We start from the raw sequence: 72,089 nt of genomic DNA on the forward strand, positions 1-72,089 counted from the left end.
AATTCCCAACGATCACAAACGAAGAAACTTTCAAGTGAGAGTATCATTGTCGAAAACCATATGATGGCAATTCCGCAACCATGGGAAGAACCTTTGAACAGCAAAATTAACAATAAGCAGATTAAGAACCAAAAAATAAGATTGTATTTTTGACTTTATTTATTTTCTGTATGTTAGATTCAGTAAATACATTGTAAATAAAATTTTCACTCAAATAAAATATGTAAATTAGAATGAACAAATTGGGTGTTTTTGATGTGTTATACAAATTTAGGTAAGACCTTTTTTTGTGAAATTTCATACCACAAACTAACCAGAGACTTTTTTTTTTGGAAAATCCATTCAGTGAATTAAAAGTGTTATTTGTTCATGCAAGCCCCTCAGATATTTGAAGAAACTTTCAACCCTTGGAAGCAAAAGGAATTGGGTATTAAATTAATGGCCAGAATTTTAGTAGAGAAGATTTCAGTTGAAAAGTCACAGTTTTGTTATTATAGCTGTTGATACCTCCAACAGACTAGAAAATACAGTCGTACTGAAAGTACGACTGTTAGAGTTTGGTTATTTTACAGAGAGACATTAGATATTTTAAACCAACACATTACTAAAACTCTTAAAAAGATTGCTGTAAAAAAAAGGTATCGTAGTGTGCAGATAACATTAAGTGAATCAACATGCATATATGAAATAATACTCGTCGTTGGACGAGAAAAATTTAAAAAAAAATTAACAAACTTAATAGCCAGACCCGTTCTTTATTTAAATCCGGCTTGTCCAAGCTGCGGGCCACATGCAGCACAGGATGGCTATGAATGCGGCCCAGCAAAAAATCCTAAACTTACAAACTTTATCAGATTGCGACTAAAAATATCATTAATAATACTACAAATATAATTTTAACTTGCTATTAATTTATAAGCGATGAATTTTTCAATTTAACATGTTATTTAGCAATGAGAGATTCATAAAATCATTCTCAAATAATTGTATTTATTCAAAATTTCCGCCCATGCGAGTAGTTAATTCTCGACATAATAAATGGTGTGCTAGCGCTCTTGCTTCCTACTTTTACCACGCTATAGATGTCTGTCTATGTTAGTCATTGGTATGCTGGTACGGCTTTTAATGTGTAATTGTAAACAGTCGAGTGGACACCAAAGAAAGGTGCAGATATTATGTGTGTTTGTAGCGATTTGGCGAGTAATTTTTTTAGTAGTAAAAATTTGGCGATTTGGTGATTATTAAACTTTGCTTTCTAATTTTCAATCTATTTTTTTTTAATTCCAGCATGGCTTCCACAGTGTCTCCAAAAGAAAACCGAACCAAAAAAAAGAAAAATTGTAGAAGGAAGATTGTTCAACGAAAAGTGGACGGATGACTACTTTTTTGTCGAGGCAAATACTAAGGCAATCTGCTTAATTTGTATGGAATTTGTGGCAGTTTTCAAAGACTACAATTTGAATTGGCATTACATGCAAAAACATGCTGCGAAATTTAGTGCGTATCAAGGAATGTGTCGTAGAGACAAAATAGCGGAACTGAGAGAAAGTCTATCATCTCAACAATTTTTTTTAAAAAAAATAACAACTGAAATGGATTCTATTGTAAAAGCTAGTTATGTGGTTGCAAACCTGATAGCAAAAAAATCAAAACCGTATGCCGATGGTGAGTTTATTAAGCAATGTATGGAAAGCATGGCAGATATAATTTGCCCTGATAAAAAAGGGGATTTTTCTAAAATCAGTTTGTCTCACCTGACTAGCCAGGCAAATTGATAAAATAGGAAAATCTGTCGAAAAAGGTTTGGAGAGTAGAGATGCTAATTTTCAATTTTATGCTTTGGCAATAGACGAAAGCACTGATGCTACTAATACAGCTCAATTGGCAATTTTTATTAGAGGTATTGATGACAAATATAATATCACTGAAGAAATGGCTTCTTTAGTGCCTTTAAAAGGCACAACTAAATCAAGAGATTTATACGAAACAGTGAAAAATACGTTAAAGAGATTTTCTTTGTCCATTATTAACATATCTGGTATAGCTACTGATGGTGCCCCAGCGATGATAGGTAAAAGAGATGGACTTGCAAAATTAATAGCAGACGATGCAGTTCCCTCCCAAAATTACATATGATGAAATATCACTGCACAGTACACCAAGAAAATTTATGCGCAAAAGCTTTAAAGATGGATAACGACATGCAGATTGTCATCAAGGTTGTAAATTTCATAAGGGCCAAGGGATTGAATCATTGCCAATTCCAGGAATTCCTTAAATTTATGGATGCTGACTATGGGGACATCATTTACTTTTCAGATGTAAGATAGTTAAGTCGAGGTAAAATGTTGAAAAGATTTTATGATTTGCAAAATGAAATCAAGTCGTTTATGGATTCAAAAACAAAATTTGTGCTAGAACTTCACAATGAAAACTGGCTCACAGATTTGGCATTTTTAGTAGACTTGACTGCTCATTTATATGAATAAAACATGTGTCTTGAAACAGGTGAAAACCAACGATCAATACAATGTTTCAAACTATAAGAGCGTTCGAAATGAAACTGGAACTATGGTAATCTCAAATTAAGGCAAACACTTTTATGCATTTCGACACGTTGGCTAAACACGGTCCTGTGAACAACGAAGAATATGCAGCCTTGTTTTTCGATTTGATACAGGAATTTGAGAATTTCAAGATTTCCGGAAAAATCATCAATCTTTTGGTATATTTGTAACTCCATTTTCAGTCGACATAAACATATTACCTGCCAATTTTCAAATGGAATGCCTACAGCTTCAATCTCACATTGAACTTAAAGAAAAATTTGATCATGTCTCTTTACTGGACTTCTGTAAGATATATCTTCCCAGAGAAAAATATCCCTCACTTCACAATCACACCTTACTCATGTCATCACTATTTGGAAGCACCTACATTTATGAGCAGCTATTTTCAAGGATGAAGCACACGAAGAATAAAACTAGAACCAAAATATCTGATGAGCACCTTCAGAACTCACTGAGAATAGCAACTACTTCCATCGAACCAAATATCGTAGCATTAGTGTCTCAAAAACAATGTCAAACATCTCACTAATTTCATGTTGCTGTCTTCTCTTTTACTTTTATAATAAAATATTCATGAATTAATGAAGTTTAAGTTACTTTAATATGTTAACTATATATTCTACGTTTTTTTGCTCATCAGTTATCGTTAGTGTTAGTGTATTCTATGTGTGGCCCAAAACAACTTGTCTTCTTCCAATGTGGCCCAGGGAAGCTAAAACATTGGACACCCCTGAGTTAAATGATACTAAATGATGAAAAGAATATTTGCATAAATTTCAGAACTTTGAAAAAGCTGATGATTTTCTTGTTCGCTGTGCTCATAAATATTTATTTGAGGGTAAACATTTTTCTTTCTTTCTTTCTTTCTGAGTTGTTTCATTTGAAAGAAGAATAAATAATTATTTATTTGTATTGGAAAGAATATCAAATATAACAATTCTGTTAAAAAAAATATATATATATATCCCTACTGTGAAATAAATGTCGGGCTGGGAGGACAACAGTCAATTGGGACTAACAGAAATGAGTTTTACATAGTTGAACTATGTAAAAAATATAATTCAACATGTTTTGAAATGTCACATGGAGAAAAATCACGTGAATTGTATGTAAGCACCAGTGGGAAATCGTACACTATGAACGTCAGCGCAAATGTGAAATCAGAAGAATAAGAAAAAAAATACTGTATTTTTCACTTTATTTAATTTCTGTATGTTAGATTCAGTAAATACAATTTGTTAATAATATCAGTCAACTAAAAGGTAACATAGAAATTAATAAAGTATTACAGGTCTAATATTCATTTGAAATAAATTCCAGTTTATTTCAAACTAGCTACACAAAATGTAAACAAACAAACAAGCCATCTACTTGAAAACAATAAGTGTATAAAATCCTTAATCAGGAATGAATAAGTTTAGGATATGTGTCATCACAATCATGTCGATGCTAATCACTTAGCCATATGTAAGTGTTTGAGAAACATCCAACTGTGGGAAAATGATACCTTTTGAACAATACCGCAACTCATATATTACAGGATGTGATTAATACAAGAAGACTAAACTACAGTTCCATAGTTTGATAGAAATCGAAAACTACGACCGGAAATAAATGGGATTAACAGAAAGGCAAGCACAGTTTACTTTTCTTCCAGGATGTTGGTAATCAGAGAAGCTCCAGAAGCGCAGGGAAAAAATGTAGGAAATTATACCTTTTGAAAAATACTGCAAGTCATCTAATATAGGATGTGTTTACTTGTATACAAAATGACTAACTATAGTTCCATAGTCCGAAAAGAGATTGAAACTTAAACCGGAAATTAATGAGTCATCTCCAAGAAAACGAACAGAACCAAACGGGTGGAAATCTAATTGATGTAGTCAACTATATTTTCTGGTTATTTACACAAATATTGTTCTGTGGGAGCGTTTGTGTTGTGCTGTGGATATAAAATTCAACTATTTTGGAATATCTTTTACGGAATATTCGCATTTAGAAGAACCATTTTCGAAATGCTGTATGTAATTTAAATTATCGTTACAATTTCTAGAAAGAATTCCCATAGTCTTTAGAATATGAATATGGAATATAATATGTATGATCTATGGAAAAAAAAGTGTGTGTTTGAGGGACACCAGCATATAATTAAATTATTCAGAAAAGCCTAAACGCTGCCGCCACTAGACCCTAATATACTCTAAGAATTCCCATAGTGTTTGGAATATCAATATATAGAATAAAATATGTATGAGCTATGTAAAAAAAGTGTGTGTTTGAGGAACACCAGCATATAATTAAATTATTCAGAAAGCCCTAATCACTGCCGCCATCACGATTCCGCTTTAAGAATTCCCACCTTTAACAGGAAATAAATACCCCAAACTATTGGAAAATTAGTGCTGCCGTCTATAGATACCCAAAGAGAAAACTTGACGATAATGGTGGATGTGTGTCACCCTGGGAAAATTCCAAGGTATCTTATCTCAAAAACATCGCCCACAATTCCATATGCAAACTAAAACACTATGTGATATTACAGAGAGACATATGTTCCCCAGAAATTTCCAAACACATAACGTGACGATTCACTATCTCTAAATATCTTCCACAGTGTTACGTGAACCCAACACACCACGTGATGTCCCTGACAGAAGGGGGCCCCCAGCGAAATTCTAAACATTCCAAAATTTATCTTATCACTATCTATCACCCATAATGCCATACACAAACCATTTATTTATCTATAACTCATAACAATACACATTCAAGACACTGATGTCGCTTCCCCCCCATTCCCCTAACCTTATTTTGTTCAGACTGTCCCACCAATCACAATCCGAATCTTTTATCCACTAATATATCTTCCTTTTCCATTCAAAACAATAATGTCACCGATTTACAACTAACAAATTACATCACTTATTTTATGCTGATCTTGTTTAAACTGCCCCACCAATCACGACACGATTCCTTATCTCCAATCTTACCCACAATTCCATACTCGAACCAAAAACACAAGGGCAGATGTATCAGCCCTCAGGGAAATTCAAACATTCCAATCTCATGATGTCATTGAAGAACATCACACACAATGACGTCAATCAGCTTATCACACAATGACGTCACGATTCCTTATCTTATCTTGATCTTGATTTGGATCAAAGTTACCACCCTACTACTAGTTTCAAACCAGCGGATTGTAGATGCGAATTCACACCCATGGTGCGATGAATTTCATTCATCACACTGTTTATTGGAGGCATGAAGTGGCTTGAAAAAGTTCTGAGTTTGGTTGGTGGATTATATAACCTGACACGTTGTGTGCTTTATATGTTAAAAAAACTTGGTGGAATATTCGTAAAATAATACTTAACTAATTAAATTATTGCTTCTCTTACTCAGTTTTTAAAACTCGGTCGTATTATTATTTGATGGTTCAACTGCATAAAGTAGTTAGTGTTCGACAAACCAATTAATGAGACCTTTCCTAGCAGCGAATGATCTTTTGCTTTATTTTTATACATTTACTGAAATTCTACAGCTTACTTGCCTTTGTAAAAGCATGCAGGTTTCTTCAGAGAGTCTTCTTTTATACTCTCATGAGTGCTGGGTGATATAAATTAGAGGACGTGGCTTCGTGTGTTGTGAGTTTAGATACCGTGAAAGTATTTTCTGAGAAAAATAAACTAAATTAATTAAATGACAGCAAGATTGTTTCACTGAATTTCTGTATCTGCACTCTCACCAATGAACACTTTTGAAGAACAGTGCTTACTCTCTATAGCCTTCACATAAACTGAATATTTCCGTATACTACACTAACAGGCACTGAGGATTTTATTTCATAATTTTTGGAATGACACCTAGACGACTGACTAGTCATCGGATACATTCCCAAGTGCTGTGTTAGTCACTTGAGAATATTCATGACAAATGCCAGTGTGCAGCACAACTGATGCCATTTGCATGCCACACGCACATCTTATAAATCATTGGCAAGTTACGGTAGCGTACTATTCTTTTTACTTCCATCTTCGTATAAGATGTACTAAGTAGAATTACAGTGTTAGAAATTATGTATTTTTCTATGACATTCTTACTGGTATTGTAGATCTTGGAATTATGATGGTGAGAGTGTGCTAGAATAATTACTACATGGTTTATACCTTATAGCTCAGTTGATGATGATTCATCAAAAGAACGTGTAACTCGGAGTTGCTATTTATAGAATATGAAATTTCATTCATTATTTTATTGAACTCAGAATGAACATCACATTTTTATTAAAATTATTTATTATTATTAAATTTTTATTTTTATTTCCAGCGAAACTGGACTCCCCGGTCACATCGGATAAACATTGAGACAAAAATTCCTTATGAAGGGCATTTAAATTGAGGTGAGTCAGTCAATCTCAAAATAAAGTAGCACGATTTTTTCTTCTAGAAACTTGGTATATTTACTCCCACAAAATCAGTAAACCACCAGAAATAACTGATGGACATGATACACTGGTCCCTGACGTCAGCCAAAAAATGTCAAAATTTGGCTAAAAAGAAAGCCAACTTACAATTTTACTGACCAAATGGAAAAACTTTCAGTGGTGTAGATTGATGACTAAATGGATTAGCATATTTCCTCAAGTGAAGCTATTCATAACAACTTTTTCGTTCGTTACACACACGCACAATATTCGCTATAAAACAGGATCTATAAAGCGTTACGTGACAAGAGATACCTGTATCAGATTTCGAACAATTTATACCGCGTATATATTACAAAACATTTTAATAGAAACTTGTATAATTGTGGTGACTCGTGTTGAATTAATCAATGTGTATTGATCTAGTTATTTTTATTTCAAGGATCGTATACACTAATCACTGATTATTTGAAATATAATTATTATTATTTATCTTTACGTTTAACTGAGTTTGGTATGAATCATAGTTCACTCTTTGATAAGAATCACAAAATTCAACCTGGTCAACAAATCCTCCTCATTGATGATATCACTGGATTATCTGCATCTGTTTGTGCTGATTACAAAAAATAAAAGCAAAAATGTTTTGTCATTTCCTGTTTAGGTGCAAAATATCCATATTTTTATTTAATATGAGGTGCAGAAAAAATAAAGTTGGTATGAATATGCATTGTCTACAACAGTGTTTCTTAAACGTCATATATCCGCGTACCCCTTCTTAAATTTTCATTATTACCAAGTACCCCTAATTAATTAATTTTAAAAAAATAAATTCATTAATTAATTAGAAATAAATAAATAAATTAAAATTAATAAATTAATTTAAAATATTAATTAAAATTAAATATCTATTTTATTTGAATTTATATGTTCATGTAAACAAAAAAGATGATTTATTTTTAAATTTTGGTTCTCTAGAGATGTCAGACGACTCACTCGTATCAATTTCATTTGATCCAGATGCAATATCAACGTTTTCTTGTTGCTTACAGCTACTTGTATTTGCTATATTGCTCTCTTTTCTGAGTTTTATAAATCCAATCTTTAACCAATGATCCATTCGTAAGAATTTGAAAGCTAAAAAAAAATACTGTGTTTAGTCGAATATAACTCTTAACTTTTTTCCCAAAATTAAAGCTAAAAAATCGTGTGTTGCTAGATACGTGCGGGAATTTTTGGAAACTAAAGTTTTCAGAAAAAAACTGAAAATGGTGCGACTTACCAAGAAGCTCCTACTCGCTATCACTACTTTTGGTATCGAGAACAGTTTCTTTGTGTGCATTGTCAAAGCCATCTTCCCAAATAGCGTCATCTTCTTTCCCATTATTTCAAGCAAAAATTACCAGTAATTTACAGGACTTGAGATACGTAGAGCAGCGAAGAACTGCATATGATTGGTGCGGTATCAACAAAAGATCGCGCAAACCAAAGATAAATTAACATATCAACAGTTGAGTTGAATTACTAATTCCCTTCAACCGAATTCCATAATATCTGAAACACATTCACTATATATTTCTTAGTTTTAACACGTTAACCACGGGGGTGGTGTCAAGCAAAACCATATGTTCCGCCGGCAACATATGGTTTTGCTGGTCTATACAGCAGTTTCTGTTGTAGAGGGGATGTGATTCATTAGTTGGTGCCGTTTTATCCCGGTTGTCTCTAATTGCACTGTTTGTTGAAAAATATAATGACTCCTTTAATTATGCATAACCGAAAATTGCCACGTATCCCCTAACGACCTTTCGCGTACCTCCGGGGGGGGGGGTACGCGTACCACACTTTGAGAAACAATGGTCTACAAAAATTACTTGCCCACCTGAGTACTTCACAAATCTTTTATTTTCGTAAATATGAGAGCACCGTTGCCAGACTTACAAATTCCACTATCCTGGGCAGGCATACAAAACATGTATTACTATTCTGGTGTTTTTTCCTCACAAAGCTCGAACACCTTGAACATTACATAGCAGTTCACATGCACATGCGTAGGGCTTTTGAACAACCCAATAATAATAATAATAAATGATACGTTTCCTTGAAATATTTTTCCAACGCTCCGTAAACTTAACATATATTCTAAAACTGAATTAATGAAATTGTTGCGAAAATTTTATTCCCCCCCCCCATGTGTTGATAATATATTACTATTGTTCATGGTAATCAACAGTGTTTTTTTTAAAAAAAATTCACGCTAAAATGTACAACTAATAAGACGTTACACTTTTTGTTTAATGCTAGTTGCTAATGTTGGTTTAAAATGAACCTTCAGAACTTTCCAGCTAATACACTTTGCCAATCCTAGAAGCAATACAAATGTATACCTATGCTGTGTAGCTAAAAATGAGAATATGGTTTGTTGAATATTCTTTCATCTTCAAATTTTCTGAACTGCTATATATTTTAATCAGCAATCTTGAAGCTATTTTTAGCGAAATTTATGAAGTTTAGCAGCAAATATGCATGTTTAAAGGCATTGTATAATGTATTGATTTCTGAAACATTACTGTCGTTTTCTTTTATTCATTATAACAACAACAATTATTATTATTCCCGGCAACTCCAAGGAATCGACAGACAACAATAAATAATGTAATCAAAATTTAATATCAATAATTTTTTCACTTCCTGTACGAAAAAAAAGAAAAAGGGAGAGCTTTGCATCTACCTCCTTAATTAGTGAAAAATGAATTTCGTTAGAGCAACAACTTTACAAGTTTATCTGCTCTTATCCATCTGCCAAAGTAAATTTTCAGATAAACAGAAAAATTAAAGCTGCACATACGACATTTGTATTTTTAATAGATTTACACCAAGCTACACAATTCCTAAGATTCTGAGTTTGTTTGTTTTTAAATAAATTAAATTTATAAATTAAGCTATAGATAACTACTCGATTATCTGTAACAATTATATGTAAATATTCAATGTGATGCTGAGCACTAAAAAGTTGAATGCTGTAATTTACTTTTATATCGCCATCTGGTGTTGCATAATGCGGAAACATCTTTTAGATAAACCGGTAATTTGAAAACTCGTCTGCGGTAAAAACTGAATTGAACTGCCAAGTGTGAACTTTAGACCCTTCCGTGTTTTACATGGTTGTTGTATTGCATGATATAACAGCCCATTTTTGTAACACTAACATCAGTTGTCATGCGACCTCGACCGATTCTTAGTAGAAACCGGATGGTGGTAATTGCATCGTCAGTCACGTGTGTGATATGTGCACTTTCGAAGGTACATTCGAATAATAATATTCAAACATGAAAGGAGTGCGTGAAATGGTTAAGGGAAAGTTGATGCTTTACTATTTTGGTTTTATATGGATTAGCTTCATTAATCCAGTGTCAGGTAGCCCACTGAACTGCACACTACCAGATAATTTGCGCAAAGAAATTTATAAGCATAAAAGTGTGGTAAGAGATATTGTCGAGTATGTGGTCAACGGGAAACAGAAAGGCGAAACCTACAATCAGTTGGCAAAATTTGTGGACACCTTTGGTTCTCGTATAGCAGGTACCAAAAATCTCGAAAATGCTATTGATTACATGGTTAATCTTTTGAAATCCGAGAACTTAGAAAACGTTCATACAGAACCAGCCTTAGTTCCACATTGGGAAAGAGGAAATGAATCCGCTTGGATGCTTTATCCACGAAAACAAAAAATGGCAATTCTTGGGCTTGGTGGTAGCATTGGCACTGGTCCTGATGGAATAACAGCAGAAGCTTTAATTGTGGGGAGTTTCAATGAGCTGAAGTCCAAAGCTAACCAGGTAGTTAAGTATGCATGCTTAAATATTTTAATGCATCTTAGACGTTTTTCCAAAAGTGAATTTTATAATGTAAAAGAATGTGAAAATTTTTAGAATACTTTTCATTAATTTTGCTTATTGAGTTTATTTATTTATTTATATTTTTTTCACATAGGCACAAATAGTGTGCCCATATGTTGTTATTTTTTATCTTTAGTGTAGTGGTTGATTGTGACATAATTCAACAGATTCTGGATTTATTATTATTATAGATAAACAAAAAAAGTTCTGATTTAAGTTTTTGGATAGGGGAATAGTTTTTATTCCACTGAATAACCTGAAACTCCTCAAAGAAGGAATTCTAATAGTTATGATAATCATTATGGCTTCCCTAGGAGCCACAACTTTCTAAAAATATTCCTCTGGATGGAGATGAACAGAATCTCTGCCTTCGAAATGGATATATATTTTCAGATTTATTCTGAATATGTTTGATAAGGAGTAATGTGGGTCTGGTGTTTTGTGGTACATAATCACAGTGATCTGACACTCCAAGGTAGTGTTAGGCAACATGCTGACCTCTCATTCTCTGAAAACTACTACTGGTTAAGAAAGTTGGGAACAAAATACATCACACTGGGCAGATCATATAGTTCATCTCAGAAAATAGTTGTTGAATTATGATTTTGGAAGGTTGGAATATAACAGTGTTATGTAAGACAGGAGCACATAAAGCAGAAGAGGTAGAGTTAGCAGAAGAATTACAGAAATATCATGTCAGCATAATTGGTGTTACTGAGATTCATGTTGGAGGTTTAATGGAATATTATCAGCACTGAGAAAGGATTAAAAACAATTTTAATACTTCCAATATTTCGTCTCTGTCACAGAGACATCTTCAGGAATTATAAAAAAAACTGATTATAATAACACACACACACACACACACACACACACACACACAAATAAATAAAATAGTGAGTGAAACTAAAGTCCTATCTAGGTGGTGCACCTTCTGTGGGTATTTGCAGGTGGCCAAGGATGTAAAGAGGGATCTCTAATAATTAACGTTTCTTTCCCAAATTTTGGGGAGTTTCTTCCTAGGATTTACATCCTAGGCCACCTGCAAATGCCCATAGAGGGTGCATCACATAGATAGGACTTTAGTTTCACTCACTATTGTATTTATTTGTGTGTGTGTGTGTGTTGTTATAAACAGTTTTTTTGTAATCCCTGAAGATGTCTCTGTGACAGATACGAAATATTGGAAGTATTAAAATTGTTTTTAATCCTTTCTCAGTGCTGATAATATTTCATTAAACCTCCAACATGACTTCTTCACAACACTTAAGCCTCAACATACGGTGTTACTGAGAAGAGCCAAAATAGGTTCAGATACTTCTAACTAGTAACTATGGTAACTTTTCCAATTTCACTATATGACTGTAGCAACATGGCGAAAGAGAGTAGTTATTCAACATGTTCCTTCAACAAAAGCCAAAAAATAATTAAATAAAAAATAATTTTATTTATTTAAAGTCCGAATATGAAATGAAACTGGCTCCGCATCTAAAGACAATCCACAAGAATTCTATCGATATGCTGCAAGTAAAAGAAAGAATGAATATGAAAGGATAACTCTTCTTAACATCAGCACATGTGCTAAAAGAGTGTCAACTGAACTGGCCATTCCTTTGACCAGGCTATTTAATATGATTCTCAGAACAGGGGAGATTCCACAGGAATGGAAGGAATGTATGGTAATTGTATGAAAAGAGTATGAAAAGAAACTGGCTCTGCATCTAAAGACAATCCACAAGAATTCTATCGATATGCTGCAAGTAAAAGAAAGAATGAATATGAAAGAATAACTTCTAAATCCTGATGGTGTGAGGGTTACAGATGCAGAAGAGGTTGTTCAGTTAATGAGTGTCCATTTTGTCAAAGCTATCAACCTGTTGTACACAACATTGAACTCACTGTTACCTCTTCACTAGATGAAGAAACGCAGGTGTATGAGGACAAAGTATTAGAGCTGTTCCACAAATTGAATAAGAATTCAGCAATAGGGACTGATGGGACATAGCACGTGTGCTAAAAGAGTGTTCAGCTGAACTGGCCATTCCTTTGATCAGGCTGTTTAATATGATTCTCAGAATGGGAGATTCTGCAGGAATGGAAGGAATGTATGGTAATTCCATTGCACAAGGGTGGTGCAAAGACCAATGTATCCAACTATCGACCAATTAGTATCTCAGGAATGGTGGTGAACATTTTGGAAAAATTGGTTAGGAATTGCATTTGGAAATGGGTTGACAGTGAATCTCTACTTTGCAATGAACAACATAGGTTTACTAAGGGAAGATCATGTTTTAGCAACTTGCTCACATTCTATAACAATGTTACCATTGAACTAGACAAGTGGAATGGATACACCATGATACTTTTGGATTTTGCTAAGGATTTTGACAGAATACAGCAATGCAGACTGCTGCATAAATTGGAGAAAATGGGTTTGGATTATAAAATATTAGCATGGATAAGAGGATGGCTGACTGACTATATCAAAAAGTGGTACACGAGGGATGTGAATCTCCAAGATTTAAGCTAACTAGTGGTGTACCACAATTATCAGTGCTTGATTCACTATTATTGACATTGGGAAGGATTTGACAAGCAACATACATCTATTTGCTGATGATGCAAAGATAGGTAGGGTAATCAGCAATGCTGCTGATATGCAGTACTTGCAGAATGATTTGAATAGGCTGGAATTGTGGGCATGGGAAAATGGGTATCAGTTCAATGTCAGTAAATGTAAAGTCATTCAATTCGGCATGATTAGATATCCAATATCGTATTATATTGGTGGGATGATGAGGCTAGGGATCTTGGAGAATAGATAGGAAGTTGAAGTTCAGGGGTCATGTGGCAAAGATTGCAAATACAACTCAAAAGATAATTGCAATGCTGAAACGAATGTATGCATGTAAAAATAAGGATGTTATTTTGTCTCTTTACAAGGCCCTGATAAGACTTGGACTATTGTGCGCAGGTCTGGTTTCCGTCATGATTCTGATATATTGAAGAGTACAAAGGAGAGTGTTAAAAATTATATCAGGATTGTGGAATACTGAGTATGAAGACAGATTGAGAATTTGTAGACTGCAGACACTAGCAGACAGGAAGAAAGATGGGAGATATGATTGAGACTTACAAACTTCTGAAAAGGTCATACAGGATTTCAATTTATGGAAGGTAGGGAAAGGACAAGAGGGCACCCTTGGAAGCTGAGAATGAAGGCCACTAATGAGGACTAGATATTTCTCTCATAGGGTGGTGCATTGCCATTGGATGTTGGGAGTGCAAGCAGCGTGAATGAATTCAAGAATAAATATCATAGTTGGTGTGTTATATGACCTCCCTCAATGAGTCAGATTCCCTGGAGTCTCTCTTAATAATAGTAATACATTTTTTTTTTTTTAAGACAAACCTTATAAACTTAAGGAGCTATACAAGCTGGTCCAGAGCAGGCATTTACCCATGCTTGCAGTGGGACTTGAACCCACAACCTGCTGGTTGGAGGGGAATGTGCTATTACTCAGCCAATGAGGCCAGCTGTGGATACTGAGACTTAGTTATATTGTCTGTTAAAAGGTAAATGAAAATGAAACAGCTGTAAATGAAACTCATCAATATACAAATACTATATTTTTTGAATAATGGCTTCACACATATAAGAGAAAACTGAATATAATTTATTATTCCTATATATTTCACTCAATATATCATGAGATTCTTTCAGGGAGAAAACAGAACTGGTAATAACATTTAAATTCTGAATACAAGAACGACTCATACAACATGCTTATAATATCGCATGTCTCAGGTGCAGCTGTCCAGTAGCAGGAAATACTATTAGAGTTCAGAGATGTGGGAATAGAGGTATAATTATTTAATTAATTTAAAAATAATAAATAAATAAAATATTAAAAAATTAGAAACAATTAACAGCAATCACTTCCCAAAACTTAGAAATAGGTATACATTTGGTCCGATTAAGATTAGGATGGTGGCATATGGCTTCATATGATTAAAAAAAATAGACAATTGGAATTGAGTCTACTGTAGTGTAGCATCTTGGTATGGTTCCAATGAACCTTGTGTCTAGTGTCAATGGCATGAGAAGTAAGGCCTAAACCTTTTAGAATCCAAAAATCTTATGACTCGCTCTTGTATTTAGAATTTAAATGTTGTTACCAGTTTTTCTGTCTTCTTCCTGAAAGACACTCATGACATAGAGTGAAAAATATAGGAGTAATAAATTATGTTTAGTTCTCTCTCTCACTCACTCACAGTCTCTATTAAACAACTAGTCCGTACAGAAAGTGTTTTTTTGGGTGAAAAAAGAGCAAAGCTTAAAGTTTAAAGTATATCACCATATACTTTAAACAGATAAAAGTCGGTCTTACTGAAAAGAAAAAATATATATTTTTTATTTTATTTTATTTTATTTTTTTAAAGAATATAAGTAGTGCAACTTTCAGAGATGAACTGTGGACTCAAATATTATTTGAGGAAAAAATGAAACCATCTGAAAATAAGTACTATCAAACCTTAAAGACCTAATATCAAAATCTGAAAAAAACATTTCACTACTGATTTAGCAAAGAAATCTTGTATGAAGGATGCCTGCATAAATAAAAAAATCAGAACTTCATGTCAGTCTCTAGAAGTTCCTGGTAAAGAAGAAATCATATTGAAAGTTTCTGGCATATATTTTCATGTTTCCTTAGAGAATACAGAGAAAAATGTAAGCTATGTGTAAAATTAACCAAAAATTCTTTGGAAGATTTGAGATTAATATAGGAGATAATCAGTGAAGCTGGCAAATTGGGAATTTGGTATGATAAAAGCAAAAAAACTGAAAATATGGATATTTTAGAATATTTTTATTTCAGTTTGCAATATAGTAGATAACAATACTTCAAGTAGAAAAAAAGCATCAGAAAGATGAAATGTTGAAAGTGGAATAGATGATATTAGATCAAAAATGCTCAGATATGGCGCTATACAAATTTTAATGCAAATGCATACATTGCATAATTCAGAAAGCCTAGTCAGAAGGTTGAATTCCAGATGATTTTGGTAGATCTCTTAATACTCATCTATAAAATGGGAGAAACTGAATATTAGAATTGCAGGGGAATTTCCCACCACTAATATATATACAATTGTATGCTTTTTCCTTGAAGTTGGTCTCTCTATAGGAAGAGACTATCTTCAACAAAATATTGAATTAAGAATCATGCATACTACTTGGTTGAAAAGACTACCGCCCGGAAATAAACACTTTTATAGGACTTGACAGTGCGAGCAAACAAAGTTTGCACCTGAAAATATCTTCAGGACTGGGGTAAGGTAGTACAACACCAGGCAACTCGCAGCAAAGGTGGAGCAAGCTAACATCACTCTTATCTCAGTATCTCCCATAATGCAAAACACATCTTCTTGTAGATATGTATAATGTTATGCATTAAGGGAAGGGCCACTACCCAGACTAGTTTCAACCTTTATTGAGGTCTCTTCAGTGGGAGCCAGGCCCAGAGGTGGAGATACCACGCAGAAGCAATGGAAGGTCATCTTTGCCTATAGGAGTTGCCAAACGGTGTGCTAACTTTTTATTAAATTACTCTGGATTTAGAGAAAGATGTTGAAAGTTTATTTTTCACTTGGTTAGACTATAATAAATTTAGTTTAATCTGTTATCCAAGTGTGAGCAAACAAAGTTTGTTCCTGAAAATATCTTCAGGACTGGGGACAAGTGTTTAAAGGATTACACTAAATTTATTATAGTCTAACCAAGTGAAAAATAAACTTTTGACATCTTTCTCTAAATCCAGAGTAATTTAATATAAAGTTGGCACACCGTTTGGCAACTCCTATAGGTAAAGATGACCTGCCATTGCTTCTGCCTGGTATCTCCACCTCTGGGCCTGGCTCCGCTCCCACTGAATGTCGAAAGTAGTCTGGGTAGTGGCGCTTCCCTTAATGCATAACATTATACATATCTGTAAGGAGATGTGTTTTGCATTATGGGAGATACTGAGATAGGAGTGATGTTAGCTTGCTCCACCTTTGCTGCGAGTTGCCCGGTGTTGTACTACCTTTCCGCACTCCTGAAGATATTTTCAAGCAGAAACTTTGTTTGCTCACACTTGGATAAAGGATTAAACTAAATTTATTATAGGCTAACCAAGTGAAAAATAAACTTTTGACTTGACAGTGCATGTAAAGGCATATAAAAGTGTTTATTTCCATTGGGCAATAGTCTTTTCAACCTTATTGACTCCTGATCTTCATTTCATAAGAAGATCCTTCAGTGAATGATGGTTATTGGTTTCTTTCAGATTCTTCTTCAAGTGTTAACTTTAAGAAGAATCTTATCAAATCCATGTGTACTAACAACTGAGTGAAGTTTGTGTATAATGTTGAAAAGTGCTTCTCGATATGGGACACCGATTCATAGTAGAGGAGATATACCAGTGATGATAGTAACTTTTTTTTTTCTCCATTTGTTTATAGTCTTAACTTTTCATATCTTCATTCTACTTCTCATGAGTCTCTTCTATTCTGTGTTCTACATGTTTGGTATATATTACAATCCCTGGACATTAGAAAAGGGGATTCTCAGTTGTTTGTTACTACTTTTGATCCATCTTTGGCAAAACAGACATTTCTGGATGGGACCCTGGCTAGGATCAGTCAGTTAGTTGGCATGCCACTAAGGAAGAAGAGAAGTGTTGCAATTCTCCTCTGTAGTCTGGGGACAGGGTCCAAGACTTGCTGTGGTACCAGTATACGTTCATAAATTGGTAAGATTGACCATGTAGTCCTGAGTTGAAGGATGAATGGGCATGCAGAAAGTATTAAGTAGGAAGGAATTTACATTGAATTATAAAGCAAGTGAGTAAGGAAGAAGACAAGTGTTGCAGTGTCTCCTCTGTAGTCTGGGGACAGGGTCCAAGACTTGCTGTGGTACCAGTATACGTTCATAAATTGGTAAGATTGACCATGTAGTCCTGAGTTGAAGGATGAATGGGCATGCAGAAAGTATTAAGTAGGAAGGAATTTACATTGAATTATAAAGCAAGTGAGTAAGGAAGAAGACAAGTGTTGCAGTGTCTCCTCTGTAGTCTGGGGACAGGGTCCAAGACTTGCTGTGGTACCAGTATACGTTCATAAATTGGTAAGATTGACCATGTAGTCCTGAGTTGAAGGATGAATGGGCATGCAGAAAGTATTAAGTAGGAAGGAATTTACATTGAATTATAAAGCAAGTGAGAAACCATCTTGGGATAGTATAATAGTTCAAAGCATTTGGAGATAGGTTGGATGATTGTTTTGGATTTATGGAATGGAGGTACCACACTATAGATCAATTTGCATTTTTCTCTGGTTGTTAAGATTTTGGAAAAATGTATATTGAATTGACAGATGAGGGCAGTATCATTTATGCAGACAAGCATGGATTTGTTAAGGGACACTCTTATTTTAGTAATCTGATTGCCTTTTATAATAAAAGTAAAAAGAAGAGTGGATGAGGAAAAGGCATGTACTGTCTTTTTATGGATTGTGTAGAGGCATTTCATAAGATGTCATATGATAAGTTGATATTTAAGTTGCAACATATGAGTTTAGATATCAGGTTAGTGGATTGGAAATTGGCTTTCAAATAGATATCCAAGTTGTTCAACAGGGAAGCGGTATCAGAAAGAAGGAAAGTTATAACTGGGATTCCATTATTGGGACCATTACTGGTTACCCTTTATGTCAATATTGTCACTGGATTAGAGAAAGAGAGAGAAATTTAGTTGTTTGTAGATAATGTGAAGTTTGAGAAGGCTATTAGTAATAATGCTGATGGTGTGGCTCTTCATGATGACTTGAATAAGCTGGAAAGGTTGGCAAATGTATGGCAATGTCAGCTGAATTTAACACAGCTAAATGAAAAGTTGAAATTTGGAATCCAGAGAGGGGCCTGCATACACTCTTGGTGGAGCTATACTGGATAAAGTGGAGAAGGCAAGAGATCTTGGGTGATAGTAAATGGAGATTTGAAGTTCAGAAATACTGCATATTGCAAAGGCTGTGAATGCAACCCAGAAGATTGCTACAGTACTAAGGAGGACATTGAAGGAGAGCAGGAAGGGAGATGCTATCAAAGGCCTTTTGAAGTCCAGGGACGGCATATATAGAGGTGTTGGGAATTGGAAAGAAGATAAATATTCTTGCCACAGCCATACGAAGAGACAAACACTCTGTTTTTTTTTTTTTTTTTTTTTTTTTTTTTTTTTTTTTTTGATGTGGTAGCCCTGCCCTGCAAGAGGATTTGAATAAGCTAGATAGATGGGCAAATGAATGGGGCTGTCAGTTTAACACAGCAAAATGTAAGGTCCTGAGGTTTGGGAAACATCAATGGGAGGAGTTAAACTGCAGGAAGTAGGGGAGACAAGAGATCTGGGGTCGATGATTGATAGAAAACTGAAATTTAGGGGACATATTGTAAAGGTAGTGAAGGTAACACAGAGGATTGCTGCAATAATGGGAAGGACACTGATAATTTCACCATACTTTAACTTTGTGATCGCAAGTGCTTCTCTGTTGAACACATTAATCACAAGACCTATAACTTTCAGGAAACGTACTTAAGACCCATTGAGGACTTTACCCTTAGAAATTTCAGTGTCGTAGATAAGGACAGAACTGGAGGTGGTCCTGCTCATGGAGGAGTAGCTATCCTAGTGTGCAGTCATACTCCTTTCCATCAGGTCCAAATTAATACTTCTCTGGAAGCAGTAGTGATTCGCTTCTCTGTGGGATTTCTTATTACAGTAAGTTCAATTTATTTACCACCAAATGCCGAGTTAAATGAAATTGATCTTGATAACATTATCTCACAACTATCTGAACCCATACTTTTGATGGGTGACTTTAAGGGTCACAATATTCTATAGCAGGGGTGTTCAACCCGTCGATCGCGGAGAGATTTTTGGTCAATCTCTTGTGTATTCCTCCTTATAAATTTAATTAAAACTGAAAACATAATATTTTATTTTTCATTATTTTGTATTATTTTTAATTCGCTTTAAGTGTATTGCTATTGTTTATTTATTTTTCGTTAAAATTGTCAAATCAGTAGTTTTCTTATAAGTCCGGGTAAATGAATTAATTTGGATCAGTGAAAGTCAAACAGCGAGCCGAGTGAATACGATTATAAGCAAAGTGTAAAAACTCGATTGTAGCTTAAATATTAAATATTCCAAAGCACATTACATAGATTTTTTACTTAGGTTAAGTCCCATGTGAATATTGTAAAAAAATAAACTTTGTCTCATTATAGTTTGTATTAGATGTTTTTGTAAATAACTCTTTTTGAAGCTAACTGTATATATACTACTTTAATAAGAATATGTTAGAGTGTTAAAAACAAAGGCAGTGTTTTGTCGCCAAATCTGTACATGGCATTAGAAAGATTGTTATTGAAACTTGTATGTATGAGAAAGGCTTGCAGGCTCTAAGTGTAAACATCTTTGCAGTCAGTCAGTCAGAAAGAGTTGAAACTGCTTTCTGATGGCTGGCAACTTACAATTGAAAGCGGAGGAGAACCAAAGGCTTGCCAAACTTGAAACTTAAGATGAAAGACTCATACCGATTCTTTATGGTTTGCCAAACTTCATGCGAAGTCTCAGAGGAGGCCTAATAAAAAGGAACTGAAGCAAGCAGGTGTCCCGGTTCCAGAATTGCTGTCAGAGAGGAGGCCGCCCGGTCCAGAGTTGCCGTCAGAGAGGCTGCCCAGATCCACGTTGTCTGAGAGAGGAGTTTCCCGCTTCCAGAAAGGAGTTTCTCGGTTACAGACGTCGCTAGAGTGTGACTACTTCTATGCCGCAGACAAGGTTTCAAATTGTCAAAAGGAACAGTTCCAATTGCCGGAGAAAAGTTTCAAGGCCAGAGAGGGATCCAGTTAACTGTTGGCGGCAGTTCTAGCTGTTGAAACGGCAGAAAAAGAAGGCAGTTGTCCAGGCATTTTTGGCGAGCCCAAGCAGAGGAGAAAAGGCAAGGCAAATTTCCCGAAGCACCTTCACTCATAAGTTTTTCTTTTCACCAAGGGAGAGTAACCTTTTGCCGGAGCTGAATGGATCTGAGACTAAAGAATTGCCATAGAACTTTTAGTGAAAGACTTTTGACTGAATGTGAGATACAGAGCCTTTGTATGTTCAAAACTTTTATATAATTCCTGTTATAGTTGATACAAGAAAGACTTTTAAGATATATGATTAATAGTGTTAAGAAATGTCCATAAGAGAATCAATTGGCATGTTAGAGGTTGATATCAAATGTGTCAAGATAACTTAACACAGATTTAGGTAACCTCTTTGCGAGTAAGTTTAGAGATTAATAAGTAAAAATTTTGCAGCTGAGAGTAGGTAACCTTATGTGTTAAAGAAAGTACAGTATTTAATGTTGAAGAAAGAAGATTCTAATTTTTGCTAAAGAGTTTTTATAGATGGATAGAGAAAGCAATCTCCCTAATGATAAAATTGTGTATATTTTATAGTAATGTAAATAATTGTCCTTTTGACTTTCTTGTTAAAAGAGTGCTGCCTGTTTGTTTATTTACAACTGCACTGTTTCTAAAATAAATCGGACTTGTTGAGCGGGAATCTAAGTGAGTTGGCCAAAGCATGAAATTAAGATAAAGAATAGACCACGACTGTTTGTGGAAGTTTTAATGTAGGAATTTGTGTTAGAGAAAGAGAAATCTACCAGCCTTATATTTGAGTTCTTTTTGCTAATCAAAGATATTAGTGGCGTAGTCTCATTTTAAATAAATTTTCTAATATCTTAGGCATAAGACTCTTAATGTGAAAGGTAGATAAACATAGCACATAATAAGATAAACAAAAGAGATTCTGAGAGAGAAAGCGTGCACAGCAAATTAGAATAACTGAGAATAAAGTATAGAGTAAAAGACATCACAAGTAATTAATAGAAATTACAAGTATACAAAGTTAAATAATAATAAAAGTTTCCAATGTCGCAGTAATGACTGGATAGCAAAAGTAGACGCATAACAAAAGCCCATCGTATGAGTTTCATTTAATTTGAGGATAATCATGAGTGTATCAAAGAAATCGAAGAAGTATCATTTTCACAAGGCATGGGAAACGGATTTTTTCTTTACAATGGTAATTGGAAAGTGTTGTTTGATTTGTAATTCATCTGTAGCAATTCCAAATAAAGGTAATATTGAGAGACATTTTCGATCGTTACATGCAAAATATGAAGATTTTCCCAAAAATTCCAAAATACCTAAATCAAAAATTATAAATTTAAAGGCAGGACTTTCTGGACAACAAAATATGATTTCGAAAGTAATAAATAAACCAATATCAGTCACTATTGCATCTTTGAAAGTGTGTCATTTATTAGCAAAAGCAAAAAAGCCTTTTACTGATGGAGAGTTAATAAAAGAATCTTTTCTTGCATCAGCAGAATCTTTATTTTCGGATTTTAAAAATAAAAATGAAATCATTTCCAATATTAAAGATTTACAACTTTCCAGAACAACAGTTTTGAGAAAAGTTGAAATTTTAAGTGCCAATCTGAATACTCATTTAATGTCAGACATTCACCAGTGTGTTGCTTTTTCATTACAATTTGATGAATCAAACGACTTCACTGATATTGCTCAGTTAATGGTATTTATTCGCATGGTATTTCAAGATTATTCAAGATAAGAACTTTTGAAAATTATACCATTATTGGGAAGTACTAGGGGAGAAGACATTTTTTCGGCATTTGATGAATTTGTGAAACAAATATCCATATTTCGTAAACAATTTCGTATCCATCATAAATTTCAATATAATGTTTCAATAAATTTCAGTATAAAATTTCAATTATCAAAGTATTGGAACCTTATTACAAAAAGGACTACAGGAGCGTTTCTGAGTGCCAGAACTCAGAAAAACCTACTAAGGTAAGTAGCAGCCAATTCTCTATATAACTTAGCAATACTAAGACCATGGAAAAGCCACTAATGTTCGAAGAAGTTTACAGAGAGTTCCTAAGATTAGGAAAACTCTGAAACGATAACTGGCCAGGGAAGATAAAACTGTACGACACATTCCTCCCTGCAGCAGTCACAGACGACATCATAGACGATGCACACCCTCAACAAGACTTAGCACTCTTGCCGCAACTGGAAGAACAAGCAACACATAGCAACGCCTACCAAACAGCAGAATTGCACACAGACTTCCAGAAAGTACAAAAGAGAAGAAAAATATCTAACACGACAGAAATACCCAAAACAAGAGAAACAGACAAAGGAACAAATGAAAGAATATCCCCAGTCATCCTAAGGGCCAAGGAACACTGGACATTGATTGCCACCATTGTGAAAACAACAGAAATTGCCTTCACAAAAGCAACAAACATGGAAGAAGGAATATGCATTCAACCTAAGACATCGACAGACTACAGAAACATAACAAAATTCTTGGATAACAACAACCTACCGTATCACACATTCTAACTCAACAGCGACAGACATCTGAAAGTAGTACTAAGAGGAATCACAGAAACAATATCAACAGAAGAAGTCTCCACAGCCCTACATAACAAAGGATTTAACCCCATTAAGGTAAGCCGAATGCACAGAGCAGACAAGACTCTCTACCCCTTGATCCTAGTCGTAATCTCAAAAGACCAGAAAGATATATATGACCTCCAAACCATTTGCAACCTAATTATAAAAGTAGAATCTCTGAGACGCAAATCCACAACAACACAATGTCACAGATGTCAGAAGTTCGGTCATACACAGCGATGCTGCAAACCTGAATTCCGATGTGTGAAATGTGGAGGAAAACACGCCGCACTAGAATGCAAGAAACCACTCACCCAGCCAGTGAAATGTGCTAACCGTGGGGGCCCACACCCCGCCAGCTACGGAGGGTGTACAGCACATCCCCCAAAGCAGCAAGCCCATACACGAAAGCAGACCACCCAACAAATCACAGCCTCCACAACAAACGGAAGAACATATGCAGAAGTTGCAAGCCCAACCCAACAACAAGACTCCAAACCCAAAACAAACCATTCATACCAAATCCGCAATACCAATCTCCTCAACATAACATGCTACATAGGCGAGATGCTTGCAGAACTCTGCCAAACTGACCCAACAGAAGAGGCCAAGGACATCATTCTAAAACACACACAGATTTTATTCTCTGCGATCCTTAATGGATAAAAGCAAAATAAAACCCAACTCTCTACAGATCATCAGCTGGAATGCTAACGGACTACCCAACAAAGCAGTAGAACTACAGGAATTCGCAGCAGAAACCCAAGCAGACATCATCTTAGTAAATGAAACACACCTGCGTCCATCTGACAAGACAAGAATCAACAACCACACAGACCAAATAACCTATGCAAGAGGAGGAGGAACTGCCATCTTCATTAAAAGAAGTATAAAACACAATGCAATTCCCACACCTCAAACAGAACACATGGAAACAACAGGAATTGAAATACGCATGGAGAACACAAGCAGTATCATGGTATTTGCAGCATACATCCCCCCCAAATAAAAAAACTCCTAGAATCAGATCTGGACGAAATACTAAATGCAGGTAAAGCAGTAATCATAGCTGGAGATTTTAATGCCAAACATTCAGCCTGGAATAGCAGAAACTCAAATATCAACTCTTATACTACTTCACGAAACATAGCAGTAATAGGACCCACAGAACCCATACACTACGGAGCAACTGGACGTCCTGATGTACTCGATATAGCTATATTAAGAAACAGTGCACAGCTATGAAATACATGCAGTCAACGAATTAAGTTCTGATCACAACCCCATCATATTGCAACTAGGCACCACACAAGATTTAACGGAAAATACCTCCACCTTTATAAACTGGAAACAACTTCCCTCAGCCTTCCAGGAAATTCTTGGGCCAGTTCCACATATAATATCCACTGAAGACATAGAAAAAGCAGTAAAAAAAAAGCAAGTACTAACAGCAGTATCACAGGTAACGCATACAACCAAATACGCACCACCAAATAAACTCCCATAGGACATAAAATGTCTTATCTGACAGAAAAACAGATTAAGAAGAAAATATCACAGAACATTGGATCCTGCAGATAAGTAGGCAGTTAACAGAGCTGCAAACCAGGTTTGGTATGCCCTAAAGGATCACCGTAACGAACTCTGGAATAACAAAATACACCAATTAAACACAGAGGATCAATCATTGTGGAGAATGATGAGATCACTTCGTTCAAAACGTAACTCGCTTCCCCCAATGCAAGGAGAATATAGAATCCCCTACAGTGATGAGGAAGAGGTAGAAGCATTTACAGACAGCTTAGAAAGACAATGCAATGCCAATTATGCCAGTGTAGATTTAAGCTTCATAAGAAAAATCCACACCAAAGTGCATAAAATAACTCAAAATGCCTCACTCCAATCCAACAACAAATCCGTGTCACCAACAGAAATATATGACATCATTCTTTCTTCTTTGAGTGCCATCTCCTATCAGAGGTCGGCCACCACCTTGGCAAATTTTGAGTGATTCTCAGCTACTCTGAGCAGTCTCTCAGAGTTCATACCAGTCCACTGTCTGATGTCTGCCAGCCAAGATTTTCTTCGTCTTCCTTGTCCTCTTCTTCCATATATCTTCCCTTTTATAATCAGTTGAAGTATCTTATATTTTTCATTACGAAGTAAGTGACCAAGATATGCAGTTTTCCTTCTTTTTATGGTATCTAAAAGTTCATGTGATTTCCCCATTTGTTCCAGTACTTCCTGATTGGACATTTTTGCTGTTCATGGGATTTTTAACATTCGTCTGTATAACCACATCTCAAAGGCTTCAAGTCTTTTTATTGATGTTGTTTTTAAAGTCCAAGTTTCTGCACCGTACAGACCATACATAGCATTTAACCATGTGTGCTCTAAGTTTAAACTGTGGTTACACAGTGTTGATTTAATCAAGAGAAAATTTTTTCTTGCCATTTCAATTCTAACTTTTATTTCCATTTCTGGATTGCAATCTTCATTTAACCAGCATCCGAGATATTTAAACTTTGCCACTCTTTCTATTTGTTTCCTGTTTAAAGAAAGTGCTAAATTAAGAATTGGTTTCTTACTTATGACCATGAATTTAGTTTTGGTGATATTTATTTTTAATCCCATTTTTTCACTCTCTTCATTTATTAGTTCCAAAAGATTTTGAAGATCCTGAATATTGTCAGCCAGAAGAGCTGTATCATCGGCATATCGGATGTTACTGATGATTTCACCATTTACACTAATCCCTTCCTTTCTTCCTTCCAAGACTTTTTTGAAATATGGCTTCTGAGTAGATGTTAAAAAGAAGAGGTGACAGCACACATCCTTGCCTTACTCCTCGTTTGATGTTAATGGAGTCTGTAATAATGTCATCAACTTGAACAGATGCCTTTTGGTTCCAATATAAGTTTTCAATGATCCTGATGTCTTTACCATCTAATCCAATTCTTTTTAATACAATCATTTTAGCATGTTGGACTTTGTCAAATGCTTTCTCGAAGTCGATAAAGCAAATTAATATTACCTTGTTTTGGTTAATACATTTTTGAAATAAGATCTGATGAGAACAGAAAAGGGCCTCTCTTGTTCCCAAGCCCTTTTCTAAAGCCGAATTGAGTATCACTGATGGTGTCTTCACATATTTTGTATATTCTTTTTTGAATTATTTTCAGAAACATTTTGAGAATGTGACTCATTAGGCTGATCATTCTGTAGTCATTACAAGTTTTCGCATTTACTTTTTTAGGTAGCATGATGAAGGTCGACTGTAACCAGTCGAGGGATTATGCCTGTATCGTAGATCTTATTAAATAGCTTTACTAATATGTTAATGTTGTCACCTTCTAATAACTTTACTATTTCTGCTGGTATTCTATCTAGTCCTAGGGCTTTATCGTTTTTAGCTGAGTTTAGTGCACATTCTACCTCTGATCTTAGAATGCATGGACCTTCCATATGTTTATAAGTATTTTATGGGTTCTGTCTGTTATCAGTAAACAGTTCTTCTATATATTTCACCCATTCTTGTATTTTGTCATCCTTTTTGGATATAATTTCTCCCTTTTTGTTTCGAAGGATACATAATTGTATTTTCTTACATATACCGGAGGTCTCTTTCATCTTTTTGTGTAGATTAAAATTGTCATGCTTTTCCTATAGAATTTCTATTTCTTTACATTTTTCATTCATCCAGATTTCTTTTGTTTCTTTGATCTTGTGTTTAATAATTTTCTGAACCTCTGTATATTTTGTTGGATTATGATTTTTATATGATCTGCGTTGATCCATGAAAGAAAGAATTTCATCAGTCATCCAATCTTTCTTTTTTACTGCTCTATTAGGACATAAGGTATTGGTACATTTCTCTATGAAGACAGATTTCAATTTGTCCCACGATTCATCAACCCTCATGATGTCATCATTCTTGATAAGTGCTAGCTCTTGATTCAGATCTTGACTCAATTTGCTTCTTATCTGTGTTTTTTAATTTTCCCAAATCAAACCTTTTTTGTTGATGTTTCTTAAGTATAGCTTTCAGTCTAAGTTGTAACTCTGCCACTAGTAGCTTATGATCAGAAGCAATATCTGCGCTAGGATAGGTTTTTGTACTCTTTATAGAACTTCAAAATCGTTTTCTTATGACATCATAAGAAAACTAAATAACAAAAAGGCTCCAGGTCCAGATGGTATAAGGAACAAGGTGCTCAAGCTACTCCCACGTAAAGGGGTTATACATCTGGTAGCCATCACCAATGCCATCCTTCGGCTTAATTATTTCCCAGAGCGATGGAAGCTTGCAGATGTCTTCCTAATTCCAAAACCTGGGAAAAATGCACAATTCCCACAGAACTATCGGCCTATCAGCCTTCTATCATGTGTAGGCAAGATAGTCGAACGCGCTATACTAACACGGATTCAAGAAGCAACAGATAACAACCAAGTCATACAAGACGAGCAATTCAGATTCAGAAAACAACATTCTACGACCCTCCAAATTTACAGAATCATTGAATACATCACTTGGGTGACGTATTCAATGATTCAATTGTATGAATGGCACCAACATTCTGGCGCAGTCTTCTCAGACATAACACAAGCATTTGATAGAATTTGGCATCATGGTCTAATTTTTAAGCTACACCAAGTAGGAATCCCAATACCACTTGTTCTACTTATCAAATCATATCTCAGTAACAGAAAATTTAAAATAAAACTGAATGGAATGAGATCCACAGAAAGGAGATGTTCGCCAACTACATCTCCACTTCTACCTTTCCCAACTTTAGCATTGAAATCACCCATGACTATGTTAATATCATGCTTTTTTGTGTTTTTCATTAGTTCTTTTAATTGATCATAAAATTCTTCAATCTCGGTATCACTCTTGTCAGCAGTAGGGGCATAGATCTGTGTAAGATTAACATCTAGTGGTTGTCCTTTCAGTTTTAATAACATCATCCTATCTGAGTAAGGGATGAAGCTCAACAGTGACTTATTGATATCTTTGGTTATTATTATTCCAACTCCGTTTCGATGGTTGTTTTCACAACTTCCAGAGTGATACATTGTCATGTCATTGACTTGAGTTTTGCCTGATCCTGGTCACCTAACTTCACTCATTCCTAAAATTCCAATTTCAAGTCTTTTGATTTCTTGGATAGCATTTCTTAGCTTACCTGCTTCATACAAGGTTCTGACATTCCAGGTTCCTAGATTTACTGAGCACACCATGTTGAGCCTGGGGATTCTTCACACCCCTGTCCCATTTAAGGGACGCCGGTAACTCGGGGCCATTTGTGTAGATTTGCTCGCCATGGTGGTTAGTGTGGAGAGAGAATAGAGCAGTAGTTTCTCCATTTGCTTTCTGCTCTGCAGTATTACAGATGTACACAATAAACTGTATTGCCATTTGCAATTTTCTCACAAGCTTTACTGTCATCGTGAGACTTCAACCTTGTGTCAGTACTGACAAAGCTGCTTCCCTTTGTCAGAGGATTGAATCCTTTATTTTTCCTTGTAACCCTAAGTAGGGGCCCTAACCAGGTACTGACAGCCGGAGCCAGCTGAGCCCAGGTTGTTTATAGAGGTCTGCTCCTCTGAAGATTCTTCCACACATTTCACTGTTGGGATACGAATCCTCTTCCACTGATTTGTCCGTTGTTCTTCACAGAGGTCCGTTAGCATCCTTGTAGGGAGTGTACCCTACGGAAGGTCCCAGGGAGCACGACGTGGACGTAGACTTGCCTCACTCCCCATTTATATTAAATATTTTAATTATTCAGAAATAATTAGAACATTTAATATAAGTATTCGAAAAATAAAATCTTCACGGAATAACAGAAAATATATTAAATTACATAAATATGCTTGAAAATTTTCTTTATTAAAATTTTAGGGTTTTTGATTTCATATTCACAAAATTAGAAATAATGGTCTTAACGTCTAATTCCGAACATATCTCATTTTCAATAGCTATTAACGCCAAACTAACAAGCCTATTTTGTGACATACTTGTTCTTAAGTAGGTTTTAATCAATTTCAATTTGGAAAAGGAATGTTCTCTGCTCGCTACACTAACAGGTAAGGTTAATAATATTCTTAAAGCAATTGAAAAGTTAGGGAAAGAAAAATTATTGGACACAATAAAATTAAGAATATCTAAAGAGTTTTGAATATTTAAATTATCCTTCCGAAAAATATCCCGGAAGGCACATAACTCGTCATATAGTTCTATTGCATTTACGTCTTTATTGTCGCTGTCCTTCAAGAGAATCTCTAAATCATCTCAATTTTTTCGTAAATCTTCGCTGTTAATTTGTAGTAATCTATACAAGAAATTGAAATTATCATAATATGTTTTTAGTTGTTCAAAATGTTCTATTAATGAACACATTGCAATGTCTAGAAGTGTGTAAAACACATTCACTCTAATTTATCTTCTGGCAATTCTGACGTTTCGTAATGATGCTCATAGTCAAATTGTCGTGTCTGTTTTCATCGTCGAACTTCCGTACCAGTTTTAAATTCTTGTTCTCCATTCACCTCTTCACTCAGTTCTTTTGCTGTTTTAGAACTTCTTTAAAATTTGTATCTGATCGATACTCTTGTAAGAATATTTTTAAGTTTTGGATAGATTCTAAAGCAAGTGTAATGTTCATATTTTTGTCTTGAAGCATTTTACTCACAGGGTTTATTCTGTTAAATCATGCCAAGTTATAAGAGAGCAAATAAATATGTAGTCCTTTATTTGAGCACATAATATTTGTGCTTCATGCCGAGTTTATTAAAATTTTCATTATTTTAAATTTCAAAAAGTGCATCGTAAATTTCTCCTAACTGATATCGTAGAGGGCAGGTTGCATTAATTTTACTTTCCCATCGCGTTTCTGATGGCTGTTTCAATGTTAAATGTTTTACGAAATTTAAAAGGATTGCCCAACGTTCGTAAGAGAATGAAAAGAAATTTTATATTTCTTGAATAATTGCAAAGAAACTAATTGTATCTGCATTCACTTTGGCTGCATCGTTAATGATTAAATTTAGAATATGTGCAGCACATGGCACGTAAAAAGCTCAAGGATTTTTATTCAAAAGCAAATTTTGGAGCCCATATTTTTTCCCTTTCTTATTATCCCCATTGTCATACCCTTGACCTCGCATGTCTTCAATGGGAATGTTCCATTTTTCCAGTTGTTCCATTATTGTTGCACATAAACCATGTCCTGTGGAATCTGATATATCTGCAAAACCTAAAAAGTTTTCCCTGATCTTGACAATTCCATTGTCACAGGAAACAAAGCGAATAATAATGGTCATTTGTTCTGTTTTACTTGCATCAGGTGTGCAGTCTGAAATTATGAAATAAAAGGGGTTGTTATAGGATGAATGGTGGAGAAGTTCTACAGAGAATAGTGGGAGATCAGGGGAGAACCAGAGGTCATCCCTGGAAACTGCATAAAGAGGGTGTGAGTAGGGGAGTGAGAGGCAGGTTTTTTTCATGCAGAGTGGTGAGTGATTGGAATGCCTTGCCTGAGAGTGTGGTGTCTGCAAGGAGTTTGAATGTGTTTAAGACACGGTATGATGAGATGTGTGTGAGATAAAAGGACCTCCTAGATGAGTCTTTGACACCATGAGGTCTTGTTTAATAATAATAATAATTTATCAGGTGATCCGCGAAAAGCTAAATTTTGGCTGCCAAGGAATTTTATAATTTCAATCAAGCGTTCTAAAACACTCGTCCAATATTTCTTTTCCATTTCATACATGCTTTGAGTCTGGCAATCAATAGTAGTTTTGTTTTTAAAATTTTTATCAAGTTCCTTCCATTTTAAGAAATTTTGCATGTGAGTTAAAGTAGTCTCATGTCTATGCAAAGTTGTACTTACATTTCTCCAATCGTTATAACCTTCTACAAAACTACTTGATTCAGTAGGTGCGAAACGTTTGCAACAAAAACAAAAAGCAGAATTTAAAGTTTCGGAATAAATGAGCAATGTTCTGGGCACGAGCTGCCCGTTTCCCATTGTTTTATTATAATACGTGTCCCCAAATTTACGACCATATGTATCTCTGGGATATATTATATTTTTCTTTTGAACATTCCCCATTTCAATTAAAACAACTCGTAATTTTTCATCAATATTTCCCCATTCACCTGGATCTTCTAAATTTACAGAGACCAACAATGTCTTCGTTTCATGGTTAACTACAACTAAATCTTCTCCTAACTGTTTTTCATTTAAATCATGTGTCTTGTTATCTTGTTCAATAGTTGCAATAGTACTTTCATGCAAACTGGATGTGCACGGTTCGTGAACTCTGATTTTTGATGTATCGAGTTCGCTACAATCTGCATCAGAATATTTTAACAAATTTATTAAGAGCCCCAGTTTGTTTCTTAATATCTGCTTCTTTCGCAGCATGACGCTTACGATTTTGTGCACCGGGTAACTTTTTTAATTTTTGATTCCATTTCTATTTTATACTCACAAGAAACTATTACACAACATGACACAGAGACGAAATAATAGTCCACACTGCACCACTGTCGGTAGCCTACTGAGATGCGTACCATATGACTGGTTTACCTAGCAACAAATGTTTTGTATGAAAATTCGTTTCTGCGCATGTTCACCGTTTCACTTTAGATAGACTGCAGTAGACACAGTATTCTGCAGGCAAGCGTCTGCTCTTGCTGCAAAATTGTAAACAGCCGGCTGATCAAAGAGGCAGCAATATACAATTTTTTTAATTTTTATTCGGTGTATCCAGCCTTATTTATTTTAATATTGATCATTCTAAGAATTTTTTGTTTTTATGATAAAAATTTTGTTTCTTAAAAATGAACTTATGAACGGTGCCCCAGCGGTGGCACCCCCTTTGTAGCGGCGCCCGCATGCTCTGCATGCCCGTTTCCGCCAGCTCTGGTTAACCTGTACTGTTATCTATTTACGTACTGCTGAAACCTCTGCAGAAATTTTGTTTATATGTAGATACAGCATTGCTTAACATACATTTTGTTTGTGCATCTTATTTACTACTTTATTTTTCTAATACTCATATAGTGATTATTAGAAAGGGCACCTTGTCTGTTTGTGTACCTTCTAGTAATTGTTTTTATGTATTGCTAAATTCAGTTTATATTACATTGCTAAATTTAATTTTCATCCATGCATATTATATAATAATCCCTTTTTGCCTATTTTTGTACTGCTATAAAATCATGTTATAATTTTACATATATGTAGATACTGCATTCCTTGGATTAGTGTTTCGTATTTTATATATTAACTTATATTGTTAATTATTTTTGCACTACTGTAATAACCTCTGACCTTGTGTGTTGCTGCCCTCTGCAGCAGCATCTACTTTGTGAAACGCGATGCTGCTTTGTGGAACGAGATTCTTGAACAGACATAGTTTCCAATTTTCTGTAAATGCTGATTTTGTAACCTTTGGTATGGCACAGTATAACCTGTGTATTGTCTTTGTGGCAAATAAACTATAAACCAAATCAAACCAATCCTGTGTCCGAGGCACTTCAGAAAAAGTAGTCGGAATCAGTGGCACACCCAGGGAGGGGGTCAAGGGGCCCTTATTCCCCCCCCCCCCCCCCCACAAAAAAAAAAAAAAGAAAAAGGAAATAAACACTAGAAAATTTTCCAAAAATCTTTTCCTAATTAAAATTCATTTTTTAAAATTTATGTTGTGTCTTCTATTTCTATACTACTTGTCATGTATTGACGATCACTGCAGATGCTCAGTCATAGGTCGTATGCAGTGCGTAGTGTGTATTCGTAAATTATCTACTCAACACCCCCCCCTGAGATTAAATCTTGAGTGCTCGGGTCCCCTCCAAGATTAAATCCTGAGTGTGCCACTGGTCAGAATCTTAAAGAAATATAATCTGTGCATGGCTTTCAAGCCCCACTAAAAACTTGCCACCCTTATCCATTCTACTAAAGATCAGCTTCCTCATCTCTGTGCCTAGAGTATATAAAGTGCCTTGTTCTTGCAAGTTGGCCCACCATGGGAAGATTAGCCAATATCTGCATGGAAGAACACAAAATATACATCTGCAATCATGACTATGGTCTATTGTGCCTTGCAGATCATGCTTTGGATACAGCTCACAGAATCAATTGGAAAAAGACCATCATGCTCCATCACAGTAAATTTAGAAGAGAAAGACTTTTTTTGGAATCAGCAGCTTCTTGCAGAAATCAGCCTAATTTGAATAAATATGGTTGCATTAACCTTCCCAAAATATGGGAAACACTAACACTTTGAGATCCTAATTTACATCTTAGGCTGCCAGCAGGCGCCCCTAGTCCAAATGTTTCACTTAATTTTGTGTTGCCTGTGTGCACTTGAATGCATACGCATAAGTCTCATTGTGCTCTCTAACAATATCTCATTAACCGAGATGAAATATTGGAAGAATTAAATATTATTTTAATCCTTTCTCCGTACTGTTTCACTCCATTAAGCCTTTAACATGAGTTTCTCCTAGCACTCAAGCCTTAACACACTTTATTTGATTAGGATAAGAAGTAAGTTTTTGCATGGAGAGAGGAGTAGGAGCATGGAATGCATTATTGGAGAGGATTAAGTGAATGAGCTTGAGGGTGGGGGGGGATACAATAGACTTAGTGTTAACTAAGGTGGACTTCCCATGATGATGAAAGTTTATTTTTCACCTGGTCAGACTATAATAAATTTAGTTTAATCCTTTATCCAAGTGTGTGCAAACAAAGTTTGCGTCTGAAAGTATCTTCAGGACTGAGGTAAGGTGGTACAACACTGGGTGACTCCTTGCAAAGGTGGAGCAAGATACCAACACTTCTATCTCAGTATCTCCCATAATGCAAAACACATCTCCTTGCGGATATGTATACTGTTATGCATTAAATGGGAAGGGCCACTACCCAGACTAGTTTCGACCTTTATTGAGGTCTCTTCAGTGGGAGCCAGGCCCAAGTGGAGATACCAAGGCAGAAGCATTAGCAAGGTCATCTCCTCCTATAGGAGCTGCCAAACGGTGTGCCACCTTTTTATTAAATTACTCTGGATTTAGAGAAAGACCAGGTGAAAAATAAACTTTCAACATCTTTCTCATCTGCCTATGTATGAAACCAGAAAAATACTCTTACCTTTTTCCTTGCTGTACATCTTCCCTACGAGAGAACATGTACGGAACATGAGTTTCACCATCAAAGGTTAAACCACCATAGATAACACAAAGAAAACCTTGTGAATCCATGGAGGCCCAGGAAAATTATCCAAACCCTTTCTCATTTTTCGAGGAATGAGAAGACACTGGTGGGAAGCATAACCAAGATAATATCAGTCTGAAGAGATTTTTTTTATTTATGTCAAGGGATCATCCCTGAAAGCAAATAGAGGTAGTAAGGCATGCAGACTAAAAGGAATGGTTTACCAGTGGAGATAGCATAACAAATGACTCTTCAGTGAATGAGTTTCAGGAGAATCATGACTCATCAGTGTAATCAGGTGAAGAGACTGAGGTATATGCTGAATACCAAGTTTCTAATGACTGGCTGTACAATGAATGCAGTTTACCATATTACATAGATAGACTGCACAATTTTAGTAGGCAAAAGGAACAGCCTTCCGTACGTGTTCTCTTGTAGGGAAGGTGTATAGCAAGGAAAAAGGTAAGAGTATTTTTCTGGTTTCATACATAGGCAGTTAGGAAATGATTTCATATTATCACTAAATCTTGTGGTATCGAGAGATTCAAAAGTTTATTCCAGACTGCTACTAAAGTCTGGAAGTTTATTCCCGACTTTGGCAGAAGCTGAAAATCTAACTACTTTTAAAATGAAGTATAAGCAGGATTAGTCTGATTTTCTGTGGTGGGCTCCACAGATATAATATACAGTGTAATAGCAGTGATAAGGTCAAAGTGTATTCAAAAGAAATGGGAAGTTTGCATACATTTAATGGACTTATGTGTGAAGAAAAGTAGAGAAGCAAATTCTTTATTCAATTCACATTCCTCTTGTCAAGAAAACATTTTGAAAAGTGCTATAAGTTTAATGCCACTTTTCTTTTAACAAGAAAAGTGGCATTAAAAGTAATAATATTTTACAGAACATAACAACAGAAATCCTAGTTGACCATGTGGATAGCACTTACACCTTCTAACCTAGAAGCTCTGGGTTCAAATTCCACTATGTTAATGAGTTTGTGAATGTCTTTAGGTAATCTGATTTCATTCTTAGATATAAGACCACTACTGTACTAGAGATCATAGATGATACTTTCTTGCTGATTCAGGCTACCTTTAGTAAAGGGGAGGGGGTCTCACATCAAATGAAATTCGTTTACTGTGGAATCGGTAATATATAGCATATGGTCCATGGAGTGTTTTTGATTGGCCCATAAATCATTTCAGTTGCATACAATAAAATTATTTTTATATGTTGTGTATAATTTTATTATAAATACAGTTTTAAAAGCTAACCTATATCAGTTTATTTTTGTACAAATAATCCTTACGTCTGCCAAATGTTTTTATATTCATATTTAAACTTATATATTTAAGTCTACGAAATGTGTGTGTGTGTGTGTGTGTGTGGCCAGCAGGGGCGAATATTATTACCGTATTATATTTTTGCATTTATTCCTGTTAAACTCCCCTAATTGTTTCCTGGCTTTGCATGATTCCTAAAATGAAACACATAATATATTAATGCTTCATGAAGAGGACACTTTTCTATGCATTAACATTGCATCACATTTGTGTTAGTAGCCCAGAAAGCGTGGCAGGGTGTACTGAGACAATAGCACCCAGAAGTCGTTAGTGGTGGTGATTGGTTATTGCGTGAAAGAATCCAATTGAACGTTAGCATTTGCCATGAGTTTCTGTTTTATTTTCTGAGTGTCATCTGTTTTACGTGCATGAAGTATGAATTTACGTGTTTATGACACCAATATAGACAAGTTTTAATATATATAATTTTCTCTAAATAATTTATAACTTTTTGACTTTTTGCCCATATTTACGATGAGAAACAGTGCTGATGACTGAATGTCCCATTTTCTGCCAGAGCCTTCATGAATTGTATGATTATTGTCGAATGAAGTTGGAACCTGTGTATAATAAGTAAGTGAAACGAGTTATTTAAGCCTTTCTTTGGTTCAGTTCATAAAAGTAATTATTTCCCAAGTGATTACTTTTCCGATTTCTGCACGTATTATATGGCTGTATTTAAAAATTGTATCAAAATTCAAATTATCCTTGTCTCACTCTAGTATTTGCCAGTGATAATCTAAACTCACCACGAAGCATAAACCCTTTGTGCTTTTCTACATAAATGGCACACATGAAGCATAGCTGTTGTTCATTTGACCTTTATGCTTTCCATATTTAAAATCATATTAATTGATAAAGTATTCAAAATCATCCTACAATTAATTGCATTAGACTAATTAAGATAGAGCGCTGATTAAAACTTTCATACATCAATAAAAATGCAATCATACGGTCAAATTGATGTGAATTTTATGTGAATTTTGTAGTACAGGTTGCATAAGCTATATGACAGCTACTCAAACTAAATGGGCATGTGATGCCGCTGATTGCCAGGTGTAGCCCTCTTATAAACTTCAGTGTAGCCTACAAAACTGCAAAGTTGCAGGACCCCCCTCCCCCAAATCTATTTAAAATTTTCTTAAAAATCTGCCACAGGTAGGTTTAAATGCACAGCCTTGGTTGTAAAGTAGAGATGTCATTGGACCACATTCCAATTACATCATAAACGTAGTAAGATGTTAATTTTTAATGCATTGAAATGATTTCTTCTCTCTGTTTCATCATTTTGAAATTCATTTTAACAGAGAGCTTGAAGAATTGATGTACTGGAAGAATGGAGCAGTTTATTAGAGATAACTACTTTATAATATAGCATTGAATAGAAAATAAATGTAAGCCAGCCTCAGATCTTATAAAACTACACACAGTAATTTTGTTTCTTCCATCAGGTGAAAGGTAAAATTGTTGTATTCAACCAAGGCTATATTAGTTATGGAGTTTCAGTGGAATATAGAGATTATGCTGCACTACACACTGCTCAACTGGGTGGTGTTGCATCACTAGTACGGTCAATTACACCATTCTCCATTTATAGTCCCCATACTGGTTGGCAAGACTACAGCAGCAATGTGACCAAGATTCCTACTGCTTGCATTACTGTGGAAGATGCAGAAATGTTGCACAGAATGTCTCAAAGAGGTATGTGTATAACAGAATTTTGTTAATTTTGATTATTACTTTGCTGTAGGATAACATTTCAGTACAAATTTAATTTGATTGTTATAATAGCATGTTAAATTCCTTTGTCTTGTATATTGTATGAGTTGAAATGGTTTTATTATTCTGATATCTTCCTCATTAAGGTTTCAGTCATGTTAGTTATTTTCCTTCTGTTTAATATGCTCAGAATTATCAATTTTTTTCAGTCTGTCCTCATAATTGACATCGCGGTAGGCTTGGTGAATGTGTATGTGTGCACGTGCACACCTCTATCCTGTATAGTGTTTTTGTTTCCTCTCTAATTTCCGGATCCTACCAGTCAGATGTACATACAATTGTCTAAAGATGGCTTGATCAGTGCTCTATCATAGTATAAGGGATTTAACTTCATATCTCTTTTTCATGTGAAATGGAGGATAAATTTCAAAATTATTTGCTAGGTAAAATGTCATTTTGTGGAAAATGAAACAAAAACGATGATAATTAATTGAGGAGATGTAGTATCGCAGCTATTGAAGTATATAATATTTGGTAGTTGGTGGATTGAGTGGTGGAGACAGAGATGTAGAGTAGGTGTCCTCCCTCGATGAGTCTTCGGACTCCCTGGAGGCATAATAATATACTTCAATAAGTAATGTATGCATAGAAATTTTGCAAACCTAAATGAGTGACAAAATCTTTTGTGATTATGAAATCAATAATTTTTAATCAATAATGGATAAATAAACTATTAGTCCATTTCACTTCTGCTTTATATACCTAATTCTGTCAGTCTTTTTCTGCCAGAGCTCATCATAACATTGCATTGACATTAGTGACTATGGAGCTTCTCATAATCATTTACATATGTTCTTTCTTGACAGTAACCATCCCCTGTTGGACAACTTTCTAAGTCAGCAACTCATAATCATTCTCACCAGTCAGCAGCAGCATTAATACCTCTAAAAGCTATATTCTAAGAAGTTATCACCTCGTACTTTAAAACTTCATGTTGTGTCCATCACAATTTCTTATAGTAATTATCCTTCAATTTGAGGATATTATTCTCATATATCACATCCTCAGGTAACATATATATCCTCAAATGAAAAAATAAGAAAAAAAAATTAATATCCTCAAATGCAGAAAAATACAAACAGTTAAACTTCTTGGCAAGTACAAGAAGAATGATTGTTATGGGAGATTTTAACTACACTAGTATAAACTGGGAAGAGGAAGATGCATGCAGCAATAAGGGAATGGAATTCCTAGAATTCTTGAGGGACAAATGTCTTAGGCAACATGTAATAGAGGGAACAAGAGGTTTGGATTTGGTTATAGCATCAGAAGAGTTGATAATAACTGAGATGACATCTCTCCCACCAGTTGAAGAGATACCATATGGTTTTGACTTGGAAAATGAATAGACATGCAGCAGTATCAAAGAGACGGGAACGTATGTGGAATTATAAGGCAGGTGATTATAATAGTCTTAGACATCAACTTGGGGAAGTTTCATGGAGGGAGGAATTGGAAGGCCGGGATATCATTAGTGCGTGGGAAATTATGAAAGAATATTTGTTAGCAGCAATGGTAAGTTGTATACCGAGTGAAGAAGAGGACACAATTTGGAGTAAAATGGATGACAAACAATATTAAACAGGAATTGCATGCGAAAAAGCGGATATGGAAGAGATATAAGGAGACAGGAGAAGAGAAAATGCATCAAGAGTATAAAACACAGGCCAGAAGAGTGACTAGTATGGTAAGGAAGACGAAACTGGAATATGAGAGGAGATTAGCCCTAAGATCCAAAGAAAATCCTAGGGAATTTTTTAGATATGTGGCCAGTAGGAGGAGAAATGACTGTGGAAGAATGTTATTGTGGGATAAAAATGGGAATACAGTGACTGATGCAGCGAACATAGTGGAATTGTTCAATGAACACTTTATTGGAGTATTTCATCCTGGAGGAGTCAGTTTTAATGCTGGAGGTACAGGCTGGAGGTCTCCTGTACCCAGACCAGTTTAGATCTTTATTGAGATCTCATCAGTGAGTAGCTAGACCAAGTATAATACTAAGGGTATAGCGAAAAGAACTTATATACTCTGCTATATGAGTTGTCAAAAAGGTGCACCCATAAATTATTTAAAATAAAAAGCCAATAGGCTTCGTTTCGGCGATGTAAACATTATTTAAATTAAGGGAATATTAAATCCCACATTGTTTTAAAGCCGAATAAGAAACTCAAAGAGCTGCATTATGGGAAATACTAAGACTAGCGATCAGATCTTCACCCACCTTTGCTACGAGTTGCCCTAGTTTGTACTACGTACTTGAACTACGTGCTTTAGCATATGCTAGTAGTCGCCGATACTTTTATAGTTACTATACTATATTCGGCACGAAACTCTTTGATTCCGATCTTTGAGTTTCTTATTCGGCTTTAAAACAATGTGGGATTTAATATCCCCTTAATTTAAATAATGTTTACATCGCCAAAATGAAGCCTATTGACTCTTTATTTTAAATAATTTATGGGTGCACCTTTTTGACAACTCGTATAGCAGAGTATATAAGTTCTTTTCGCTATACCCTTAGTATTATACTTGGTCTAGCTACTCGCTGATGAGGTCTCAATAAAGATCGAAACCGGTCTGGGTAGTGACCTCCCACCATAATGTATAACATCATATATCTCCTAGGAGATGTGTTTTACATTATGGGAAATACTAAGAATAGCGATCAGAGTTTCACCCACCTTTGTTATGAGTTGCCCTAGTTTGTATACATACTTGAACTACGTGCTTTGGCATACGCTAGTAGTTGCCGATACTTTTATAGTTACTATACTATATTCGGCATGAAACGCTTTGATTTTGATCTTTGAGTTTCTTATTCAGCTTTAAAACAATGTGGGATTTAATATCCCCTTAATTTAAATAATATATTCCCATGTTTTTGAAGAACTCTGGATCAGAGATAGTTCTAGAAACATTTTTTCCCATTTGGTTATAAATTGTTTGGCTGGAGATTTGAGATTATTAGTAAGGATTGTGTGGCAGAAATCTGTGAGAGAGTAAAGGTAGTCAGTGTATTGCCTAGGTAATATAATGCCAAGTGGAGGATAAGAGCATTAAGGAATGGAGAAAGTAATTGTAAGGGTGGAAATTGTGTGATGATATTGGCTTGAGAAATGAGAAGGTATATACTATATTGCAGAACTAGTTGGTCTGCAGAGAGAGAGTGATAATAGCTATGTGAATGCTGACAATGCATTCACAGAACTATGTAGCCTTATAGAAATGCCAGGAGCATTAGAAATAAAGGAAATGAGTTTGTCTTATTGAATCATTCTCTCTCTCTGAAGATTGTCGGTATCAGTGAAACTTGGTTAACTGAGGAGTATGTTCTGACAGCGATAGAAATTGAAGTCTATTGCATTTTGGCAGGATAAGGAATGTAAACAGGATGGTGAAGTGTTACTCATAGTAAGAGATGAATTGTGTTCTCTCAAGGTAGAAACTCGTTAGGGAAGTAATGCTGACAACTTTGAGAGTATGTGGTGTAAGATAGAAGTGGATAGGACAAGATATTTAGTGAGGTACTGCTGTAGATTATAGAATATAGATGTAAACGTAATTCATTAGAAATTTATTGGGATCAGCTTGAAAATGCATTGGGTCTTTTTGATAGAGCAGTAATTTTATTTGAACATCATATTATTGCATTCAAATGCAAAAATGTTCCTTCTCTTAGCTTGCTATGTTATGTTGCATTTTAATATGACACATGAGCCGCTCACTTGCCAAATCGATTAACTCCATAAAACAAAAAGTGGAGAAAAGTGATAAAATAATATACACTGTTTTTTAAAATTCCTTTTAAAATATAAATTTAAATAAACATTGTAGAATGTATTATTGCAGATGTAGGTTTTATCTAACGACATATAAAATGTATAAGATAGAATATCTTTGGAGTAATCGTTATTATTATTACAATTTTTGGTGACTAAGGGAGTTAATCTATTTGGCAAGTGAAAAAAAGTAATAACAATTCAGTCTTTAAATTATTTTTTTATTACAGAAAAACCTCATTATCATACATTTTTTATTAAAGATTTTTTGCAAAAATGAATAATGACTGTTCTGTTACTATTACAATTATTATTATTAGTTTGTTTAAATTGATTCATTTAAACGTATTCTTCGTCAGCTGTATTTGAGGTCCCGTCATGTTGATTTGTTCTTAAGTTTTTATAATAATCATGTTTAATAGGGGGAATGAATTTCAACAGGTCCATCATATCTTTCCTCTTTTCTCTTGTCACAGTTCTACCTGTAGAATATAACAAAGGCTGGTCTACATTTTTCAGACCTAGTGTCTACCTGCTACAGATTTTCTTATATTAATGGCATGAAATTCTAAATCTTCGTTTAAGTCATATTTGAATTGTATGACATGGGATTTCGACCTTTCTAATTTTATCCAGTGCACTTTAAGCCAATTTACTGGTAATGATAGAATTTTCTAAAGGATTTGTTGAGAAAAAATCCTGATGAGTCATTTGAACCACATTAAATGGTGCTTTCTTTTTACTGGTTTTGATTATATTGTACCAATCATCTGGTGAAAAAATGTTTTGAATTTTTTTTTGCATGTGACTCGATAATGGCAAAATTTGAATTATTAGGCAAATAACTATGTCCACTTACCAAAAATTTCATTTCAATTGGCTCAGCTCTTATTTCTGTACTTGGAACCAATTTCAATAAACTTAAGACGGTTTTGATATTTCTATTTCGTCTGGTACACGAATCTGAATAGGTTATTATTTTTCATAATGTTTAGCATAAGTCTTTTTATACTTTATTAGGCATGATGAAATTTCCTGAGACCCGCACGATCCTTCAGTTTCTGGCCAAACGAACATGCGGCTTATATTTTTATTAAAATCGAAATTATAAACATATAAATTTCGCTTATAATAAGCTACCGATGTAGTAAGTTTAGGAAAGGCTAAAGCTTTTTCTAAGTCGAAAGAAAATACAAAAATTTCTTCGGATGCTGCCATTCCATCTGCAGTCATATGACTATGAGCCTGTTCAGCCTCTGGTAATGTCCTTTTCAAGTTTTGCCATCCGAAGACTGAATTTTTATTTGCAAAGAATTACAAGTTTGGCATGTATCTTTAGACGGTTGCTTGAAATGTAAATTAAATTTAATGGAGAATACCCCCGTAGTAATATTTTTCTTTCACCGGTACTATATCTTCATCTTTACATTGTGCGATGTACAGTTCGTACATTTACTTAATATTTAGGTCTGGATCTAAATATTTTTGTCTTGGATTGTGAGCTCTTGTGTAGTAACTAGTTGAGGCAGGAAATGAGTCTGTATGTTTTATAACTTGCATGTCATCAGTTTTATTGCCTGGAACGTGGCGACCGCGACGATCAATCAAAGACAAAACTTATTCTTTACAACAACAGTCATATCTGATAAGTATCCTTAAAATTTTTTTGCAAACATAAATATCATTTTTTCGGCTATTTTGAAAATAATATGTGAAAGAACATGATCTTGGCATTTTACTGTTATCCTTCAGGCGCCTTCTTTTTATTTCGTTAACTTTAATACAACCTCTTAAAAAATTATTTTGCTCAAGTTGACTGTCTAAATTATAAAATGCCTCCATGGCAGCTTCTGTTTCATCTGCAACAGAAGCTGCCAGCACATTTTATTCTTCTATGCTTTTGGACATTTCGAGTCCATTTATCAGGATTACAACTTCTTTTCACCAATCAAATTATTTGTCGTAATGTTTTCACTGCTACAATCAGATGACGAATCCGAAGAAATATATAAACATTTTCTTGAGCCGAGCTTTCTGCTAATGAATTGTATTGAAGAACCATCAGATTCATCATTTTCCACATCCAAATAATTATTATTAGTCTCATCCATCTTGATATAATAACGGTATAATTTTTCTTTTTTCTAAAAACAACTGACTAAAATTCACAAGTACTTACTTCTGCGGCAGTTAGATTGTAACTGATTTTACTTTTTTTGTGATGAGACAGCACTAAACAATTTACCGTTATCATCAAGTACTTGCTTCTGCATTTGAATTGCATCATTGCAACGATTTACAATTAGAGTATGGAGTTAATTAGATTGGCTTCTGAAATAAATCATTTATTATTCGATGGCCAACAAAAATTTTGTCATTTAGTGGTGTTAATCCTTATTATTAGGGAAATTTATTATGAATATAAAAAGTTAGGAGTCAATCAAGTGCTTTGACACTAAAATTTAAAAAAATTCAAAAAGTGGAGTTAATCGATTTGGCTTGTGAACGGCTCATGTATTGCAACATTCATGTCTTATCCATTAAAGGGGAACTGATGTTTCTGTGTAAGGTAGTGCAAGGATATTTCTGCACAAATATTTTTACCTGTCTATATTAATTTCATTAATCTTATATTATAACTCAATGTTCAATCGATTTTTGATTGTATCAGTAATTACATTTTGTTATAGGTACTTAGCATATTTTCATATCTGAAAACTAGGATACACATGATAGAATAACATGACGTGTGAAATGATTTTATTAGTAATTTTTCATATCAAATGATTTCACGCAAAGTATTGATTCACTTTCCACCTGATTTAATAAAAATCATGATTTTGCTGCTACTATATTGATATGTGATATATGTAAGCTGCTTCTAGTTAAGAATTGTTTCACAGTTTGGTGAAATCAGTCATAAATCCAGTTATAAGCTTTATTTCATGTCAGCAGATTTTACTGAATTAGCATCTTGTAAAGGAGAGTGAAGCATAAACGTCATTATTTTTATGTAGGAGAAAAGATAATTATAGAGCTGAAAATGGATGCTAAAAATTTGCCTCCAGTAATTTCAAGGAATACTATAGCTGAAATAATAGGAGCAAAGTATCCTGAACAGGCAAGTCTAATATTTATTTTCTAATTGAAATATTTAAATTTAGTATACCATGTGTGTGTGTATATATATGTATATATATATATATATGTGTGTTTTGTTTTCCCCTTTTTCAAGGACATCATACCTACATTCACACAATACTTTCTGTTGGGCTTTTAATAATTGGGTTTTATTAGGTCTTGTGATCAGGTAGTTAATTCAAATTAAAATTCCTTTTAAGTTTTCTTAAATTTCTTAAAATAACAATATGGAAAATGATTTTTGAATCGATCTCCATATTCCAAATATCATTTTCCATGATATTTATGAAGGCCTCAATGTAATTGAGGCCTTCATAGCTCATTTGGTTTTACAGATACCCTTTGGTTGGTCAGACCTGGGTTCAAATTCTGTCTGTCACAAAGAACCTTTATCAGGGTTTCTCATGTGGAGGTGGCAGGGTTTTTCATCTTACAAAAAATTTGCAAAAGAACACAAGCAATATACAAATATAGGAGGTTCCATCAGATTTGGTTTTGACTGTGGGCATGTATGGTGTGGGTCTGTGCATAAGCATAAAACAGGGAGAGAAATCTAGTAATTAAAATTGTTTAAATGGTAATTCATGCTGAGCATTTGTCTAAGCAAAATAGACTTCTTTAGAAAACAGTTGTGATAAGGTAGGTGTTGAAGGAAGACTCCCCAGAGAGATACAGAAATATCAACCTCAAGGGAGAAGAAATAGAAGATGGCCTTTGAAAAGATGGGAAGAGACCATAACAGGCAACTAGACCTATTAATGGAAAGAAAGAAGAAGAAAAGGTAGATGTGATAGCATGGTAGTAAAATCATCAGTGGCTCTAACAGGCACTTAAACACCTATGACCTTCCAAGTATTCTTGGATTTTGTTATCTGCAATTTGAGGACAAGGTGGTTAGCCCTTTCCTTCTGAGTATTCTTGTTTATAAATTGTGTATGTTCTACTAACCAGTTTGCCTCTTCTGAGGGACAAAATATCTGAAGGGGAAAAACCCATCTATATACATATGAGACCGGCTAACTATCCTCTAGTTGAAAGACCTGATAAAGTTTTTCGCATCCAAAATGGGATTCAAAACCTGGTCTTACCAACTAGAGGGCTTTGTCTATACTGATTGAGCTACGAAGGCTCATGGTAGTAAATTAAGTTTAATAACTTAATTTACTACCATTTAATTTACTGCCTTTCTGAAGGCAGACATAAAGTCGTAGGAATATAACAAATTGCTTCCCAAAATGTGCCAATGTACGTGAATTCATTGCATTCAGATTCTAATAGTTGGAGAGAACATGATAGTATCCTGGCAAACTGTTCTAAAATGGAAGCAACCCCTTTACATTGTTACGTTCATTATTACTTCATATGTTATGTCTTATATTAAGAACAGAATAGGTATAAAGTGAATAAATAATTGAATTTGTGTGAAAGTTAGTATAAGCCACTGTAGATTCAAATTCTGGCAGGATGTTTTTTAAAAGCCTGCTCTTGAAAATAGCTTTTATTAGCTTCTTGAGTTTAATAAGACTTGGATTTTCATTAATTAAAATATCAGAAGAAGATGTAATTAACTTATAAGCAGAGTATTATCACAGCTTCATGTGGAGTATAGTACAGAAGGGGGGGGGGAATTGTTGAAAAGGATGATCATAATTTTAGGGAACTTTTCTTAGTTATGTGGCAGTAACAGGATTTTCGAATATGGAAAAATTATATTAACTTCATTTCTTTATATTCTTCTTATTATTATTATTAACACCAGACCTCCACGAGGTAATAATGAAGCAATTACTCCAATAATGAAGTAATAATTTGCCTATCTATCTATATATATAGGCAAATACTATTACACACAAAGCCCATCAAACTGTACTTGAAACTCATTCAATGTTTCTGTATTCACCACAGTCTCAGGCCAAGTATTCCACTGACCAACCACTCTACATGCAAAGAACCTACTCCTTATTCTCCTGTTCACACACTTTTTATACAACTCCCAGGTATGTCCCCTTGTTCTATCCTCTTCCCCATTCTGTGAAAAATTTCTTCCACATTATAACCTGATAACAATTCTTTACCAGCTTAAATGTCTCGATTATATTCCCTCTCTTCCTCTTATTCATAATGCTTTGCAAATTGCATTCCCATCTGTCCTCATATCCCAAAGACCAGTTATGACCTTAGTCAGTCTTCTCTGTCTTTCAAGCATATCCTCATCACCATGAAAACCATGAGACCAAATCTCTCCCCAGTACATGTACATCCATACATGGCCTGATCAATGCCTTACACAATAGAATGAGAACCTCTTTATTTCTATAACTTAAGATCCTCCACATCATTGCCATTGTCTCATATGCTGTATTCACAACTTGTCTCCAGTCTGATATCTCTTCAACTTTCTGCAAAAATTCCCTTCCAAGTGTATTAGCGTCGCCGTAGCACGTAGCGGTGAATTTGACCTGTGCAGAAGAAAGTGATTTTTAATCGGTGAATAGTCCGCTTTTTCCCCCGTTTTTCTACGTTTTTGAGTGCTAAATTGTTTCTCTGAATACGAGTGTACTTCAGTGGTTGTTTTTTGGAAGTTAGTTGCTGTCGCGATATAATATATTTTGGTACCGTCGGAATCGAACGTGTAACGGTGGAAGACAAAACGAAGCTAAGTTACTGTATTTAGTTATATTTCATTTTATTTAATTATATTTAGTACTTAAATGTTCTGATGTTTGTACTTTTTTTCCTCTTATTTATTAATTGAATAATTATTAAAGATTAAGGTATAATTTGACAAAACACGTCACAGATAATAATGGCACCTGTGCGAAGGAAAATGGCGGCCAGTAATGAAGGTTCGCCATCGTTATCAAAGAACGGTAGCATAAAAGAAATGAGTCAGTGTACTAGCTGTGAAATGTACGCTTTGCGGAGTGCGGTCGGTGTGTGGTTAGATGATAATAAAGGATTGAATGTGTGTAGAAAATGTAGGGAGAATGCGGAATTGAAGTGTATTTCGGATCGTGAGTGTGATATTTTTGTCAACCTTCAGAATGAAGGAAACAGGGATATGACAGGAAACGGCAAGGTTGTACATGAAAATTGTGAGAGTGTGAATGTAGAAAGTGTGAATGATAGTATAAATGGTTTCTCAGAGAACAGAAAAGATGAGATAGATGCATTGAGTGAGATCGCGTTGTTAAATAGTGCGATAGAAAGAGCAAAACAGCAGCTAGAGTGCATGAACAAAAGTAGACTGAATGAACCAACCAATAATAAAAGGTATGACAGGAAAAATAGACGTATGAATGTGAACATGAACAAAATGAAGGATAGAGTGCTGTATGGAGACTCGTTAGTACGAGGTGTGTTAGTAGAGGATTTGACAAAATCGTACCAACCTGGTGCGACCATAAAGGACGTAACTGCGTCTATTACAGAGCAAAAGGAAAGGGTGAAAGAAATGATTGTTGTGGCAGGTACGAATGATTTGAAAGGAGATAAAATGGAAATGATAGAAGACCTGAATGAATTGTTTGAGGTAGCAAAAGAAAAGAGTGAGAGAGTTAGAATGATTAGTCTTTTGGCACGGTATGACAGTGAAATGTTTAAAAGGAGGGCTATAATTGCAAATGACTTTATGCGTGGGTTATGTATGACGAGTGGTGTAGAATTTGTGGATGTGTGGAGTGAGTTTGATGGGCGAAAGGATCTATATAAGATGGATGGCTTGCATTTGAATGGTTACGGTGTAAGAAGACTTGAGAAAGTGTTGCTGAATGTAGTGGATGTGCAAACTCAGGGAAACTAGATTTGTTAGGGGGGGGGAGTAGAGATACAGTCCTTATGGAGGCAGTTGAATGTAAGAATGAATATAATATGCCAGAGCAAATAAGGACAACAAATCTGAGTGGGATAGTTAATATAAGGCATCAAGGTAGGGTTGGGGCTAATGGGGGTCTTAAATTCATGTACACTAATACTAGGAGTATTAGGAACAAGAAGGAAGAGTTTTTGGCCATGGTTGGCACTTCCAGACCACAGGTTATAGGTATTAGTGAAGCATGGCTGACTGTAGATGATATAACTAGTGGGATTGAATGTGATGGGTATAGTGTGTTCAGGAATGACAGAGAGAATAAAATGGGGGGAGGAGTATTGTTGATGATAGCGGATGAGCTCCAGCCAAGGAGAATAGAAGTTGAATTGCAGGATAGAGAAAAGAGCACATTTGAGGCCATTTGGTGTGAGATTGTGGCTAGCAGAACTAAATATACAATTGGGTGCTGCTATAGACCAGGTGATGGAAAAGATGGTGGTGACAGTATGCACAAGCAAATAGAAGAAATGGGTGGAAGGAGGGTGATTATTATGGGAGATTTCAACTATGGTCGCATTGATTGGAGTGAGGAGAGGACACACGGAAGGAAGGAACTGGATTTTATGCGGTTATTAAGGGATAACTATCTGCGACAGCATGTAATGGAAAATACTAGGGGTCAGAGAGTGCTTGACCTAGTAATTACATCTGAGGATTTGGCTGTAACAAATATGACCACATTGCCACCAATCGGTGAGAGTGATCATAGGGTCTTAACTTGGGAGGTGGCTAAAGGTGTAGAATTTTCAATTAAGACAGGGTACATGTGGAATTATCGGGCTGGAAAGTATGACATGCTTAGGAGTTTGATTGGTTCAGTGCCATGGCATGTACAACTGCAAGGACTAGAAGTTGATAGTGCATGGGAGGTAGTTAAGAAGTGCTTGCATGAAGCAATGGCTGACTGTATACCTAGAGTCCGAATAATAAATCAAGTAGGGGTTAAATGGATGAATAACACCATTAAGCTTGAGTTGCAAAAAAAGAAACAACTATGGAGGGAATTTAAGGAGAAGGGTGACCGGCAGGCACATGAACGGTATAAAGCACAGGCCAGAAGGGTGACGAGTGTGGTAAGAAAAGCAAAAAAGGATTACGAAAGAACATTGGCCATGCAGGCTAAAGAGAATCCTAAACAGTTTTTTAGATATGTAGCAAGTAAAAGGAAAAATGTACATGGCAGATTGATTTTAAAGAATGCCGATGGTAGGGAGGTAACTGAATCAGTTGAGATAGTTGAGTTACTGAGTGAGCACTTTGCAAAAGTATATCATCCAGGTGGTGACATTGCAGAAACGAATAAACCAGTAGATTATACGTGAATTGTGGTTAATGAAGTGGAGGTGAGTAGTCTATTGCATAACCTCAATGTCAATACATCTGTGGGATTGGATGGTATACCAGCTCGTGTTGTACGAGAAGCAGCTAAAGAATTGTCAGTACCCTTGACCATTTTGTTTAATTTGAGTCTCGGGTCTGGGTTAGTCCCGAGCGGGTGGAAAGAGGGGAAAATAGTTCCACTGCATAAAGGTGGTTCCAAGACTGCTGTAGTAAATTACCGACCGATTAGCATATCAGGAATCATTGTCAAGGTCTTAGAGAAAATAGCCAAGAGGAAAATACAAGATTGGATAGAAGAAAATGGGATACTGTATCGGGGACAGCATGGTTTTGTGAAGGGTAGGTCATGCCTCAGTAACTTGCTCACGTATTATAACACAGTGACGGCTGAACTGGATAAGGGTAATGGGTTTACGGTGATTCTACTGGACCTTGCCAAGGCCTTTGACAGGATTCCACATGGAATTCTAATCAGTAAATTGCAGCATATGGGAATGGACATAGGGTTGGTGAGATGGATAGGAGGGTGGTTGACGGAGAGATATCAGAGAGTGGTTTACTCGGGAGTAGAGTCCACAAGACGGCCTGTGACTAGTGGTGTGCCACAACGATCTGTTCTTGGACCACTGCTGTTTAATTTGTTCATAAATGATATAGGAAAGGATCTGAGAGGAACAGTTCATTTGTTTGCGGATGATGCGAAGTTGGGTAGGGCAATAGTGAATGCAGATGACGTCAAAATTTTGCAGGATGATTTGGATAGATTGGAGGTCTGGGCTAAGGAGAATGGATGTCAGTTTAATGTGGCAAAATGTAAGGTTATGCATTTTGGGGTGAAAAGATTGGCGGCAGTTTACTGCATTGGTGGAACCGTGCTCCAGGAAATTGATGAGGCACGAGATTTAGGAGTGTTGGTAGATAAGGAATTGAAATTTAGGGGACACATTGCAAAAGTGACCAAAACAGCTCATCAAATCACTTGGTTGCTGAAGAATACGATGACAAGCAGAGACAAGCAGGTTATTGTTCCTCTGTATCGAGCCTTGATAAGACCCCATCTAGACTACTGTGCTCAGATTTGGTCACCTAGGTTTCTTCTTGATGGGGAGGAGGTGGAGAGTATCCAGAGGCGAGTGACCAAGATGATAGCAGGTCTGTGGAATGAACCGTATGAGAACAGGTTGAGGATTTGTGGGTTGCAAAAATTGGTTGATAGGCGGAGGAGGGGAGATATGATTGAGACATTCAAATTACTGAAGGGTTTCTATAAAATTAATTCAGAAGATATTTTTGAGTACAGGGCTGGTTGTGGGAGGACTAGGGGACATCCATGGAAACTGGGCAAAAGTGTGGTTAGTAAAGGTGTTAGAGCTGGGTTCTTTACTTTTAGAGTAGTGAATGAGTGGAATGCGCTCCCTGAGTCTGTGGTGGATGCTGTGACAGTGAATGAGTTTAAGGCGAGGTATGATAGATACTGTATGAATGTCAAATAGTTGTGATGAATATGATTTGGGGCCTCCCTCGATGAGTCCAATGACTCCCTGGAGTTGCCCGTAATAATAGTAAATACTAAGGCAAGTGATGTGAAGTCATTAGCTTCTTTATACGAGTTGCCCCAATTCTAAAAATAGTTCAGGTGCAAACTTGTTTGCTTATACTTGGATAAAGGATTAAATTATTTTAAAATTATTTAAAATAAATCTATTCAAGTCTTCTGTAAGACCACATCTGCTTAATTCCTCATCAATCTCCCCAGTTTCACATCATCTGCAAACAGTTGTATATCACCAGGGAAACCTATCCGAGTATTATTAACCCTTTCTGACCTAGTGATTCCAATTGGAATCACTAACTTTCATGGCCTTCATACCTCATATTACGTGGCGAATGATTTCAATTCTGAAATGATTCATTGAAAATGAAATTTCCATGAATCATTGAAAAAAAATACATTTTCATTTTCTGAAAAATGAAAATGTATTTTTCAGAAAAATACTTGATATCCTTGCTTTTTTTAGACCTAAAGACAAAATAAATAGAAAGAAAAATTTTTTTAGCTTGTAAAAAAAAAATTCAGGTCAGAAAGGATTAATATACAAATTAAATAACAGTGGTCCTAATAGTGATCCCTGTGGCACATCACTGTCATCAAATCCCATCTGCATCAATTTAGTGACCAACTTGTGGTGTGGCAATATATCAGAAGCTTTTGCAAAATCCAAGTATACCACTATATATGCGTCTCCCTTGTCCAAGATATTTGTCACCTTGTTAGGTATATATATATGTATATATATATATATAGCAAGTTTGAAAATTACGACCTCCCTTTAACAAACCCATGCTGATATACCACTGTTATCATCATACTTCTGTATCTCCAGTACCTTAACTACAACTCCAGATACACAGATCAGTCTATAATTTGTTGCCTTCTTTGGAACTTGTGCTGTTGCAAATATTGTTAAACAGGCAGGTCAAGACTGATGCTAACTCCTGGAACATTCCCTCAAGGTATGTGTTGATATGTTTTCAAGTCCTATTGCCTTATTGACATCTAACTTACTTAACTCCTTATGTATGTTGGTTATCTTTGTTATATTCCCATGCTTTCTCGACTATTTATCATAAAGTGAAGATCTGATCCTGACAGCCTCTATTTGGCCTGAATCCAGCTTGTTCTTCACCAAGCTTTTCTTCCGCAATTCTTCTCAACTGTTTCTCAAGAATACTTGCATAGATCTTGCCAGGAACACTCAGTAGGGAAATACCTCTGTAATTCTCACATTCAGTTTTATTTCCCTTTTTATATATGGGTACTATGAGAGCTCTACTCCAATCATCGGGAATTTGTCCCTCTGTACAGGCTTTCTGAACTATGCAGTGCAGCCACTGTAAGACTTTTATACCACCATACTTCAGCATTTCTGGTCGAATATCATCCACTCCTGCTGCCTTTCCACATTTCAAGCCTTTGATGGCTTTTTCTACTTCAAGTATGGATATGTATTCCTGACTGCATGCCTGGTCAGTGTTTTTTATCACTGTGCTGTCATCACTGCTTGTTTCATTTAGCAGTTTTTCAAAGTAATTACTCCATACTTCGAGGATATCTTTTTCTCCTGTTTTAATGTCACCTTTATCATCTCTAACTCCTTTTACAGCACTCTTTCCTCCATTCCTAAGCTTCTTCAAAAACCTCCAGAATATTTTGCCACCTTCTCGATATTTATTTTCTATATTCTTGCCAAAGTCCTCCCATGACTTTTGTTTAGCTAGTTTTACACACTGTTTAGCTTTCTTACATTTGTCTCTGTATTCTGTAAGAGTAAAAGCTGACTTATTTGCCAGGAACTTTTGAAATGCCTTCTTCTTTTCCTTCACTGCCTCTTTAACTTCCTGTGTCCACCATGGAGTTCTGATTTTTTTATCCTTGCACACAACCTCACCACATGCCTCACTGGCAGAATCAATCAATGTTTTCTTCAGAGTTTGCCACTGAATCTCCAAGGTTTGATTCCTGTTCTCAAACTTTTTCATTTTCTTTTCAATAATCTTTCTGTATTTTAGTCTACAGTTCACATCTGAGAGCTGCTCAACTTTTATTCGCTTTAAAACTTTCTTATATGTTATTCTTTTCAATATGAAATTCAATTTTATCCTGCTCAAGACTAAATAGTGATCGCTTCCAATTTCAAATCCTCTGTACACTCTGGTGTCCTGCACCAGGGAGAAAACATCACTATCAACAATAACATAGTCAATGAGACTTTTCTTATTCCTAGCCTCTTCTCTCCATGTGAATTTGTGCACATTTTTATGTTGGCACATGGTGTTAGTAATAACCAGTCCATGTCCTGAGCAGAAATCCAACAGATATTTGCCATTATTATTAGCTTTGCTCTTTTCTCCAAATTTTCCCAAAATATTTTTGTATGTCTCACAATCATTTCGTACTCTGCTATTTAGATCCCCAACAAGGACCAACTTTTCCTTTTTCATTGTGTCAGTTGCTTTTTCTAAAGCATCAAAAAATTCCTCCACTTCTACCTTAGTAGAACCTTCTGTGGGACTATAGGCACAAATAAGTCTCATTGTCCAGTTCCCCATTCTCATATTTGCCCACATTACTCTACTTGAGACTGACTGCCATTCAAGAAGATTAGCCTCGTATTTTGTGTTGAATACTATGGCTACTCCTTCTTTTCCTTGATTGTCATTGCCTGAATATAACATTTTGTATTTATTGCTCAGAAAGATCTCACCAGTTTTGGTCTTTTTTGTTTCAGTCATCCCTATTATGTCGATCTGGTACTTATCTAATTCCTGAGCTAGCTCCATTTCTTTGCCATTCAGGCTTCTTACGTTGATAGTACCGATCTTTAACTCTGGTGATGTTGAGTTGTTGTTTGTTTTCAGATTTGTTCCAGTAGCTGACTTTTCGCAGTTGGCCCTGGTTCCCCGGCGAAAACAACATGGGCCTTGTTTAACCGGGCGCCGCCCCAGCCGGCATGAAATTTTGTCATGTTGTACCATCATTTTTTATTTTGGTTTAACCAATAAGAATACAATTTGGTCGGCTAAATCCCAAATTGCCAGCCCATCCTCGTTCGTTCAGTATCAAAGTAGATACCCAACAGGGTGCACCACGAGAAGGTGAGGATTGGACATCAGGTCAGAAGCCCTGGTCGGTTCTCTGCATTCCTTTAAAGGCTATGTGGAGGTCTCCTCTCAGTTATACAGCTTTGACCCTTAAGCACCCCATTTTTTTATTTCCTTACCTTTCATTTCCTTACCACTCATCTCCTTATTCCATGCTATAGCTCCAAGCAACTTGTCTTAATCACCAGTCTTGTACTTCCAAATCCTTTCCTCACAGAAGTCTTCATATGGCTAGCCACAACACATGTGATCACTTCATGATCACTCTTACCAACTGGAGGGAAGTGCAGAACCCCCATTCACAGTTACATCCTCTGATGAAATGATCAGATCCAAAACTCTCGAACCTTGCATGCCCTCCTTTACATACTGCCGTAGATTTCTCAAGTTCTTGAGAATACATTTTCCTTATTTCCAAATACTTCATTCCAGTCTATACTGCCACAATAATTACCCTTTCCTTGTTCACTAACTGAAGCTTTTTATACATTTCTTTGCCACCACCCCTGGCCTATATTATTATTATGTGACACCTCCAGGGAGTCCAAGGACTCATCAAGGGAGGGCACCCACTCTATGACCCTGTCTCCACCACTGAATCTATCAACTGCAACTACACCAATGATATCTGCCACCCACCACCACTAGTATTTCCATAAGCAATCACAAACATCCATGCCCACAGCAGGTTTCGAACCTGCAGCCTTTTGGCTGGAGAGCAGTTATGCTAACCACTAGAACAACCAGGCCGGCATGAATAATTATGACACACACAAAAAAAAATACAATAGCAGTGTTGGGATTCAAACCCATGCCTCAATGAGACTGGTACCTAAAACCAGCGCCTTATACTGCTCGGCCACACTACCTATAGCAACATCCAACTAAATATCATATCTCTGGTGTCAACCTTCACCTCACATGACACTGCCTCAAAACTATCACCACCATTTCCCTCTTTTATGTCTACCTTATGTGGATATAATTCCCCTGCTATCATCAACAGCACTCCTTCCTCCCTTCTTGTCTTGTCTATCTTTGTGAAAAACATTGTACCCTTCCATTTCTATTCCTGTCAGGATATCATCTTCATTTCAATAATTTTGGGGTGAATTAACTCAATCAGTGATAAACATGTGTTTATAGACCTAAAGGTGAACTACAGTTCGCTTTTAGGTTTACAACCAGTCCTATCCAAGCCACATTTGAGTTAGGATTTTCCCACCACACATTTATTCTATAGAATTCTGGATACAGAATAAATCTGCTACAAGTCTTCAGAAATTCCATCCAAATTAAATAATTGCAAAAGATTTTGATATGAAATTGCTGACTTCATTAACAATGAAGATCTACAGAAAGCTATAAAAATATTTGGTAGTTGTAAATTGAAAATCAAGTTCATATTATTTAGTTATAATTTTTGATAAATATGACAGATCCAAATGAAAAAATATGCAAGGCTAGTATGGTGGGGAGTATTGAATATATTTATATTTTATTTTTTACCACCAGATTTGCACTGTTTATAGCGCATGAGTGCTATGGTGGACAAGTGGTTAGGAATAAGGAAGGAAACTATTGATGCATTGAATAGCAAGATATTCAATATATTTGTAATCCTTGAAAAAAAAAAAAAAAACTGTGTGGGAAAGGTGAAGACAGAAGTAAAGAAGAAGCAGATGACAAATTGGATTGTGAATGAATAATGACTTTTAGCAGTGGTCAGTATTCATTCACAAAAATTGCAAAATTCTATGTCATAAATTCTTTGATTTCATAAACAAACTTGCTACTGCAATAAATCCCCTTAATTTAAATGTTTTCATTGCCGAAATGAAGCTTATTAGCTCTTTATACTTAAGTAACTTAATGGTTGCACCTGTTTGGAAACTCGTATCACTCGCAGAGTATATAAGTTCTTTTCGCTATACACTTTGGTATTAGGTCTAGCTACTCACTGATGAAGCCTCAAAAAAGGCTGAAACCGGTCTGGGTAGTGACCTCCCTACCATAATGTAATAACAGCATACATTTCCTAGGAAATGTGTTTTTACATTATGGAAAATACCTAAGAATAGCGATCAGAATTTACCGACTTTGCTGCGAGTCTTCTGGTATTGCACTACGTGCTAGGGTCACTTGCATTTGCTCACGCCAGTGGTCGCTGATACTTTATAGTTTACTATATTTGGCAAGAGACTCTCTGATTCCAATCTTTGAGTTTCTTATTCGGTTTTAAAACTACTATGTGGGATTTAATATCCCTTTAATTTAAATTAAAAAAAAATATTGCTACTGCAAACTTTTCACTATAACATATTATTCCTTTGGTCCCTACAAGTTGCTGTATTGAATCAACTACATTAGTATTTTAATTGATCAGCACATGTCAAAATGATTAATGCAAATCCTCATACAAATTATGACTTAATATTTTTCTAAAAACAAACAATAGAACTCGATTAAAATTGTCAGCTGTGTTTGAAATAAGAACACCATATTTTATTCTTGTATGAATTGTATAGTGTCTCATATCCTGCATTCCTAACTACTGCATGACAAACAGCCACTAAAAGGAAATTGGAAACGTTATTTTGAGATAAATAAAATCTTCTACTTATTTAAAATTCTTTGTCAACCACTCTTATGTGGATATACATTATTAATATGCATCACTTATTTCTAATGTTTTTTTTTTTCCTCTCCCAATATCATTTAGGTTGTGCTCGTTAGTGGTCATTTGGACAGCTGGGATGTCGGACAAGGAGCTATGGATGATGGTGCAGGAGCTTTTATTTCGTGGCGAGCTCTCTCTGTTCTTCGTGCACTGCAACTCCGCCCCACCCGTACTCTACGTTCAGTTTTGTGGACTGGAGAGGAAGAAGGACTTTGGGGTGCACAAGCTTACTTCGATAGCCATAAAAAAGAATTTGATAACTATAGTCTAGTCATGGAATCAGATGAAGGTACTTTCAAACCTTATGGCTTAACATTTTCAGGAAAAAATAAACAAGCTCAGTGTATTATGCAGGAAGTCCTGCAGCTGTTGGATGTGGTGAATGCCACCCAGTTAGAACTGTCACCAGAGGGATCAGACATAACCATTTGGATTCAAGCTGGAATACCTGGTTCTACTTTACTTAATGATAATGGGAAATATTTTTATTTTCATCATTCTAATGGAGATACAATGACTGTTGAAGATCCTGTTAATCTAGATTTATGCACTGCAGTCTGGACTGCATCATCTTTTGTGTTAGCAAACCTTGAAGAATTATTACCACGTTCATTGAATGTGCAAACATAAAACTGTGGTGTGTGTGTGTGTGTGTTGGGGGGGGGATCAGATATGTAAAATTATGACTTATATGTAAAGTATTTTGTGATAAGTAGATAATTATTTCTATATCCTCTGCCAAGTAGATCTGCCACTCTCCGACATATATAAGTACAGAAATGGACAGAACTCATCAGCAGTTATCTTTACCTCCTTGTTATCTTTATTTATAAAAACCAAGATACTGTTGTTTTTCAGAGATGGCATTCAAACTTTTGACTCTATTAAAATTAGAATATTTATTTTGTGATATGCTAATTTGTCTGATTCTGTCATCCATTAATTCTCTTTTATCATGCTTAAGCTTGCTTTTGCTGTTTATTAAATGTTTAAAAAGCACAAGATGTGGATTAGAAATGGGCTACCTATTATGAACAGGCAGCTAGATGCAAAATCACGTGATCTACTGTGTGATCGTATATAAAAACTGCTGACTCACTGCAGAATATCAAATCTTCATAAATCTTAATGCTTTAGTTACCACCCTGATGTACATTACTAAATCACTTAAGGAATTGACAATGTAGATATGAATATAAATTAAATTACACTTTAATAAATATTTTCGATATTTCGGCAACGTCACGTTGCCCTCTTCAAAAGGAACTTACAAAAAAGGCACGTGCATGTAGGCACTACAACACAGTAACTGAGAATGAAGTGATGAAGCTATTGTTCTCCTAAAAGTCCTGATGGTGCCCCCTAGTGGGCTAAGTAGATGTTCTTGGCGGTTGGGCTGAAGGTCTGCTGATGTAAGCCTCTAAAATTTCGGGCAGTCTCATACAACCAAATTTGTTGCGGTTTGGGGAGTTCCTTAGGGCTGAGGCTGATTCCATAAATAGTCTTTCGAATTTGTATTTGCTATGGTGTATTACTGTAGCTTTCTTCCACCTTATTTTGTGGTGTGTATCCAGGGCATGGTCTGCAAGACCGGAATGACTGTACTTGTGAAAACGGATGTAGTCTTTGTGTTCCGAAATTCTGATATTCGCTATCCTGCCTGTTTGGCCAAAGTAAGACAGTTTACAGCTGCAAGGGACCTGGTATACACCAGGTAGGTCGAGGGGAAGTGGTTAGTTAGTGGAGCAGATAAGGGATGCCAATTTTCTGTATGGTCTGTAACAGGAGGTCAAGTCATGTTTTTTTAAGATTTTGGTAATTTTTTCCGAGGTGCCTCGGATGTAGGGAATGGTGATGGATTTAGAGTAATCCTTGTTGTGGAGGAGGGGGAAGATTTGTAATTTCATCATCATCAAATTCCTGCCATGTACCCTCAAGGGGTGTACAGGATATGATAGTACTACGTGAAAAATTTACATCATTACTAACTTCCTATCTACAATTTTCCTCCAAATCAGTCTGTTACTTGTCAAGACTCCAACATTACCAGATCTTATATTTCTATTGTCTAAGGCACTTTGTACTGTATCAATCCACCTATATCTTGATCTTCCTCTGGGTCGTTTTCCTGCCAACTTGGCAGAGAACACTTGTTTTGCTAATCTTTCCTCGCCCATTCTGTTTAAGTGACCATACCACCTGAGATTAGCTCTGCTAATGCATTCCTGGATACTGACAATGTCAAGTTCTTTACTAATATAATCGTTTTTAATATGATATTGCCATTGCTGCCATCTGTTCACACCTCTAATCTTTCTCAGGACTGGCATATATGCAGTTTCTAGTCTTTGTTCAAGTGTTTTACTTCTGACCCAGCTCTCAGATCCATAAGTTAAAACTGGTTTGAACACTATCTTGTATACAGCTAATTTAGTGCTCCGACTAATTTCTCTGTTATTCCATATAAATTTATTCAATTGACTTCCTACCATACCAGCTTTGTTGATTCTGTTGTCTATTTCCATATTTAATTTACCATCTTCACTAAAAATCGTGTCCAAGTAGCTGAGATGTTTTACTTGTTCCACAGGTTCTCCATTCACAACAACGTTGACATTTTTAATGATTCTACCTATTTTTATTCACTTTGTCTTTTTATTGCTGACCTTCATACCATATCTATTACAACAGTTATTCAATTTAGTCAGAGAATCTTGCAGACTTGTAGCAGATTTATTTAGAAGTATAACATCTCCAGTTTTGATATCATGTTTAATACCACTTTCCTTCATAATGTGATCCATATAAATAATGGATAACAGAGGGGATAACGTATATCCTTGTCTCACACCAGATTTAACATTAAACCATCTTCCTGTACTTCCTTCAATTCTAATTGCTGACTTACAACTCAAATAAAGACTAAGTATTGCTTGATATAATGTCCCATTGACACCATATAACTGTAGCGTATTGAATAGCTTCTCTCTTGGCACCTTGTCATATGCCTTTTCCAAATCGACAGAACTTAAATACAGATCTTTGTTATATTACCATGAATTCTCCACTATTTGTCATAAAGCGAAGATCTGATCCTGACAGCCTCTATTTGACCTGAATCCAGCTTGTTCTTCGCCAAGCTTTTCTTCCACAATTCTTCTCAACCGTTTCTCAAGTATATTTGCATATATCTTACTAGGAACACTCAGTAGGGATATACCTCTGTAATTCTCAGATTCAGTTTTATTTCCCTTTTTATATATGGGTACTATGAGAGCTCTACTCCAATCATCGGGAATTCGTCCCTCTGTCCAGGCTTTCTGAACTATGCAGTGCAGCCACTGTAAGACTCTTATACCACCATACTCTTATACCACATCAGCATTTCTGGTCGAATATCATCTACTTCTGCTGCCTTTCCACATTTCAAGCCTTTGATGGATTTTTCTACTTCAAGTATGAATATGTATTCCTGAATGCATGCCTGGTCAGTGTTTTTTACCACTGTGCTGTCATCACTGCTTGTTTCATTTAGCAGTTTTTCAAAGTAATTACTCCATGCTTCACGGATATGATTTTTTCCCGTTTTCATGTCACCTTTATCATCTCTTACTCCTTTTACAGCACTGTTTCCTCCATTCCTAAGCTTCTTCAACAACCTCCAGAATATTTTGCCACCTTCTTGATATTTATTTTCTATGTTCTTGCCAAAGTCCTCCCATGACTTTTGTTTAGCTAGTTTTACAGACTGTTTAGCTTTTTTACATTTGTCTCTGTATTCTCTAAGAGCACAAGCTGACTTATTTGCCAGGAACTTTTGCTATGCTTTCTTCTTTCCCTTCACTGCCTCTTTAACTTCCTGTGTCCACCATGGAGTTCTAATTTTTCTATCCTTACAGGCAACTTCACCAAATGCCTCTCTAGTTGAATCAATCAGGGTTTTCTTCAAAGCTTGCCACTGAATCTCCAAAGTTTGGTTCCTGTTCTCAAACACTTTCATTTTTCCTTCAATAATCTTTGTGTATTTTAGTCTACAGTTCATTCACACCTGAGAGCTGCTCATCTTTTATTTGCTTTAAAACATTCTTACATGTCGTTCTTTTCAATATCAAATTCAATTTTATCTTGCTCAAGACTAAAATAGTGATCACTTCCAATTTCAAATCCTCTGTACACTCTGGTGTCCTGCACCAGGGAGAAAACATCACTATCAACAATAACATAGTCAGTGACACTTTTCTTATTCCTTGTCTCTTCTCTCCATGTAAATTTGTGCACATTTTTATGTTGGAACATGGTGTTAGTGATAACCAGTCCATGCCCTTAGCAGAAATCCAACAGATATTTGCCATTATTATTAGCATTGCTCTTTTCTCCAAATTTTCCCGAAACATTTTTGTATGTCTGACAATCATTTCCTACCCTGCTATTTAGATCTCCAACAAGGACCAACTTTTCCTTTTTCATTGTGTCAGTAGCTTTCTCTGGAGCCTCAAAAAATTCCTCCACTTCTACCTTAGTAGAACCTTGTGTGGGACCATAGGCACAAATAATTCTCATTGTCCAGTTCCCCATTCTGATATTTGCCCAAATCACTCTACTTGACACTGCCTGCCATTCGAGAAGATGAGCCTCGTATTTTGTGTTGAATACTATGGCTACTTCTTCTTTTCCTTCATTGTCATTGCCTGAATATAACATTTTGTATTTATTGCTCAGAAAGATCTCACCAGTTTTTGTCTTTTTTGTTTCAGTCACCCCTATTATGTCAATCTGCTACTTATCTAACTTCTCCGCTTGCTCCATTTCTTTGCCATTCAGGCTTCTTATGTTGATAGTACTGATCTTTAACTCTGGTGATGTTGATATTGGATGTGTTTTCAGATTTGTTCTCTTCAGGGTTGTGATTTGTAGGTTTCAATATTTTTTGAATTTTTTTTTTTGGGGGGGGGGGGTAGCCATTGGCTGAGATAGTGTTGAAGATAGTGATTTAGTTCAGTGTTTAGGGCCATGTCGTTAGAACAGATTAGTTTAGCCCTGTTGTATAGTGTTTTCACCACTCCATATTGTTGTGGAGGGATTTGTTGGTGAATGTATCTGCCTGTATGGGTGAGTTTTCTATAAACTGAGAAAACCAAGGTTTCATCAGGCTGGCGGGTGACTAGTGTGTCTGGGAAAGGGAGGCTGTTGTTTTCATCTTTTTCCAGGGTGAACTTGATTCTGGGGTGTTGGTTGTTTAAGTGTGTTAAGAAGGAGAGGAGTGTTTCAGAGCCATGTGGCCAAATAGCAAACACATCAACGTAGCAAAGCCATATGGTTGGTTTTTGTGGAGCAGAGGCTAAGGCTTTTTCTTCAAAGGTCTCCATAAAGAAATTGGCCAAGGGTGGGGAGAGTGGTGAACCCATGCTGTTCCCTCTATTTGTTTGTAGAATTTTCCCTGCCAAACAAAATAGCCTGAGTTCATTGTGAACTAAAATAGGGCTGAGATGTGGGGAGAAAATTTAGCTTGGATTAGCTCTAAAGTTTCCTTGAGTGGGACATTTGTGAATAAGGAGGAGACATCAAAGCTGACCATTATGTCAGTATGTTGGAGTGTAAAGTTTTCTATGTTGGCTCTGAAGTGGGCTGAGTTTTTTATGTGTGATGGTGTGTTGCCAGTAAAGTGTGTGAGTGCTTTGGCCAAATGTTTAGCTAATTTGTATGTGGGGGAATCAATGCCATCCACTATGGCAGTGGTCTCCAAACTTTTTTGATCGCATACCCCCCCAAGACAGAAAAAATAAATAGCGCGTACCCCGAATTGATTGAGCAAAAATCTATTGTAATAAGTATTATAAAGAGGAAATATGCCTTGTATCATCATATAATAATTAAAAACGCTAGATATTTTTGCACATTATTTTTATTATTAACAGCATACAAACATATTTATTACAATATTTAATGTGAACAATGGCCTTGCATTTCTTTCATAATTTCTTGAAATTCTGGTTGATGGCTTCTGATACTGCGATACATTACTTCTTTAAATTATCTGCAATGATTTCTATACATCTACCAATAGTATTTGCTGATAAGGGAGTACATTTTAGTTTATCTGCATATTCTGTTCCATGGATTATTTCTACCATTTTTATGGCAGTTGGGAGTACAAGTGTTTCCCCAATGGTGTGTGGCTTTTGGTCTTTTGCAATTAAGAATGCAACCTCAAGAGATGCCTCCAAATATTTATTGTTAATTTTAGTGAATTTTTTTGAGTAGTTGGATTGAGAATTACATGTCTTCAAACATCATTGAAACAATTGTAAAGATTTGTGTTCATGTTCAGGATGTGTAATTTTTAAGTGTCTTACTAATAATGATGGTTTCATACTTCCATTACATAGCGTCTCATGACACAATACACATGTAGGATGAGGTTCATTGTTGACTATCGTCGATGTAGATCCCCATTTCAAGGTAGTCTTCCTGATGATTTTGAACTTTCTTGGGCAAGGTTTTGTTAAGTTTCAGATTAATGTTTTTATCACTTAATTTGACTGATAATGAACTTGTTTGAATAAAAGAATCAATCCTATCTTTTCCTTGTTGTTCATCTGATGTAGAAGTACTATCATAATTATCTTCAATTCGTGGTTTCTTTGGAGGAAATTTTTTTAACCATTTATCCATTTTGTGAGGATTAATTTGTAAAGTTTAAATATAATTCATTTGCTATTGATAATATCAAACACTTTTAAAAAATGTAAGCAATTTTGATAATATTAATTCACTATTTCTAGTGTGTAAAAGTAATCACAAAAAGGCGTTGGAATTGCACAGAAACAATATATACTAAAAAATCGTTAAACTTACTACTAATAGTCAAATAATTAATACAACTGTGGTGTCATCTGTAGAAAGCAGGATAACTAAGCAATTTTCCTTCTCTAGTTGGGCTTGTCAAAACTAGGATGCTCTACAAACAATGGCAATGATAAGAAGTAAGAGATGTACTCCCTAGTTTTAAAAAACATGACAGCTTTGCCACGGACAATTGTGTGCAAAGTCGTTCAATGTGTGCTACTCGCACACAATGTGTGCTACTCGCAAATTTAAGTTTACAGGATCTTTATAACGTCTTTGTCTATATTAGATATATGTTTCATTGATGAAAGAAAGTAATATTCTTTATCTTTAATTACTTAATTTTTTTCCTATCAATATAAAACTTTTTTTGACGTACCCCCCCACGTATCGACTCTCGTACCCCAGGGGGTATGCATACCACTCTTTGGAGCCCACTGCACTATGGGACGTAATGACACATTTTCTTTATGTATGTTTGGGAGTCCATAAATATGGGCAGGTATAGAGTTAAAAATTTAGTTAAATTTAATAATGCATAACCAACGTATAAGCCTGTCTATGAGAATTACTATCATCTGATGTACATTGTTTTTCATTGTAACCTATAAAGGCAGAAAACTACCCATTTCTTCCCAATATCTATTAGAATATCATGTAGAATTGCTACAAAAGTTGCATCTTAATCAAATTTCACCTTTCATATGTATGAGTAGGTTTGCAGTTTTCCTGATTCATGTATCGTAATGAAACGAGGGGAAAAAAAACAACTTGCATGATGAAATTATACTAAATTTTCAGTATATATTGTCACAATATTACTTTACAAAGTAAAGTAAGTACAAAGATGTTGAAAGTGTTTATTCCATTTCGTTATATTATAAATTAAAGATGCCAAAAAAATTCTTGGTTTAATCCTGTATCCAAGTGGTAGCAAACAATGTTTGCACACTCAAGTATCTTCATGACTGGGCTACTTGTATATAGAGGTCAAAGGCTTCACGTTAATTGCCTTAGTATCCCATAATACAAAGCACATCCTTTTGGTTTGTATTTTATAATATAATTGTGGGGGAAGGGGGGGTGGACATCCATCTCTGATCTAGAGTAATCTCTTCTAGGTCTGGGTAGTGGCCCTTCCTATAATGCATAGCTTTATACACACCCAAAAGGAAATGTGCTATGCATTATGAGATACTAAGGCAACTGATGTAAAGTCATTAGCCTCTATATACAAGTAACCCAATCATGAAGTTACTTCATGTGTAAACTTTGTTTACTTATACTCGAATGAAGGACTAAACCAAGAATATAATTTCTTGTCATCTTTAATTTAAAACGTACGAAGTGATATAATTTAGAAAATGATTTTTGTTAATGATGGGTTTGTGATTATTCCATCTGTGAACGAAGTCAGTTTCTTAGTCAGTATAATCGCCAGCTTACTTTGTTAATAAAAAAAAAAAAAGCTTCATGAATAAAAATTTAAGCAATAATATACAGTTTCTCCATGTTCATGATGAATTGCATGCACTGTTATGAAAATATGTTTATATTTGTGTGTTCGTTAAGGATGTTTTTTAATATTTTGGCAACTTGTCTCTGTTTTCTCTTTTCTGTAAGAAGAAATCAAAGGATATGGTTAAAAACTTTTACATATTGATACTTTGTTTTTTTTTCTGATTTATTCCAAAAATTGTTTTGATGGCTCTGAATGATAACTTGGCTTGTGCATTGTGCAGTCAATGTGTTTTATACCAATGATCATTAACCAAATTTTCAGAGCAGTATACTTTGCTGTTGTTAGGTCACATCACATGATATCCATAAGCACACCATTAAGGGCTCAAGAAAATGGGTACAATAGCCTTTTGAACTTTTTTTTTTTTATTATTATAAATCTGTACATGGAGGTTTTATTTGTTTGTATTAACATGCTTAAATCATGTAAAATATCCTCTACTGTCTAAATACTCTTTGCATGCTAAATTATTCTTGTTGCAACCTGTACAAAGAAAACTTGAATGTGTATTTTTTTGTAATGTTGTATTTCTTCTATAATGTTGACTTGTGATTAATTCATTTTCTGGCAGAGCAATAAATGCTTTTACTAGACTATTTAAGTCATGCTTTCATGTCCTGTGACATTGATGTTTTTTAATATTCATCACACTTCTGGAACTTTGTAAGAAAGTTCCAGAACTGTGATGTTCAAAAAAGATATCTAGAAAGATGGGGTTTCAACTAATAAGCAAGAGAATTTTTGCTTATTAAATACATAAAGTGGCATCAGGGCAGAATGTTCTGCATCAGAGTAAGGTTTCTCTCCTTTCTAAAAGTTCAATAACAATAGATTTTCAGTTGACTTGGGAAAATATGTGTATTAAAAAAAAAAAAAAAGGATAGACAGTGGTGGAAACCAAACTAATAGACTTTGAAATGCCATCAAAGGAAATTATTGTTCTTTGACACTGCCAAGGAGTATGAGGACTCAATGGGTAGCATACTCTATTCCATACCACCATCTACACTTCTTAATCCCCTTCTTCTCAGATAATTTGTAATTTTTATGCTCATTGTGAAAATGAAAAAATAATTTGTTTTATCACCTGTATTTGTATCTCAGGCAGCTTTGAAATGGAGCAAAATAAAAATTAAAAAAGAGGTGGATGACTGTGGACCTAGAATCAAAGTTACTATTACCAGAGGCTCTGCAAGGATGTGAGCTACTTGTTAATAAATAAATTATACTTCACAAGAAATTATGTTCTTGACCTGCACATGAGCACACAAAAATATGAATCATGTGAAGTAACTTCAACTAGCTTACTCATACATAGAAGCAGTTGGCATTACATCAGATTGTTTATTATTTTAACGGTATAATAGAACACAGAAACTAAGTAAATAATTAATTTATTAACTTGATGCTGATATTTCGCTGGTATTATAACCAGCATCTTCAGAGCACAAAAACACTGTTTGTCACAATACGCGAGACTAAAACAACATGGTGTACTTAAACAAAATTGTAGCAGCAACACATAGACTAGAGTCCTGATTTTGGCGCCCTCTATCTGAAAAAAAAAAAAAAAAAACGCTATCATATATGTTTTTGTGCTCTGAAGATGCTGGTTATAATACCAGCGAAATATCAGCATCAAGTTAATAAATTAATTATTTACTTAGTTTCTGTGTTCTATTATACCGTTAAAATAATAAACAACATGTTCAACGAACACATAAGTCTGTCCACACGATTACATCAGATTGCTCCAGTATCCTTTAATCCAAAATACACCTACTTCAAGATGAATTGTTCCTTAGATTTCCACTTTAAGTACTATGAAAAGTACTTTCTGATGATGCTACTTCGAAAATCTTCATACTAATATCTATGGTATTGTTTTCCCATAGTAAATTATTGCATTAACACTTTGAGTCCTAGACCTTCTGTAAGTATATATACATATCGATGTATATTTACATTGATAGGACTCAGTGTTGAGGTTGATTTTGAGATTACATGTTCTTGTCCAATCCATTGAGCATGTACTTGTTTTGAATTATCTGAAACAACTAAGGCTGTGTGGTGGTGGTGGTGGTGGATTATATGCTATTAATTGTGTGTGTGTGTGTGCATCTTGCTGTTTTGTTGAATCAAAAAACTTGCTTATTTGGAGGCTTTAAGTGGTTTGAGAAATACTGTGTTTGTTCTCTAGAACAGGATTCCTAAGTTATCTAACCTTTATGATGTGAAGATTTTCCATTTCAGATGAAGAGGCACAATTACAAAAGGATCTTTGGGTTAGTTTGTGAGCTTAAACACAAGTTCAAGTCCAAATTGAATGTTATCAAAGACAGGACTAGAGCCGTTCTAAAGATCACAAGCAGATGGAGTACTGTGAGGAACTGGAGTGCAGAGAGGATGAAAAATTTGAAGATTCCCTTCCCAAGGGAATCTAGAGTTGGAATTATCTCCACTTTAGCATGAGCAGTTAAGAACTTAAGGCCCCCATGTGAAAATGAAATCCAGACAGAGTTAATGCTATAGGGGATGGATGAGAATGTTTCATGGATTTACAGGTGAGTGGCCTATGAACTGAAAGAAATCAGCATTTATATCATTGCACAATAAGGAACTGCAAAAACTACAACACTGTTAGTTTAGTAGTCCTGCTTGTACGAGAAATTAAAGTTATTGGAAATAGGACTGAAGCCAAAGTTGCGGCTGGGATATCTGAGGAACAGGCAAGGTAAGAATACCAGAGATCAGATCCTTTTGCCTTAGGTAGATCATTGAGAAGTGTAGAGTTGAAACTTCCTTTAGTCATATACTTCATAGACTATTCAAAAGCTTTTGACTGAAGCATATGAAAGTGGGTAGTAATTAGTTTCCTCGCCGAGATTAATTGCTAAGTTATACACTGAACAAGAAGCCACACTAAGAACAGAATTAACTGATTGGTTTCAAGTAATTAAGAGGTAAGGATCCCTACTTTCTCCTCGTTTTACGCCAGGGTAAAATTCAATAAAATACCAGACACAAAACCTTGAAATGTGAAGTCCTGACGAAAGCTCTCAGCTGTCTCTACAATTTTCAGACAAACAGCTGGAAGCTTATGTGGAAGGGAAGGAAATAAAATTTGTGGTGACGGCATTGCATTTTAGAAATAAATTCAGTTTGACTGATTTCATTAGCGCATGCTATGACATTAGTGACAGGTGTTTGTACTTGTTTGAATTCAGTTCTGTAGTTGACTTGTTTTGATGTCTTGTATCGTGCATGAAGGGCACGTTGCTTTCCTTTGGGGTGGTGTCTAATACATAGAAACTTCATTTCTCCCTACCCCCAAAGAAAAGTTCAGAAATCACTGCAGAAATAAACCATATTTGCTGATAAGACAATTTCAAGATCTCATCTTTTTGAACAAAGGAAACAACTAATGACATCTGAAACACATTAGCCAAGTGTGTCAAGACCACCGCTGTAGTCACACTAGGAATCGCACATCCTGGTCAACATTTCGTTGACAAGCAAACCTGCTGGTGGAAACCTAAAGTACAACAAACAAATTGAAAAAGAAAAATGATTATGAAAGAGAACAAAACCTGAAATTCATAAGAAAAGCAAAGGTTGCCTCTGCCAGTCAAGCACTACCAACAGATATATGACAACTGAACACATCGGAAGGCAAGAAGCAAAAATATCTCCTTGCCCAGGAGCGTCAACGTTCTACACAAGACTTCAGCACATTATGAACATGAAAGATGAAGATGGTGAAAGATATATTACAGCGTTGGCAAAACTATTTTGTTAAGATCAGTAATGAAGAAACCACACCTACCATTGCGAACAGCCACAGCAGTCCTTGGATCTGTGCCATTTATCAGCACTGTGAAGTACACACTGCATTCCATCAAATAAAAAACAAGGTCACCAGTCCAGATGATGCACTAGCTGAAATCTGGAAGCAACTTAGTTCACAAGAGACAAAATGACTGGTAATTCTGTTTAAAAAGATCAAATGAAATATCATCAGTCTGGTTAACCAGCATAATAATTCCCATATGGAAAGGGAAAGGCAAGGACATTGGTGACTGCTCAAACTACAGACAAATTCAACCACTTTGCCATAAAATAAAGATTTTCGAACGAATACTCGACGCTCGTCTTAACGTCATCATCCAAATCTCATCAAATCGGTGCGGATTTATTAAAAATTGTGGAACAAATGCAACCCATGCCATTCAGTTCTTAATGGGAAAAAAATCAGCTAACACATTTTTATTCCATACATAGGGAGTAGGTGAGGCCGTTTTAGCCCTATCTAACTTTTGGAGATAGTGGGCAGTTCAATCTCCACTGGTACCCAATCAGAGATAGTTGGCCCAAGGCTCTCACTAATTAAGCGGCACACAGTATCTCATCAAATCGGTGCGGATTTATTAAAAATTGTGGAACAAATGCAACCCATGCCATTCAGTTCTTAATGGGAAAAAAATCAGCTAACACATTTTTATTCCATACATAGGGAGTAGGTGAGGCCGTTTTAGCCCTATCTAACTTTTGGAGATAGTGGGCAGTTCAATCTCCACTGGTACCCAATCAGAGATAGTTGGCCCAAGGCTCTCACTAATTAAGCGGCACACAGTAAAGAGAGACTGCTCAGCAAGTGCCACCATCTCGTGGTCTCTAACACTCGTATTTAATGTCTGAAATAATTGATTCTACAGTCGTTTTTCTTGAATTTACGGGATAAAAAACCAGAGGTTCGAGGAGGAAAAAACCCGCTTGCCCATGCCAGAGATCGACTTACTCCGGAACCGGTCGAAAAAAGGCTTAAAAAAATTTCTTCTATTCGCCGACTAGATTCGAAACCAAGAAGTCTTCCTTTGTGCAGTCAAGCACAGTGGTGTGCAAACGTCACATCCACTGAGCTACGCAGGCTCTTACTCTTAATGGGGGGAAAAAAAGAGAAGAGCATACAAATGGCTTTCTTAAATCTGCATTCAATCATTTGCCACATGATCTCATCCGAATGGCAGTGAGAACACATTACGTACCGAAGCATATGTGCAATGCATAAAAATTCTATATCAAAACGTCACCAACACAATACACTGTGCAGCAGGAAACACATCTTCCCAATAAAGGTAGGAGTTTACCAGGAATACTGAGTTACACAGGCTCTTACTCTTAATGAAAAAAAAAAAAAAAAACATAAAACAGAAGAGCATACACATGGCTTTCTTAGATAATACTTAGCACTACATTGCAAAATGAATTCCAACATCTCGTGCAGAAATGAAAAAACCCAATTATATGAGTTTGTAATGAAACTTAACACCGAAAAGACAATATATGCAAGGAGGTAACCAAACCGATGGCATGGAGCTGAACAAATGCACCAACTTCAAATAACTAGGGTCCAGCATTAGTTCAAATGGCAATACAACAACAGATGCTGAAGCCCCAGCCAATGCTGCCTGGATGAAGTGGCAACGTCACTGGAGTTCTTTATGATAAGAAAATTCCGCAATACTTAAAATCATGTACAGAGCAGAATGCTGGCCAACACCGAAGAAACATGAGAAATCCACCATACTATGGAAACAAGAATACTGAGAGGGACATTTGGCGTCACTATGCTCGACCGAATACCAAACACCGACATACGTAAGATGCTCGGCATCGCACCAATAACAGAAGATGCAAGAGGTACGCCAAAGATGGTGCAGTCACATGCTGATTAGAATCAAGACTGTGACAAAGTCGACCATGAAGCTTAATGTCGACGGCCAACGATCAAGAGGCTGACCAAAGACACGTTGGCTTGATCGCCTAACTAAAGACGTGCAAAGCAAATGTCAACAGTAGAACTGCTCAAGAACGTGCAAGATAGAAGAAGCAGCGGCCCCGCCTTAAAGCGGGAAAAACGCTTGAAAAAAGAAGATTCAGGTCGTCCAGTGTTTCATGATTTTTTAAGCTCCCTACTGAGCTTCATATTTGTGTTTTCTAGTTAAAAGGTTTTTTGTTTGAGTTCCTTAACTTCTTGTCTCAGGCCAGCAATGACAGCCAGAAAGTCATCTATTTTGTTTGAAGTATATTCTCTTAAACTTCTTAAGTCGTTGACATCTTTTTTAAATTATTTTATTATCCCCATTAAATCTGTAATACATATATTGTCCATGTTACTTATCTCTGGAATGCATGAGTCTTCATCTCTTTGGAGAAGTGCCGGTGGGCGTTGGTCAGCACTGAAAAGGCGTCCGTCGTGGAACAAACAGTTCGAACACTGAGCGAGTCTTTGTTGTTTGCCGAATTCGCACGAAGCGCATTTCCTGTTATGTTTCTTTTCTTTGGAGAGCTTTTTAAATTGGCTTTCGCTGAGACCGGCTCAATAAAAACGAGAACTACTTTTGCATTTATCTGCACACTTCATAACA

General features: G+C 35.6%; 1 protein-coding gene across 1 annotated transcript; it reads left to right on the top strand.

Annotated features, from left to right (window-relative positions):
• Nucleotides 1-10,099: 10,099 nt before the first annotated feature.
• On the top strand, nucleotides 10,100-57,942 carry LOC150103649 (carboxypeptidase Q-like). The gene is made up of 4 exons (XM_090397725.1): nucleotides 10,100-10,835; nucleotides 37,489-37,738; nucleotides 44,616-44,719; nucleotides 57,336-57,942. The coding sequence occupies exons 1-4, from the start codon at nucleotides 10,326-10,328 to the stop codon at nucleotides 57,921-57,923; spliced, it is 1,452 nt and encodes a 483-aa protein (XP_090253851.1). The 5' UTR covers nucleotides 10,100-10,325; the 3' UTR covers nucleotides 57,924-57,942.
• Nucleotides 57,943-72,089: the final 14,147 nt, after the last annotated feature.

The sequence above is a fragment of the Typopeltis vanoorti genome, chromosome 9, assembly GCF_054136105.1.
Source record: "Typopeltis vanoorti isolate ZY-2024b chromosome 9, IOZ_Tvanoo_1.0, whole genome shotgun sequence".
Taxonomy (NCBI): Eukaryota; Metazoa; Arthropoda; class Arachnida; order Uropygi; family Thelyphonidae; genus Typopeltis; species Typopeltis vanoorti.

What these genes read in the sequence shown, in the direction of transcription:
- LOC150103649 (XM_090397725.1), top strand. Translation starts at nt 10,326, where the DNA reads ATGAAAGGAGTGCGTGAAATGGTTAAGGGAAAGTTGATGCTTTACTAT. An exon ending in GCACAGAATGTCTCAAAGAG is followed by an intron (nt 37,739 to 44,615) that starts GTATGTGTATAA and finishes ATTTTTATGTAG; the next exon opens with GAGAAAAGATAATTATAGAG. An exon ending in GAGCAAAGTATCCTGAACAG is followed by an intron (nt 44,720 to 57,335) that starts GCAAGTCTAATA and finishes AATATCATTTAG; the next exon opens with GTTGTGCTCGTTAGTGGTCA.